General features: G+C 52.6%; 2 protein-coding genes and 3 long non-coding RNA genes across 16 annotated transcripts; 1 reads left to right on the forward strand and 4 right to left on the reverse strand.

The window, feature by feature from the left end:
- Positions 1-5865: 5865 nt before the first annotated feature.
- On the reverse strand, positions 5866-9883 carry LOC138848649 (uncharacterized). The gene is made up of 2 exons (XR_011386729.1): positions 9612-9883; positions 5866-6124 (listed from the first exon to the last, which is right to left on the reverse strand). It is a non-coding gene; the product is annotated as an uncharacterized LOC138848649 (long non-coding RNA).
- Positions 9884-16883: 7000 nt separating this feature from the next.
- LOC138848650 (uncharacterized) lies at positions 16884-18782 on the reverse strand. Its single transcript, XR_011386730.2, has 3 exons — positions 18766-18782; positions 17521-17674; positions 16884-17138 (listed from the first exon to the last, which is right to left on the reverse strand). It is a non-coding gene; the product is annotated as an uncharacterized LOC138848650 (long non-coding RNA).
- A 5286-nt stretch (positions 18783-24068) lies between these two features.
- LOC100358731 (phospholipase A and acyltransferase 3) lies at positions 24069-36472 on the forward strand. 3 transcript variants are annotated; one of them, XR_016229157.1, is made up of 6 exons: positions 24069-24098; positions 27611-27716; positions 28567-28835; positions 31679-31787; positions 34257-34506; positions 35969-36472. XR_016229157.1 is itself a non-coding variant. In XM_051833163.3 (6 exons), exons 1-6 carry the CDS (start codon positions 24090-24092, stop codon positions 36032-36034), a joined length of 834 nt encoding a protein of 277 aa, XP_051689123.3. In that variant the 5' UTR covers positions 24069-24089; the 3' UTR covers positions 36035-36472. The 3 variants fall into 3 exon arrangements, 2 of the variants coding, with proteins under 2 accessions (XP_051689123.3, XP_089182112.1); XM_051833163.3 differs by having other exon boundaries at positions 34232-34506; XM_089325986.1 differs by lacking the exon at positions 34257-34506.
- Positions 36473-40384: 3912 nt separating this feature from the next.
- On the reverse strand, positions 40385-42248 carry LOC138848651 (uncharacterized). The gene is made up of 2 exons (XR_011386733.2): positions 42114-42248; positions 40385-41364 (listed from the first exon to the last, which is right to left on the reverse strand). It is a non-coding gene; the product is annotated as an uncharacterized LOC138848651 (long non-coding RNA).
- A 4958-nt stretch (positions 42249-47206) lies between these two features.
- On the reverse strand, positions 47207-54175 carry LGALS12 (galectin 12). 10 transcript variants are annotated; one of them, XR_016229153.1, is made up of 10 exons: positions 53864-54175; positions 53722-53752; positions 52346-52434; positions 52046-52259; positions 51334-51453; positions 50804-50930; positions 50251-50475; positions 49679-49767; positions 47844-47994; positions 47207-47461 (listed from the first exon to the last, which is right to left on the reverse strand). XR_016229153.1 is itself a non-coding variant. In XM_089325941.1 (10 exons), the coding sequence occupies exons 3-10, from the start codon at positions 52384-52386 to the stop codon at positions 47315-47317; spliced, it is 828 nt and encodes a 275-aa protein (XP_089182067.1). In that variant the 5' UTR covers positions 52387-52434; positions 53722-53752; positions 53864-53985; the 3' UTR covers positions 47207-47314. The 10 variants fall into 10 exon arrangements, 5 of the variants coding, with proteins under 5 accessions (XP_089182067.1, XP_051689120.3, XP_089182071.1 ...); XM_089325941.1 differs by having other exon boundaries at positions 50251-50277; positions 50892-50930; positions 53864-53985; XR_016229149.1 differs by lacking the exon at positions 53722-53752 and having other exon boundaries at positions 50251-50277; positions 53920-54175.
- Between the last annotated feature and the right edge of the window lie 308 nt (positions 54176-54483).

Consider the following 54483-nt stretch of genomic DNA (forward strand, 5'->3'; position numbering starts at 1 on the left):
ACCTGTTCAAGTCCTGACTGCTCTGCTTTCGATCCAGCTCTCTGCTGTGGCCAGGGAGTGCAGTGGAGGATGGCCCAAGTCCTTGGGCCCCTGTACCCACCTGGGAGACCTGGAGGAAGCTCCTGGCTCCTGGCTTCCAATTGGCGCAGCAGCTCCAGCTGTTGCAACCATCTGGAAAGGGAACCAGTGGATGCAAGACCTCGCTAATTCTCTCTCCTTCTCCTTCTCTCTCTGTGTAACTCTGACTTTCAAATAAATAAATAAATCTAAAAAAAAAAAAAAGACTCTGGGGCTGGTGCCGTGGTGCACTAGGTTAATCCTCTGCCTGTGGCGCCGGCATCCCATATGGATGCCGGTTCTAGTCCTGGTTGCTCCTCTTCCAGTTCAGCTCTCGGCTGTGGCCAGGGAAGGCAGTGGAGGATGGCCTAAGTGCTTGGGCCCTGCACCTGCATGGGAGACCAGGAGGAAACGCCTGGCTCCTGGCTTCAGATAGGCGCAGCGCGCCGGCCACAATGCACCGGTCGTTGTGGCCATTTGGGGGGTGAACCAACAGAAGGAAGACCTTTCTCCCTGTCTCTCTCTTTCGCTGTCTAACTCTGCCTGTCCAAAAAAAAAAAAAAACAAAAACCTTAAAAAAAACTAAAAAGAAAAAGACTCTGCTAGAGCCACGGCTTTACTCAAAGGCCACCACAGCCTTTCACAGATACTTCTGTGACGATGTCTGCCCAACAACAGCTGTTTAACCTTGGACTGACCATCCTTGCAGCCAAAGACTGTTGTTTGAAAACAATTTATGTAGGGACCGACACTGTGGCGTAGCGGGTAAAGCTGCCACCTGCAGTGCCAGCATCCTGTATGAGCGCTGGTTCGATTCCCGGCTGCTCCACTTCCCATCCAGCTCTCTGCTGTGGCCCGGGAAGGCAGTGGAGGATGGCCCAAGTGCGTGGGCCCTGCACTGGTGTGGGAGACTGGGAGGAAGCTCCTGGCTCCTGGCTTCAGATTGGCCCAGCTCTGGGCTTTGTGGCCATTTGGGGAGTGAACCATTGGATAGAAGATCTCTCTCTCTCTCTCTTTGCCTCTGCCTCTCTGTAACTTTGCCTTCGAAATAAATGTATCTTAAAAATGTAAAAAAGTTTATGTAACTTCCTACTTTTTGCCTTTAAAAACTTCCCTTTGGTTCTTTCTCCTTAGATATGTATGTATTTACCATGTCACACGTGTTCCCAATGCAATGCGGCACCACAATAAGCTTTCCCCATTGTTATTTAGTCAAATATTTGTATAAGATAATGTCCACCGCATTCCACTGGTTAGAGTATCTCAGGTCAGCCTAGGTGCAAGGGTGGGCTATCTCTTGGTTGGGAATAGCAGGACAAGGAGTCTGAAAAGACTATTCTCAAGACTTAAGTTAATGTTATTAATTTTAAAGAAACATCCAAATTTTTATTTATTTATTTTAGGGGAGAGGGAGAAAGAGAGAATGCTTCCATTCACTGGCTTACTTCCCAAATGCCTACAATGGCCAGGGCTGGGCCAGAGCCAATGCTGGGAGCCAGGGACACAATCCAGATCTCCTCTGTGGGTGTCAGGAATCTGATTAACTGAGCCATCATTGCTGCCTCCAAAGGCCTGCATTGTCAGGAGCCAGAGCTGAGAATCAAACCAGGCACACTGATGTGGGACATGGGCGTCTTGACTGACAACCACTAGATTAATGCTAACCCCCAAATCAACATTATTAATGTTAACTATGGTTCTAGCTGCCTCCTGGTGGCTCTTCAAGGAGGCAGCCCTTATACCTGTGACTCAGGAGGCATGAATGGGGACTCTCTGCAGGGCTCCCAGCCTCGCTGCAGCCCTGCCAGGCTTCTTTGAGATTTGAGCACCTTGGAAAGCTAGGTAGAGGTAGCTGTGTCCCTGGAGCTTGTGTCCACTGTGTCTGGGAGGAGATGGCATTGGGAGGACACAATCTGGGTTTACTGCTGGTGCCCTCCAGATGGCTGGCTGCTGTGGCTCATACCACACCTGGGCCCGCTGGAGCCACACCTAGGGTGCAGAGTGCTGCTGTGGAATGCAGGGAGCACCAGCAGGGGGGTCCTTATTTTGGGCAATTTTGTCTCCTAGGACGTGGCACTCTGGGCCTGCAGTGGGAGTGGCAGCACCGGTGGTCTCTGCCTTCAGGGTCATTCTTCCATTGTTTTGGTGAATAGTCCTTGGCTACGAACTTCCTCATCAAACAGTCACTTGGCCACACTGCTGGTGTTTTCTCTTCCAAAATTATTTTTTATTATTTGAAATACAGGCAGGTTAGGTGCCAGTGCTGTGTTGTAGTGGGTAAAGCGGCCACCTGCAGTGCCAGCATTGCATATGGGCGCTGGTTTGAGTCCCGGCTACTCTGCTTCTGATCCAGCCCTCTGCTGTGGCCTGGGAATGCAGTAGAAGATGGCCCAAGTCCTCGGGCCCCTGCACCGGCGTGGGAGACCTAGAAGAAACTCCTGGCTCCTGGCTTTGGATTGATGCAGCTCTGGCCATTGTAGGCATCTGAGGAGTGAACCAGCGGATGGAAGACCCCCCTCCTCCCCGCCTCTCCTTCTTTCTCTGTGTAACTCTGACTTTCAAACAAATAAATAAATCTTTAAAAAAAAAAAGAAATAAGGGCAGGCTGAGAATTTTCCAAATCTTTTTCCTGCTTCCCTTTTGATTATAAGTTCTGTCCTTAAATCATTTCAGTGCGGCAGGAGAGATCCAAGATGGCTGAATAGTGAGAAGCCACACTGACCTCAGCTGCCGGAAAATACCAGAGGAACTAAGGAAGGACCACACCCCAGGGGACTGAGAGGAAATCCCAGGGGAGGAGTGACAGGCTAGAACAGAGACCCAGGGAGCAGAGAGCAGAGAGGACAGGCACCTGCTGCCCCTGGTTGCTGCCCGCCAGCCGTGCATCTCCAAGGTAGGAAGAAGTTGCTGTGGTCTACTGCTTTACCCTCTACACCACAGAGCTGACCCCCCCCCCCCCAACAGCTTTGTTTATTTATTTGAGAGGTAGAGTTACAGACAGTGAGAGGGAGAGACAGAGAGAAAGGTCTTCCATCTACTGGTTCACTCCCCAAATGGCCACAACAGCCGGAGCTGTGCCAATCCAAAGCCAGGAGCCGGGAGTTTCTTCTGGGTCTCCCATGCAGGTACAGGGGTCCAAGGACTTGGGCCATCTTCTACTGTTTTCCCAGGACATAGCAGAGAGCCGGATGGGAAGAGGAGCAGCCGGGACTAGAACCGGCGCCCACATGGGATGCTGGTGCCGCAGTCGGAGGATTAACCCACTGCGCCACAGCTCCGGCCCTTAGCAGCAGCTTTAACTGAGGGAGAATTCTACAGTCCCCCAGTGACTTCAGCTCCAGCCTGGGGAGCTGACTGGAGGCTGAGAGACTACTTTGCTCTGAACAGGAGAGCCACATTGCCTCCCTCCCCTCTGCCACATTCCCAAAGCTCCAGACGCACTAGGGTGGTAGAGCTGCTGCTGAACACACTGCTACCAGAAGCAACCAGAGCAGGAGTCGGGGCAGTGACAGGGTGGAGAGCAGAGTCCTGCAGCCGTGGGCGTTCTGGGCATAAGCCCTGGAGCTGTGTCACTCACTCAGTGTGATCCCGGGGTACCTGGCACCAGCAGTATCCCGTAAGAAATCTGGATCTGACCTGAGGAAGTTCCCTTTGCACCTTCTAGCTCGTGGTGGCGAGAGCTATTGCGTGCCATTGAGACCTGCGGGCAGGTTTATCCATGCATTGTGGAACTGGGAGAGTTGATGTTGGTATTCGAATCTCTGGAGTCACTTGAACTCACTCATTCAGAAATAGGAAACTCAAAGGATCCTAAGCAGACTCAGCCGAAAAAGGATCTCCAAGACATAGTGTAGTCAAGTTGTCTAAAGTTAAGGGCAAGGAGAGAATACTAAAGACAGTAAAAGAAAAGCAACGAATTATGTGTTAATAAAAACCAATGAAGTGAACAGCAGATTTCTCAGAAGAAACCCTAAGGCCAGAAGAGAGTGGGATAATATATTCAAGGTATTAAAAACAAGAGCCCCTTTTTTTTTTTTTTTTTTTTTTGACAGGCAGAGTGGACAGTGAGAGAGAGAGACAGAGAGAAAGGTCTTCCTTTGCCGTTGGTTCACCCTCCAATGGCCGCCGCAGCCCGCGTGCTGCAGCCGGCATACTGCGCTGATCTGATGGCAGGAGCCAGGTGCTTCTCCTGGTCTCCCATGGGGTGCAGGGCCCAAGCACTTGGGCCATCCTCCACTGCCTTCCCGGGCCACAGCAGAGAGCTGGACTGGAAGAGGAGCAACCAGGACAGAATCCAGTGCCCCGACCGGGACTAGAACCTGGCGCCACAGGCGGAAGATTAGCCTAGTGAGCCGTGGTGCCGGCCCTGGAGGAGAATTTCTGTAAGACTGTGGCCCTGGAGAAGAATCCACCTGGTAGTTTGTTGTGGGGTTAAATGGGTGAGAAGGACTTCTGAAAGCTGGGAACTGTGCTCAAATCAGAGCCTCTGTTCCTGACAGTTGCGTCTCCTCCAATCCCAGTGGAGATGATCAGTGCCAGTATCTCTTATCTCCATTCTGCAGAAGAGGCTTAGAGCACAGAAACCTTTACTGTGGGGTGGACGGGTCCCACCCCCTCCTTCCTGCCCCCGATGTGCACTCAGAGACAGCAGCATCTCATCCAGCCCTGGTGCTCTCGCTGCCCGGGTCCCTCCCAGGTACTGAGCTGGCTGTGGTTCGAGAAGACCTGAACTTGAATCACGGATCAGTCTCTAGCCTCTGAGTGTCAGGCAGGGTGCTCCCCGACTCTGGGCCCTTTTCCCTTGGGGGCAGGCTGAGGGGTTCAATAGGGAGCCTCTGAGGGTGTGGGGGTCCTGAGCATCTCTGAGTTGTCTGGACGGACCTCAGCTCAGCCAAGATTCCTTCTTCCCCAGGGGAGCTCCTGGGTCCTCTGCAGAGGGAGAAGTTCCTGGGGGCACAGGCAGTTCCTTCCTGGTGGCAGAGTTGCCGAGATGGACAGAAGAATGGATGTCTTTGTGTGGTTTGAGAGGGAGAGGACCAGTCATGTCTGCCCTTTGGTTCTGAGTGTGCCCTGTTCTACTTTGCAGAGTAACCAAGTTCTCAGGACTGGAGTTCTGGGTGTTCTGGGTGGACTGGCGGCCTCAATCATCTGAGTACACTTACCCAAAGCCACAGCTGCATGAAGAAGCAATGCAAATCCTGAAGTTAGAGGCTGCTGCACAGAATAGCACTTCCTCTGTGCACCTGCTTCTCTCTCACTGGCAATTGCAAGGACTGACTCTAACAAGACTGTGAGCTTCTTGAAGAATTGGGCGGCTGACCCCAGTGAGCCCTTCATGAAATATTCCTCCTGCTCAATTGTAGGCTCATGAATCATCGGAAAAGAGGCGAGTCCTCCCTGAGCACTTCCAACAGCACAACTTTCAAAAGATCCCTGAATCCAGGTTTCAGTTTCTTCATTTTTCATATGGGAGCAACAGTAATTTCTTCACCATGTATTGTTGAGGTTTAATGAAATGGCGTATACAAAATGTTTTCACACAATTTCCGGCTTGTAGCAGATGCTTAGTAAATTTGCTCACTGCATTTCACTGCTGTCTTGCTGAGTTTTATTCTTGGGGTGGGTGAGGGCCCACAGTTCCTGACTAATCCCCAGATCTTCCCACGAGTGCACATTCACGACAGAAGAGCGTTACCCACCATCCCTCAGTGCTCCTTTTGGGTCAGCCTTCTTTGTTGTAATAAATGTTTGTCTCTGACAGAGTTTGGGTGTTAAATACCTGTGACTTTTGAGTGAAGTCACAGCTACTTTTTTTTTTTATAAAGATTTATTTATTTGAAAGAGTTACACAGAGAGAAGGAGAGGCAGAGAGAGAGAGAGAGAGAAAGGTCTTCTATTCGCTGGTTCATTGCGCAGATGGCCGCAATGGCCAGAATTGTGCTGATCTGAAGCCAGGAGCCAGGAACCAGGAGCCAGGAGCTGGGAGCCTCCTTCCGGTCTCCACACTGGTGCAGGGGCCCAAGGCCTTGCGCTATCTTCTACTGTTTTTCCAGGCCATAGCAGAGAGCTGGATCGGAAATGGAACAGCTGGGTTTTAAACTGGTGCCCATCTGGGATGCTGGCATTACAGGCAGTATCTTTACCCACTATGCCACAGTGCCGGCCCCCATCACAGCCACTTTTTATGCCCAAACTCTGTGGGGTCAGGCTTTGATTTCAGTGAGATATCCGTCATCACATGTCTCCTGGCTGTCTTCCTGCACGGATCAGGTGTTAGCACTCTATGCTCCTCTTCCTTGTAGCACTCACCACATTTGCAGCTTGATTTTTACGGTGTGTGCTTGTGTGATTCCTATCCACAGATTTTCGTACAATAATTGTCATTGTGCAACCAGGTACCGTGATGCCTTTCCTTCAGCACTGTCGGCCTGGAATTTCTCACAACGTCTTATATAGAAGATATTCCCATGAGAAAGGTCTAGAAAGGCTGAAGGTATGTGCAAATGCACTCAAAAGAAAGATCAGAGAAAAAAAGAGGGGAAACCCAAGTGCCAGGAATGAAAAAGAAAGTTAAAAGTTGAAGTGGTTGGGATGGAGGTGTATGGCTAATAGTTTAGATATTGACCCTAAGGATCTGGAACTAGGATTTCATTGCCCACATAGGGAAAGGCACACCAGATGTAGAGCAAGAGACATACGAGTGAGAACTGAGATCTCTGTGTGAAGCTGACTGTACGAGAAATAACCCTTAAGAGAAAGAGAAAGATGAAAAATTGTGCCTACCTATGTTTCTGGATAAAAAATTTTCAAAGTCTCTTACAGAAATAGCAAATGTAAGCCTTTTATATGCACAAACAGAAAGTCTGCATTTTCCCTACTCACTTGTAGAGTTGCCCTGTTAAACTGGTGAGGCCTCTCAGTCATCCTGTGGAGTGAGTGCCGGGCATACCAGACCCTGACAGAGAAATCATTACCCATGCATATTAACTCACATGGAGAAATTGCAAACCACATGGGCATGCAACTTGTCAGGAATGGCAGACAGTAGACACAATCAGTGGGACAAGATTCAGTTGGGATATACAGAGAAACCACAGGTGGGCTCCTAGGTGGATTAGTTAGTATAGATCCCACCAGGGATCTATGTGATATTCCATCCACTGATTCACCCCCAAATGCCTACGAAGGCCAGGGTGCAGCCAGGCTGAAGTCAGGAGCTAAGGACTCTCTCTGGATCTCCTCCATAGGTTTCAGGGACCCAGTTACTTGAGACATCACCTGCTGCCTCCCAGTGTGCACACCAGCAGGAAGCCTGATCAGAGTGGGGCCAGACCTGGCACCAGGTGCTGATATGGGATGTGGGCATCCCAAGAAGTGTCTTTAAAAAAAAAAAACCAACTTTATTGCCTGTTGTCTACTGTCCATTATCCCTTCCTTCCTCTCCCTGACACCTATGCACTTTTTAAAAAAAAAAAAATTTATTCATTCGCTTGAAAGTTAGAGTTACACAGAGTGAGGAGAGGTAGAGAAGAGAGAGGAGAGAGAGAGAGAGAGAGGTCTTCCATCCGATGGCCCGCCCCACAACTGGCCACAACAGCTGGAGCTGCACCAACCTGAAGCCAGGAGCCAGGAGCCTCCCCTGGGTCTCCCACGCGGGTGCAGGGGCCCAAGGACCTGGGTCATCCTCCACTGCCCTCTCAGACAACAGCAGAGAGCTGGATAGGAAGTGTAACAGCCGGGTCTCGAACCGGTGCCCACATGAGATGCTGGCGCTTCAGACCACCACGACAACTCACTGCGCCACAGCGCCAGCCCCTCAAGAAGTGTCTTAACCACTGTGCCAAACCTCTGCCCCGGATAGTTTTTTATTGGGTTGGGTATATCTTCCATTTTTCCATGAATATTTTTGATCTTTTGAGTCATGGAATTTGAAAGTCTTGGCTTGCTTACTCAAATATTCGGTTTGGTCTGAGTCTGCCCTGTGGATGGTTTTATTCTTGGATTATCAATCAGCCTTCCCTTCTTTGCTTATCCAGTGAATTTTTATTCTGTGGTAAAGACTGTGTGGTATACAGTAGGCTGTCTGGATTGAAGAAGAGTAAATTTGGGGGGCAGGTGTTGTGGTACAGTGGGATAAGCTAACCACTTATGTTCCCAGCATCCCATGTCCGAGTCCTGGTTTGAGTCTTGGCTGCTCTGACTCTAATCCAATTTCCTGATAATGTGCTTGGCAAGACAGTGGAAGATGGCCCAAGTTCCTGGCCCCTGCCACCCACATGGGAGACCTGGGTGGAGTTCCTGGCTCTTGACTTTGGCCTGGCCAGATCTGGCTGTTGTGGCCATTTGGGGAGAAAACCAGCAGACAGATCTTTGTCTCTCTGCCTTTCAAATACATTCATTCATACATACATATATTTTTAAACAGATTTACTTATTTGAAAGTCAGAGTTGGAGAGGGAGCTGGAGACACACAGAATCTTCTCTCTACTGGTTCACTCCCCCAGATGGCTGCAATGGCCAGTGCTGGGCCAGGCTGAAGTCAGGAGCCAGGAACTTCATCTGGGCCTTCCACATGGGTGGCAGGGGCCCAAAAACTTGATCCGTCTTCCACTGCTTTTCCCAGGCCTTGAGCAGGGATCTGGATCAGAAGTGGAGCATCCAAGACACAAGCCAGTGCTCACATGGGATTCTGGCATCACAGATGGTAGCTGTACCAGTTTTGTCACAACGCCAGCCTGCCATATGTACATCTTTGAAAATGTTAAATTACTGGTGGATCTTCTTGGCCCTATGGAAGCTTGATTGTAGGCTTTGGTTGGGCAGGAAAATCTCAGTTCTACTGTTGCTCCTTGAGCATAGCTTTTCCTTTCTTTTTTTTTTTTTTAAGATTTTATTTATTTACTTGAAAGAGTTACACAGAGAGAGAGAAGGAGAGAGAGAGAGAGAGAGAGAGAGAGAGGTCCTCCATCCGCTGGCTCACTCCCCAGAGCCTCCTCCGGGTCTCCCATGTGGGTGCAGGGACCCAAGGACCCAGACATCCTCCACCACTTTTCCAGGCCACAGCGGAGAGCTGGACTGGAAGTGGAGCAGCCGGGACCGGAACCTGCGCCCACATGGGATACCAGCACTGCAGGTGGCAGCCCACCCGCTACACCACAGTGTCGGCCCTGAGCCTTGCTTTTCTTACAGAGGGCAGAGTATGGGATTTCTAACTCCACATAATCACTTCAATCAATTTCTCATAATTTGTCTCCTTATCTCTCTATATAAACACAATATATACAATATATTGTCTACATAGGCTTGGTGTCAACACCTTCGGAGCACACACACAGTGCAACTGTCCATGCATAACGGCATCCTGCACGTGTGCACACAGCAACACTCACCCAGATTAACCTCCTCTCTCCCATCCCATAGCTTGTATCAAAAGCTTGGTCCCTGTCTCCAGCACCAAATCAAAATAATGAGAACAAAGTTTGAGGGTAAAGAAAAGAAAAAGTTTAATCTGTCAACAGATGAGGGAGGTAGCACACATGAGTCTCAAGGCTTACCTCCCCAGCTGCGATGTGGGGCTCCATGGGATGCGCAGCCATGGAGCCCCCACGTCAAGGTCGGTCTGATAGCTGTTGCTGTGTCTTTATCACAAGGCGGATGTTGCTAGTTTCGGTTAGGGCAATGCTTTCCCACGGTCGGGACTTTGCAGAGGAGTTGAGAATGTTGTCAACAACAAGATGGCGCCGAGGACCGCGCGGTGAGCCGGCCTGCTGTGTGACACCTCATCTGATTGGCCTGAGGACGCGTGCACACTGCGTCAACAGACAGCGGATTGGAGTGTTCCGTGCATGGACTTGAGCCCGCTTGCAATTGGCCGGATTTTGTATATAAGCTATGTGCTGAGGAAGGAAGGGGCTTTCCTGTCCACTCTCCTCCCTTCATTCTTTCTCTGTCCCTGTTATTTTCCCATTAAAAGTCTGCTGAAGACCGATAAGCTGTGAACAGTGTCGTTCCTTTGCGGGCAAGGGAGCGGCACTGCATGAGGAGGCTTTGCGGTTTTTAAAGAGGCTATGAGAAGGGGGAGGTCAGGAGGAACAGAAGACAGGGGCAGCTGTGTGTTGGCCTCTGTCCAGGTGATGAGGGCTGCTTGGAGTCAGAGTGGTTATCTGGTTTGCTTACATGTTCAGCTCATGTCCACGTTCCAGGTTGGTCAGCAACACCACCTTTTCAGGGAACGTTTCAGATGGGGCTTTTCAGTGGGCTTCAGTGCTTTTTGCCCTGTCCAGACCTGGATTTCCCTTAAATGAAACCCCTTGAGACAATAGCAGCCATCCAGGTGTCATCAGGTTATGACCTTGTAAAGCCAGAGGCACCACTCCCTTAATTCAATGAGTTCATCTAAGGGAGGGAGGTTCCGAGACTGGGGCCTGATGGTATCCACATTAAATGTTTAGAGGCTCAGTTTCAAAGTCCTAAACAGGCTTCCATGTATGCCGGGGGTGGGGAAAAACTGGAACCAGGGCTAAGAGGGGACCCCAAAAGTCCTTCAAGGTCCTCATCATGAGCAGAGACGCCATCAGTCACCCTGTGAGCCTTCTTCTCATTTCTGTCTCTGGAGCTCTCCCTCCTCTTACTCTTCCCAGCTCAGGGCCTCTGGGGTGGGGCTGGCTGTTCCCACAAGGGTGGCTTCTCTTGGCTGCTCTGTCTGAGCACTGCAGAGAAGGCTCTGCGCAAAGGTGACCATGTGACAGCTGAAGTTCCACCCGGGGCTAATCGCCAAGCTGTGTGCCTGACATGGATCCACACAGGAGGCCAGAGTGGCTGGAGCACAGGGACGAGTGTGGGAGGGAGCCAGGGACATGACGAGGACTCTGTGTTCCGGAAGCAGACAGGAAGCGGGATGGTTCTAAGAATGCATTTCCAAGTTTCTATGCCCCTGAATGAGATGAGAACTCAAAGTACAGGCGTAAGTCAGGTGCATAAATGAGAGTAGGATTTATTTAAAGTGAGGACAGGAGTACACATTCAGACGTGAGCGTGGGCAGCCCCACAGGGAGAGATATTTGCCATGAGAGAGCTGGAAACCTGTGCAAGAGGAGGGAGTGCATGAGAAGCAAGAGAGGGAAGCCAAAAGGGCCACCCCCATGTCAACAGTGGTGACTTAATTGAAAATACAAATGGGGAGTTAGTTGGGTGGGGCTTAGTGTACATGAAGTTTTTGGGGAGCATCATGGATTTTCCACATGGAATTTAGCTTCCATGTGTTCATAATGGCATCTCCTCTATCCCATTTCAGGATGAGAGACAGGTGCACCATGGGAAAGTGGGCATACTGGATTGGCATGTTGGGAGGTGGAGCTCAAGTGCAGGGCAGTGAGACAGAAATTATGGGAAAATCTTCCAGCTCATTCCCGCCCCCCCAACCCCTGCCTATGCTGGGCCCTATGTCAGGATATCAGGCATGACTAGGGATTGCATGCAGGGAGCTGTAGAAAGAGAGTCCAGTGGACTCTAGGTCTTTGCCTGAGCAATCGATGGAAGGCAGCCCTAGGGAAGTCTGGATGAGGATCAGGGCTTCTTGGGTGGGGAGGGGTCAAGTTGCTTTTTTTCCCCAAAGATTTATTTATTTAATCGAAGGATGGAGTTACAGAGAGAGGGAGAGACACAGAGAGGGAGATCTTCTATCTGCTGGTTCATTTCCCAATGGCAGCAATGGCCGAGGTTGGGCCAGGCTGAAGCCAACAGTCTGGAACTCCATCTGTGTCTCTCACGTCGGTGGGAGTTATCTGTATCAGGTTAGACCCTGATAACAAATCCATTTCTTTGCTGGGTCACCCCATCATGAGGCATCCAAGTCAAGCAGCCCAACCTATGAACACAAGCTTGTGATTTGTATGTATGTTTGTGTCTTATTCTTGAATGAAAACAAACTAAAAATTGCCAGACAAGTGAGGAAATACTCTAAATTTTTGAAAAGATTTATTTTATTTATTTGAAAGACAGAATTACAGAGAGAGGTAGAGAGAGAGAGAGAGAGAGGAGAGAGAGGTCTTCCATCCGGTGGTTCACTCCCCAAATGCCAGCAACGGCTGGAGCTGTGCCGATCCGAAGCCAGGAGCCAAGAGCTTCTTCCAGGTCTCCCACGTGGGTGCAGGGACCCAAGCCCTTGGGCCATCCTTTACTGCTATCCCAGGCCATAGCAGAGAGCTGGATTGGAAGAGGAGTAGCTGGGACTAAAACCGGTGCCATATATGATGCTGGCGCTTCAGGCCAGGGCTTTAACCCACTGCGCCACAGCGCCAGCCCCAAATCTTCTAATTTGAAATGCAGACAACAAAACAGATGACTAACAAACTTCACGAAAACAAAGTGAATATGGTAAGCAGAAGAAACACAAATGTCATTGAAAAGATAAGAGGAAATGCATTCATGAAACAAGAATAGGAGGCTAGGGGCCAGTGCTGTGGCATAGTGGGTAAAGCTGCTGCCTGCAGTGCCAACATTCCATATGGGCACTGGTTTGAGTCCCGGCAGCTCCACTTCAGGTCCAGCTCTCTGCTATGGCCTGGGAAAGCAGTAGAAGATGGCCCAAATCCTTGGGCCCCTGCACCCGCGTGGGAGACCCGGAAGAAGCCCCTGGCTCCTGGCTTTGGATCGGCGCAGCCCCTGCCATTGCGGCCAACTGGGGAGTGAACCAGCAGATGGAAGACCTCTCTCTCTCTGCCTCTCCTTCTCTCTCTGTGCAATTCTGACTTTTAAATAAATAAATAAATAAATAAATCCTTAAAAAAAACAGGAGGGCTATAAAAAGGGAGCATTCAGAGAAAAAGATAAAAATTTTTGTATTCTTGCTAGAAAATTGAAACAAATCTGATCAAATCTCTACACTTAAGGAAATTCAGGAGATGGAGGAATGGTTGACAGTTCCCCGGGGACTAGTCAACACGACTCAGGCTCTCCAGGGACTAGTCAACACGACTCAGGCTCTCCAGGGACTAGTCAACACGACTCAGGCTCTCCAGGGACTAGTCAACACGACTCAGGCTCTCAGGAGATGGAGGAATGGTTGACAGTTCCCCAGGGATTCGTCAACACGACTCAGGCTCTCAGAAGCTCTATGAGAATAAAGACATCCACCCCTCAGCAGCCTCGCAACAAATAAACTACAAGAATACAAGAGAGGGAGGGCAGAACTTGCAGATTTAGCAAAGGCACACACACACACACACACACACATATATCTATGAATTGGTGACCTTGAGTAGAAGGAGACAATACAGAATTTCAGGCTAATGTAGAATGGGTATAGGCATGAGAAAAATTAGAAGCCAGCTTAATTTATGACCACAGTACAAAAATAGTAATATCAGACAATGAAATGTACAATATTTTCATTAAAAATTCATCAGTGTGAAGTAACTTTTATCCCAGGAAATTTTAAGAATGCAAAATGTTAGAAAGCCTATTATTTATCTCATTTAGAAATTAAAGAAGAAAAAAACAAATACAATGGTATCAATAAATGATGAAGACACTGAAAAACTTGACATTCCTTATTAAAAAAAAAAAGAAAAAAATCTCTTGGCAAACTAATAGAAAGTAAAAATTTCCTTACCTAGAAATGGTGTCTATCTTCAACCTGCCGCTTTCATCATCTTTGAAGATGAATACGTGGTAGCATTTCCGCAGTGGCAAGAAACAGCCAAGGATGCCTGTTAACAGCTTTGGTACAACAGGAACTCCTGGCCAATGAACACATTGGAGAGAGGAAGAGGAGAGAGAGTGACTGGAAAGGAAGAAACCAGAAGTCAGATTATCATTTGTATGTGTTCTGATTGCTTATTTGAACAAATAAAATAATTCAGCAACTTTGCTGGAAAGAAGACCAATAGGTGTACATCCTACCACTGTCAACCAGCTGTCCTTTCTAAAACGACTGCAATGACAACCAGCATAGAAAGCTATAAGGTGCCTGTCACCACCTGGATAATTGTTCAGGTGCATTCTAAAGCACATGTGCTGAAAGCTTGGCCCCCACAGTCTTATGTCAATGGTTGACAGTTACTGCGAACCATAAATGGCTTAAGGCTGGAGACTTGATCCAATCATGGTGTCTAGTAGGTGGACACAGTGAGGTCTTTAGGACATTGAGAATGTGTGCTCGGGAGGCAGTCCTTACTACAGGGTTGGTCTCATAAGGCTGAAATAAGCGCTCTCTCTGACTCCTGGCTTGCTGTGGCCCACCGCCCACGACCCCGATCCGATGCTGGGTCCATGTGGCTGCCTCATTTGGACTGTGCACCTCTACAGCTGTGCGGGAAACGAAACCTTTGCCTTTGCGAGTTAGCTGCTCCCAGGTGTTTCACAGTGGTGGAGGGACCTAGTGTACAGCGCACAGACACCGAGCGAGAGAACAACTGAGTAAACACCCCGCCCAGGCAGCCGAGTGCCCAAGAGAACAGCCTCCCCAGTCACTGCGCTCCTGTGTGTGGCCCACAGGCAGATTCCAATTCTTAGCGAGACAGGACTCAATTTCCTCTACTGGGAGGAGCCAGATATATTTTTTTAAGTAATTTTTTTTGACAGGCAGAGTGGACAGTGAGAGAGAGAGACAGAGAGAAAGGTCTTCCTTTGCCGTTGGTTCACCTTCCAATGGCCGCCGCGGCCGGCGCACCGCGCTGATCCAATGGCAGGAGCTAGGTGCTTCTCCTGGTCTCCCATGGGGTGCAGGGCCCAAGCACTTGGGCCATCCTCCACTGCACTCCTGGGCCACAGCAGAGAGCTGGACAGGAAGAGGGGCAACCGGGACTGAATTCGGCGCCCCGACCGGGACTAGAACCTGGTGTGCCGGCGCCACTAGGCGGAGGATTAGCCTAGTGAGCCGCGGCGCCGGCCAGATATTTGGTTTTAATCTTCTGTTTATCAATTTTTGTGAATCTAAATATAATATATAGATATAAAACATACAGGTATGGTATATACTATTATATGGTAATGATATAATATGCTGCTGGGTATTGCAGTCCCCTGTCTCAGTCCACTCAGGCTGCTAGGATGACATTCCTTAGCCTGCGTAATGTAGAAGCAACAGAAATTTCTCTCTCACAGTCCTGGGGGCTGGGGCCTCCCGGCTCAAGGCGCTGGCACCTTCCGAGTTTGCCGAGGGTCCTCTTCTTGCTGCATCCGGCCGTGGCGGGAGAGCTCCTTAGGCGTTAGGATCTGAATATACGAATTCGGAGGGTGGAGGACACAAAATTTCATTCTGGAGCATGTATTACTGTATCATGCATGCTGTGTAGCACATGCATGTCATAGTGTTCCATATCGTATTATTTTCTTATGTAACCTTTCCGTTTCCTCCATGGTGTCCCCTTCTTGTCCATGTCTGTACTTCTCAATCTGTGAGTTGTTGTTCCGAAGCCTGCAGCTCCCAGAATCACCTTTATCGGAGAGTTCTTGTGTGTGTGTGTGTGTGTGTGTGTGTACACAACAGTGCGATGGTTACAGGCCACACACTCTGCAGGTAGAATCCCTGGGTTCTAATCCTGGCACCCCCACTTTTTTTTTGACAGGTGGAGTTAGATTGTGAGAGGGAGAGACAGAGAGAAAGGTCTTCCTTCTGTTGGTCCACCCCCAAAATGGCCCGCTATGGCCGGTGTGCTGTGCCGATCCGAAGTCAGGAGCCAGGTGCTTTCTCCTGGTCTCCCATGCGGGTACAGGGCCCAAGCACTTGGGCCATCCTCCACTGCACTCCCGGGCCACAGCAGAGAGCTGGACTAGAAGAGGAGCAACCAGGACAGAATCTGGTGCCCTGACCGGGACTAGAACCCGGGGAACCGGGGCCGGAGGAGGATTAACCTAGTGAGCCGCGGCGCCGGCCCACCCCCACTTTCTAACTGGGTGAATTTGGGAAATTATTTAGCCTTTCTGGGCCTCAGCGTCCTACTTTACAAAACGAGGCTGTTAGGGACCGGTGCTGTGGCATAGTAGGCTAAGCCTCCACCCTCGGCACCAGCATCCCATGTGGGTGCCGGTTCAAGCCCTGGCTGCTGCACTTCTGATCCAGCTCCCTGCTATTGTGCCTGGGAAAGCAAAGGAAGGTGACATAATTTCTTGGGCCCCTGAACCCATGAAGGAGACCCAGAAGAAGCTCCTGGCTTCAGACCAGACCAGCTCCAGCCATTGTGGCCATTAGGGGAGTGAACCGTGGATGAAGACATCTTTGTCTCTTCCTCTCTCTCTCTTTCTCTCTAATTCTGACTTTCAAATAAATAAATAAATCTGTTTTTTTTAAAGTTGCTGACCTTAACATTAAAAAATATTTAAAATGAGGCTGTTAACAGCATCTATTTGTCTCAGAGCCTGGCTATCCACCAGAATCACTCTCCGTCTTTCACAGAGACAGCACTGTGGCCAGGCACGTGGCTTTCCCGCTGGAGAACATTGCCAGCCTCCCTTGTGGATGGTGTGGCCCTCTGAGCAGGACTCAGAGGGCCAGTGTACGTGGTGTGTGTTGATCCTGGGCCTGGGGCTTATGGAACCAGGGGTGTCTCATCCATATTCGCCAATGCAGACAGTGGCAGTGCCCTGGGACAGGGGCCTCCGGGTCTAGGATATGCCCTGAATGTGCACAGGGCACAGAGCTGCCCCACCGGCCTGGGCCATTTTCTCAGAATTGCTGAGTGCGAGACTAAATGTCTGCATTCTCTAAGCCACCGTGTTCTTGGCATCCTAGGCTACAGACCTGCCTCCATGAACGTCTGCCCAGGGTCCCGACGTCCTGCAGACCCAGGCCCGTGAAGCCGGATGAAGCAGGCCTGACAGAACGGTGACAGGTGCAGAGTTTAATGAAGGGAGCAGGTGGGGCACACTGGGTGGGGGGCCCTGGGCGAGTGCTGGCCCCCAGTCTCCTCTGCCTGGGGTCTCCCTGGTCCTCTTCAGTAATGGACACAGTAGAGCTGGACGCTGCCGCTGATCCGGAGCTCCCGCAGCTGCTCCAGGGTCTGCTGGCCCAGGCTGGTGGCCCCCAGCCCCTGCCCATTGAGGGCCAGCTTCAGCCCTCCCTCCTGGCACAGGAGCAGCACCTGCAAGACGGGGGCGTGAGTGGCCGGTGGGCTTCCAGTCCTCCTTCTCCACCTGGCACTCTTCCTGGAAGACCCTCCTCCCCGCAGTGGACACAAGGGCGGGACTCAGAGGGGTCCAGCTCACAGCCAGCCCTTGGTGGACTTTGATCAGCCCTGGGGCTCAGCTTCCAGGATTCCTGGGGAGCCACTGAACAGAGCTGATGCTGGGGTCTCTGTATTCACTGCTTCTGAGTTCTTGGGTGCGGAACCCCTGGCGCCAGCATAGTGTTGAGGGCTGCCCTGTGGGTGTCTCTGGCTTCCCAGCCCCGTGGTGTTGGCCCTGCCCACCTCCCCCAGGCATGCCCCACCCCCAGGCTCTGCACCCATCCTGGCTCTGACCCACCTCGAAGAACCGCTGGGGGTAAAAGAGGAAGGGGGCTGAGATGGGCGTCTTCCGTCCCCAAGGGGAGATCCAGGCCAGGCTTCTGTCTGCAAAGGACGCCCTAAGCGTCACAGGCACGCGGGCAGCCTCGTCCCTCAGGCTTAGAGTGAAGCTGCTGGGGGCGGGCGGGAAAAGGGGGTCAGCTTCCAAGGCCCTCAGGGAGGTGGAGAGCAGCTGGAACACTGGGTAGGATCCTCCTCCAGAAAGCAGGGCTCAGGGCTGGACGCCCGGGTACGTGACAGCCCAGAGGGTGGGGAGACCTGAGTCTGCAGCTACCCACTAGAGGACCACAGGGGCGGGGCGGGGCGCCCACCTGGTCGTGAGGGCTCCTGGCTCATGCATCCAGCTCTGGGGCCTCTGGCTGCGATGCATGAGCCAGGAGTTGTGATTCAGATTTGCAGGGTAGGGAGGAGCGGCCTCTGCGGATTTATTTTCTCTGAATGCATTCCTTCTGGTTGCGAGTTTGTATTCTGTCTTCTCTCTGTTCTGCACCTCTTCTCCTAACATTTTGGTGACCCACGTGAGGTGGCACCAATCCGCACTCTTTTCCCAACACAGGCTGTTCTCGTCACGTGTGTCCTGTGAGCACAGTGTGGCCCCACACAGCACACTGTGGACACAGCGTCCGCAAGCAGCTCATCTCACCCAGCAAGGGCCAAAATGAGGAGCGGCAGGTGCTTCCTGTCATTTGTCTCTTTTCTCGGGGAGTAGAGCTTCTCCCAGACTCCCCTGGCTGACTCGCTCCCACCCTGCACTGGCCAGAACCAGGGACATTTCTACCCCAAACCAATCATGGGCAAGGGGAAGGGGCTACCCTGAGAGGCTCAAACCTCCCACAGGGCATCACCTGGATCTGTGAAAGAGGCTCCTACTGCCCATGGACCCCAGGGCTCTGTGGGCTCAGAAGGAGGTGACAGTGGGGTGTGTGTGTGTGTGTGTGTGTGTGTACGTGTAGGTAGCTATTGGTCAAGCAACCAAAACATAAGATACACACCTACTCCCCCCCCCCCCCCCAACAGGTTCATTATAAGGCTACAAAGAGAGTACAGCTGGCTCTCGATCACACTGCTCCTCTACAGGATGCAGAGGAACAAGTGGAGTCAGGCGTCTCATGGGGGTGTTGGATGGGGGCGGGGGGCAGTGTACTGGAAGAGACATCAGCAGGCCCATGCGTCTGGCCACTTCCCCAGCAGAAGGAGCCCACACCTGAGACTCCAGAAGGGCTCAGCTCCTCCACACCTCTGTCGCTCTCCAGGCCCTGGACAAGCGTGCTAACGCCCATTGGCCTTCATTCTCAGACCCGCTGTGAGACGAGACGCCCTGGCCCAAGTTGTGTTGTTCTTGAGGTTTCTGGCAAAGGTTTTCGGGCCGGCAGCTGCAGATGGAGATCTTCTGAAGCCTCTCCCTGAGTGTGCAGCCGGGATGAAGACCTCTGCTTCAGGCCCTGAGGATTCTGGGGTGTGCCCAGGCCCCTTCCCAGGAGCGACTGTCCCTCAGCTGTGCCTCATGCCACAGCCAGTTCAGCTCCTGGCGGGGGGTAGTAACCACCTGCTGAGCGCTGGGCACTGAAGGATGGGACGATTGTAAAAGAGGAGAGCACATGAGCATGTGGGGAGGACTCACATGAGGGAGCAAGACCCTGGTGCATACCGAGGGCAGGCGGGACAGTGCAGAGTGCGCAGGTGCACAGTGATGGGAGCCACGCTGGTGAACCTTAGGTGAATCACGTGCCCTCTCTGAGCCTCTGCAGCATGGGGGCACAAAGTGCTTGCTTTGGCCACCCTCAGAATTAAGAGAGGAACAAATGTTTACAAACAGCAGCTCACCTTTGAACAGAGATTCCCGGCTTTACACATTTTCCCTCCCATTTAATTTTCAAAAGAACCCTGTGATTTGGAGCAGACTGGGGTCACCCGCCCCTTATTTCTGCATGAGAAAACTGACTCTCAAATGGGTCAGGTGGCTTGAAGAAGGTGTCCCCACTGGTGGGCGGCAGTGTGAGAGCCACAACGGGCTGTGCAGACGTGGAGGGCGCCAGCACCGGGCTCCCCAGCCACTCCCATGCGGATGACTCTCTGGGATACTTCTCCAAACTGCAAGGTGCTCTCTGTGGGTGTGCTACCCCTGCTTTCCTCCTCATCTAATGTTGACAAACTGGACAAGCGACCTAAAACTCTGTGAGCCCAGATCTCCATGAGCAGCCGAAGGGAATGTCAAGTTCATTGTCAGGACTTAAGGAGCAACGAGCTTTTAAATGCCTGCTACTGCAGCATCAGGGTGCAAAATCACAATGATGTCTCCACGTTGTGGCTTCTCAGAACTCTGCAACAGAAAAACCTAGACAGGATAGAAGGGGCCACAGCCCAGGCCCTGGCTGGGAGCCCCTGTCAGTGTCCATTATCCGGTGAGAACCAGGGAGGATGGAGCTTATGTCCACCTTGAAATCCCCTGCCCTGCGGTCACTTTGTGAGGCTCCCATAGAGGGGACTGGAGCCTGGAGAAAAAGACCTTGTGGGGTGGACAGGAGGAGGCTGGTCTGGGCGACCGTGTGTTCTGTGCACACGTGGAGGATGCAGGTGTGCATGGACAGATGCACCGTGTACGTGTTCCTGAGGGTGGGGACACCAAGGCTGTGTGCATAAGCAGCTTGGCTGAGGTTGGCAGCTATACTGGGTGGGGGAGGGGGAGTCTTGACCCCTCTCCCCTTCCCATACCCCTGGGCTCCTTGTCACCCTCCTGCCCCGTGCCTGTCCATGGCCTCGCCGGGCACCTCCTCCTTGACCCTGCACCCACCCGGTATCTGGACAGCCATCCCTTGGAGAGGACGGGCTGGGAGACAGGAGCTGGCAGCATCCTGCTGGGACCTGAACTTGCAGTGGGTCTTGAGGAGCCAGCTGGCCCCCAGCACGGAGTGGGGCTGCTCCATCACAGAGCAGGGCTCTGCCGGGCACTTGTCCCAGGATAACCACAACCCTCCCAACAGCCCAGGGGAAGGCGCAATGGTCCCATTGCACAGGTGGGGAAATGGAGGATCTGAGAGGCAGAGGGACCGGCCTAGCATCGCTCAGCTGGGAAGACGCAGCTGGACTCCCTGGGGCTCTTTTGTGAAGAAACTAATTCCGCTGATGAAGGTGCAGCCAGTCACCCTCAGGCGCTGTCTCTGTAACACCATTGCATTGGGATCAGTTTGCAGCCAGTTTGAGGCTGCTGCAGACTTCTGGGGGCATGCAAACATGTATCCCACAGCTTGCTCCAAAGCATACTTGGGACAGATGTACCTGATGTTAGTAAAATGGTACCATCTTCCTAAGAAGCCCAGCCTGGCTTACTGGAAGTCAGGTGACCAGATGGCCCAATCACAAGTGTCAGCTCCACCCCACCCTCACAGGATCTCCCACATCCTCATCTCTGCTGGGCTGTAGAAGAGCTGCTCTCCCGCAGGCTGCTGCTCTCTGTGCACGGGGAGTTGGCCTGTTGGGTTTCCCCCACCCGACAACAAACCTCCCTTACTCCGGTGTTTGGTGTGTTTTGTGGTGGCCTTTCAAATGACACTTAGCAGAATCTCTGTATTTATTATCTTTTTTGTTAAATTAAGATTTATTTATTTGAGAGTTACACAGAGAGAGGAGAGGCACAGAGAGAGAGAGAGAGAGAGAGAGAGAGAGAGAGGGAGAGAGGTCTTCCATCCACTGGTTCACTCCCCAGTTGGCTGCAACAGCCATAGCTGCATGGATCCGAAGCCAGGAACCTAGTCCGGGTCTCCCACATGGGTGCAGGGACCCAAGGACTTGGGCATCTTCCACTGCTTTCCCAGGCCCTAGCAGAGAGCTGGAGTGGAAGTGGAGCTGCCGGGTCTCAAACCAGTGCCCATATGGGATGCCGGCACTGCAGATGGCGGCTTTACCTGCTATGCCACAGCACTGGCCCCGTATTATCTTTGAAACTTTTTTTTTTTGCTTTTATGCAGAAAAGTCAATTGAAAGGAATTGGAATTTCCCGGCATGATAAAGGAAGCCACAAAACAATGCTGCACAGCCAGCCTGTTTCCTCTGTGACTCACAACCCAGCAGGGCTTCCTGAGGGCCAAACAGGGTCAGGACCCAAGTCACTGGGCACATAGTTGTGACCCTTCATGGGGAGGCAGGATTTGTGGGAACTGTCCAAATGTGAAAGGAATGACAGCAGAATGTGGACGGGGGGAGCACCTGGTACAAATAGTCCCTTTGCTAGAAATAAGCATGAAAAAAATACATGAAATAACCATTCTGAGATGTTGGACAACAGTCAGCACGGGAGCTGAAAACCTGAGGAACAAGTGGCATAAGCTCCAGGAGGAGCCTGTGGCACTTTCCGGACCGTGGTTTGGGGAAGGAGGACTAACGCGGGCCGAGGCACCCCGGATATTTTGGACAGGACAAAGAATGAAACCAGAGGGAAGTTTTTGGAGTTGATTTCTTCTGAGAGGATTCGTTCTGAGAGGGGGAGCGTGGTAGGGGGAAGAGCCCGGAGTCACCACACAGCCCTGGGTGTCGGGTGAAAGCAGGCCAGAGGTGAGCAGCCCCCAGACTTGCTTATTTCAGTTGCTACAGCTGCTTATATAGCCAAGGCAGTCAATCCGGTCAAGGGGCGGTCTATGCCACAACCAATCACAGCCTGTTGCCAGGCAGGCTCTGTTGTCATGTGGTTTCCGAAGCCATCCAATCACGGCCTGTTGTCAGTGGCCTTCTTGGCATGACCTTCTCACCCCACCACATTGAACTTCTCACCCTGTTACCAGACAAATTGGAGGGCTCTTGTCTTCGCACAGGAAAGAATTCAGGCGTGAGACAGAGAGTGGAAAGTAAAAGTAGCAAAGTTTATTAAGGAAGGGACATCCGCAAGAATGGATGGGCACCTCTCCAGACAGGACCTGAGAGAGAGTGCAGTCGCTGGGACTGGGGGGAGGGAGGGAGGGAGCGAAGTTACATGCTTGAGTGGAGAGAGTACACCTGGCCAGACCAGGCCGGCGGCTTAGCAGAGAGGCAGAGGGCTGAGCCTGCAGTCCCGCAGTCCCCTTGAGGCCAGGGGTTTTTAAGGAGGTGGGTCTTGCTTCCCCACCTCTGCTCCTCTTTGAACAAAGGGCTATTTGGTATGCAACAAAGGACTTTATGGATGCAAATGTTATCAGGCAGGAGGAAGGGAGCAGGGTGTTTGAGATGCAGATACTGGCTGCACCTGGGAGATTGTGGAAGACTGTCAGGCAGAAGGGGTGGGGACCTCCACCTGGCAGGTTTCAGGTAGAAGGGGGCAGGGCAGGGCAGGATGTGAATACCGGGCTGCCCCTGAAACACCATCAGGATGACTTTGAGATGCAGCATATGCTGGACATAGATGTCTTCCCTTTAGGCCTTCTGTTGCACACACATAAGCTCATAACTGACTTTCCTACCTAACAACCCCACCACATTGATGTTCTCACCCCACCACATTGACCTTCTCACCCTACCACAGAAAGTGAGTAGCCCTCCACGGACCCACCCGTCCCTGCCTCTAAATGTCTCATCTTCTTGGAACAAAAGTGGTTGCCTAGGGTTCTTTTAGAGGAGACTTTTGATGCTTTTTTTTTTTTTTAAAGGTGGATTTATTTATTGGAAAGTCAGAGTGACAGAGAATGGGAGAGACAGTGATCTTCCATCTATTGGTTCACTTCCCATATGATTGTCACGGCTAGGGATGGGCTGGGGAAGCCAGGAGGCAGGAACTCGATCCAGGACCCATGTGGGTGCAGGGGCCCAAGGACTTGGGCCATCTCTGCAGCTTTCCCAGTCCATAGGAGAGAGCTGGATCAGAAGTGGAGCAGGCGGGACGTGAATGGGCGCCCACATGGGATGCTGGTGTTGCAGGTGAAGGGTTAACCTGTTATGCCACAAGGTCAACCCGAGACCCTTGATTTCTTTAAGCTTGGAGAGAAACTCAGGAAGTGGCCCTCCTCTGGGTGTTTCTGGGAGGTCTTCAAGCCTCAGTGCTTCCCGGCTTTGAGGCAGGGAAATCACGATGTCACCATTGCACAACCAACATTATCCTTGCCGAGCAGAGCGATTTGTAAGAGATTTGTATTGATTTATTTCAGAGGTAGAGTTAGTTACAGACAGAGAGGGGGAGAGACAGAAGGTTCCCCCAGCTGCTGGTTTCACTCCCCAAATGGCCACGGCGGCTGGAGCTGGGCCGATCTGAAGCCTGGAGTAAGAGCTCCTTCTGGGTCTCCCACGCGGTTGTGGGGTCCAAGGACTAAGCCACTGCTGCACAGTGTCCTCACTGGCAGACGGCTGTGGTCAGTAGCGGAGCTGGCACTCAGATCTTAGCACTGGGATACGGGATATGTGTGTCCCGAGAAACATGTTTACTGCTGAGCCAGATGCTTATCCTGATGTTTTATTTTTAAATGGTTGGCTACACGGGATGTAAGAAAGAAACTGAAAGTGGAATTTCAGACCCGTGTATAAGAGCTACCACTGGAGCAGTTGAACTACAGATGCTGCCTTGCCTTCACGATGAATCAGGTAAGTCCCCCAGGATTTTCCAGAACTGACTCTGTAGTGGGGGTGTGCAGACTCCTCCCAGCCTTGGGGACACTTTGCTCTGGACCTTATTTTTATTTTTTTAAAAATGATTATTTTTAAGAAATGTCTATATTTATTTGAAAGCAGAGTTACACACAGAGAGAAGGGGAGAGACAGAGAGAGAAAGGTCTTCCATCCTCGGGTTCACTCCCCAAACTGTGTAATGGCCAGAGCTGGAGAAGACCAAGCCGGACTCTCACCATGATCCGAGGTCAAGTGCTGTGGGAAAAGGGCTCTCGCAGCCTGTGGAAGGGCAGGTGTCAGCCCAGAGCAGCGGGACGCTGTCCATCCCAGGGCCGGCATCTTGCCGCTTCTCCCAGACAGACCCCAGCTGTTACTTTGGCTTCCCGACTGTGGTCTCAGACATTTCAGGACAAAACGGATTCCCCCTTCTGTACTTCAGGGGGAAGCCACAGCTGCTGCCAACAGGGCCTCTGCCATGGTTGTAGACACTGTGTTTTAGATCACCCATTTTAGTCTCCACAGGAAATAACCATTGTGTTTTGAGCTCAGAATGTTTTATGGGTAATATCTCTAAACTAGTTCTATTATATGAAACTTGTTCACTTTTTTTTTGTGCACTAAGATTGTATGATTGGCTGATGTTTTAAAGTAATTATTTTTGAGAGAGAGAGAGAGAGAGAGAGAGAGAGAGAGCAAGCGCACTCCCATCTTTCCATTTGTTGGGTCATTTCCTGAATGGCCAGGAATGGGCAGGCTGAAGCCAAGGGCCAGGAACTTGAGCCAAGCACCCCATCTGGGTGGCAGGGACCTTATGACTTCAGCCATCACTCTGCCGTCCAGGGTCTGCATTAGCAGGAAGCTGGAGTTAGTAGCCAGAGTCAGGCATTGAACCCAAGTGCTCAGATATGGGATGCAGTCATTCTAACTGGCACCTGAGCTGCTAGGCTGAACTCCATTCCAGCAAATCAATTTTTTTGTGTGTGGAAAAATCTTAGTGATTGAATTCAAAAATCAGAAATTCTTCTGGCTCCTCTTAGCCCCATGCTTGCTTCGGACAGTTACAGGACCACGTCCTGGGGGCACTGGCCTCTCCCTGCCTCTGAGTCCTGCCCTTCCCGGGGTGGGAACAGCTGCCCAGGGGGCCGGTTAGGAGAGACATTCGGCTCCTCAAGCGGGGACAGGAAGGCAGGGCTCCTCCGGCTGTTCCTATGGTGGCTTCAACCACCAGTGAGGCAGTGGTGCAGGCCGGCGGCCATCTTCCCATTTCCGGGAAACACCCAGTTGATAAGGGCTGGCTTCCCTTTAGAAATGATTCCCATTTAAGTTTCTATGAATAGGATCGAAAGGAAACCAAAAGTGAAATTCCTGTCCTTGGAATAGAAGCTGCCCTGTGAGCCGTGGGGTCCCAGGCGCCGCCTTGGCCCGGGAGGTGTCCGGGAGTCTCCCACTGCTGCTTGGCCGACGGTGCCATTCGAAAGCCTGGTTGTTTTTCATCTTGCTGGACTCTGAGGTCTGCAGGGCAGAGCGGGCCTCCTCTCTGAGGGTGGCACAGCGGGGTCCACAGCCCTGCACGTGGGAGGGAGCTGGGGAGGGGTCTCCAGGAGCTGCACCTGCTGGAGCCAGGGGCCCTGCTCTCCAGACGCAGCTGGGGAGGGAGCCCCGGGTCTCTGGAAAGTGAGGGGTCCCCCACATTGTCTGCCTCTGCTGCTGACTGGGGTTCTGTCTCAACCCCAAACAGGCCGTTCTCCCTCCTCCTTCTCCATGGCATTTGTCCTAACTTAAGAAATGCCATGGGGGCCAGGGTCAGGGCATGGAGGGTGGGGCTGCCGCCTGGGAGGCCAGCATCCCATATGGGTGCTGGTTCAGGTCCCGGCTGCTCCACTTCCCATCCAGCTCCCTGATAACAGCCTGGGAACGGCAGTGAATATGGCCAAGTGCTTAGGCCCCTGCACCCGTGTGGGAGACAAGGACGAAACTCCTGGCTCCATCCTAGTGCAGCCCTGGTCTTCTGGGGAATGAGACAGTAGACAGAAGTTTCTCTCTCTCTCTCTCTCTCTAACTGCCTTTCAAATAAATTTTTTTTAAAGATTTATAATATTTATTTGAAAGACAGAGATACAGAGAGAAATAGAGACAGAGAGAGATCTTCCAACCACTGGTTAACTCCCCAGATGGCCGCAACGGCCAGAGCTGTGCTGATCCGAAGCCAGGAGCCAGGAGCTTCTTCTGGGTCTCCCACGTGGGTGCAGGGGCCCAAGGACTTGGGCCATCTTCTACTGCTTTCCCAGGCCATAGCAGAGAGCTGGATCGGAAGAGGAGCAGCCAGACTCGAATCGGTGCCCATATGGGATGCTGGTGCTTCAGGCCAGGGCATTAACCCCCTGTGCCACAGTGCCGACCCCTCAAATAAAATGTTTAGAGAAATGACATGTGTGCGCCTCCCCTGCCATCAGCCACGTGTGCAGATCTGCAGAAGCTCCGGGCAGTGCAGCAGCTGAAAGGGAAGAGCTGGGCTCAGGCGTGGCCTGGAAAAGAGCTGATCCTGGGAGGGCAGCCGCAGGTTCCTGGGGAGCGGCCCCGTGGGCGTCCGTCGCCTGGTTCAGGGAGGAGACGTATTGCTGCCCAAGCAAACCAGGGCTCTGCTAACCAGAGACGTTTCCTTACCCTCGTGGTTCTGAGCTCATATTTTGTGGGCCACTGGCTGCGGTGACAGTGTCCTGACCCTGCTTCACAATGCCCTCCTGGTCCCCTAATAAAGCCCCCTCCCCACCTGGTGTAGCTCCCAACCTCAGCCAAGCTGCTGGTGCACACAGCCTTGGTGTCCCCGCCCTCAGTAACACATGCACAGTGCATCTGTCCACACACACCTGCATCCTCCATGTGTACACAGAACACTCACATACTCCCAGACCAGCCTCCTCCTGTCCACCCTACAAGGTCTTTTTCTCCAGGCTCCAGTCCCCTCTATGGGAGCCTCACAAAGTGACTGCAGGGCAGGGGATTTCAAGGTGGACATATGGGCCGGCGCCGCGGCTCACTAGGCTAATCCTCCGCCTAGCGGCGCCGGCACACCGGGTTCTAGTCCCGGTCGGGGCACCGGATTCTGTCCCGGTTGCCCCTCTTCCAAGCCAGCCCTCTGCTGTGGCCAGGGAGTGCAGTGGAGGATGGCCCAGGTGCTTGGGCCCTGCACCCCATGGGAGACCAGGAAAAGCACCTGGCTCCTGGCTCCTGCCATCGGATCAGCGCGGTGCGCCGGCCGCAGCGCGCCGGCCGCGGCGGCCATTGGAGGGTGAACCAACGGCAAAGGAAGACCTTTCTCTCTGTCTCTCTCTCTCACTGTCCACTCTGCCTGTCAAGAAAAAAAAAAAAAAAGGTGGACATAAGCTCCATCCTCCCTGGTTCTCACCGGGTAATGGACACTGACAGGGGCTCCCAGCCAGGGCCTGGGCTGTGGCCCCTTCTACCCTGTCTTGGTTTTTCTGTTGCAGAGTTCTGAGAAGCCACAACGTGGAGACATCATTGTGATTTTGCACCTTCGCTATATGGATTGGGCCGTCTATGTGGGAGGAGGTAATGTGGTCCATCTGACTTCAGGTAAGGACGGTGGAAAAAGTGATTTTCAAGATGTTTGTTAAGGCCGGCGCCGTGGCTCAACAGGCTAATCCACCACCTTGCGGCGCCGGCACACTGGGTTCTAGTCCCGGCCGGGGCGCCGGGTTCTGTCCCAGTTGCCCCTCTTCCAGGCCAGCTCTCTGCTGTGGCCCGGGAGTGCAGTGGAGGATGGCCCAAGTGCTTGGGCCCTGCACCCCATGGGAGACCTGGAGAAGCACCTGGCTCCTGGCTTCGGATCAGCGTGGTGTGCCGGCCCCAGTGGCCATTGGAGGGTGAACCAACAGCAAAAGAATGACCTTTCTCTCTGTCTCTCTCTCTCACTGTCCACTCTGCCTGTCAAAAAAAAAAAAAAAAAAAAAAAGATGTTTGTTAAAGGGCTGGTGTTGTAGCATCCAGGTAAAACTGCCGTCTGCAACGCCAGTATCCCGTAGGGAAGTGGAGTAGCTGGGTCCTGAACTGGTGATCCAATATGGGTTGCCAGTATCACAAGCAGTGTCTTAACCCTTTATACTGCAATGCCAGCCTCATTACGTATAATGGATACAAGTTTTGAACCATGGAAATGTCCCAATAGTAGGGGATCAATGGGGTAAATTAACTACACACTTATAATGCAATGTGATGACATTGTCATCCGATGCAGCCATTGCAAACAGCATTTATGACATGTAAAATACATCTTGGTAAGCAAGGAGAGCAAAATCTGTGAGTCCCTCACTCTCGTGTGAAAGTTCACATCGAGTCTCAGTGATCGGTGACTGTCATCTTTGTTTTTCCCTCCTGCCTCTGCCTCCCTTCCTCCCTGCCCTCGCTTCCTCTCTGGGACTCCCAGGTAAGAGTTCCACTATAGGGCTCTCTAACTTCTTCACGTATCTGTGGGGTGATACCGAGGCCACCAAGGAGCCCTTAAAGGATGCGGCGTTGGGGAGAGTCCGCTGGGTCTGCAACCACCTGGACCACAAGTACAGACCTCGGCCTGTGGATGAGATCATCGCGGCTGCAGAGAAGATGGCTTGCAACAGGAAGAAGTATGGAGCCCCCATTCAGAACTCTGAGAGATTTGTCAATGCGCTGAGATACGGCCAGATCCCCCGCAAGTGGGTAAGGTCCCCTTTGGGGTGTCCTCTCTCTTTTGGGGTTTTCCTCGGCTGGGACTACAGGCGGGAGAAGCTGCTGCCGTACTTTCATAGCATTTCTCATGTTGGTACTACACACTAATAACGCGATATTTATAGCACTGAGAGTATTTGCATGGTGATGCTGCAGTAGCAGGCATTTAAAAGCTCGTTGCTCCTTAAGTCCTGACAATGAACTTGACATTCCCTTTGGCTGCTCGTGGAGATCTGGGCTCACAGAGTTTTAGGTCGCTTGTCCAGTTTGTCAACATAAGATGAGGAGGAAAGCAGGGGTAGCACACCCACAGAGAGCACCTTGCAGTTTGGAGAAGTATCCCAGAGAGTCATCCGCATGGGAGTGGCTGGGGAGCCCAGTGCTGGCGCCCTCCACGTCTGCACAGCCTGTTATGGCTCTCACACTGCCGCCCACCAGTGGGGACACCTTCTTCAAGTCACCTGACCCATTTGAGAGTCAGTTTTCTCATGCAGAAATAAGGGGACACCTGCTTGCTCTATTTTGTTGCAAATGACTGGATTTCAACATTTTTTAATGCTGTGTAGTATTTCATAGTATGCATCTCTCACAATTTCTTTATGCAGTCTTCAGCTGATGGGCATTTAGGTGGATTCCATGTCTTAGCTATTGTGAATTGAGCTTCAATAAACATGGAGGTGCAGACAGCTCTTTTGTTTACTGATTTCACATCTCTTGGGTAAATTCCCAGGAGTGGGATGGCTGGGTCATATGGTAGGTCTGTACTCAGATTTTTGAGGTATTTCCTTACTGACTTCCATAGTGGCTTTACCAGTTTGCATTCCCACCAACAGTGGGTTAGGGTACCCTTTCCCCCACATCCTCTCCAGCATTTGTTGTTGGTAGATTTCTGTATGTGAGTCTCTCTAACTGGGGTGAGGTGAAATCTCATTGTGGTTTTAACTTGCATTTCCCCGACAGCTAGAGATCCTGAACATTTTTTCATGTGTCTCTTGGCCATTTGGATGTCCTCTTTTGAAAAATGTCTGCTTAAGTCCTTGGCCCATCTCTTAACTGGGTTGTTTGTTTTGTTGTTGTGGAGTTTCTTGATCTCTTTGTAGATTCTGGTTCTTAATCCTTTATCAGTTGCGTGGTTTGCAAATAATGACTTCCATTCTGTCAGTTGAGGCTGGGCCCTTTTATAACTTCGGTGGGCTGGGGGTGGGGGCAGCAGGTGGCGATGAGCTAGGTTCTCCATACTGGTTCTTGAACTTTACCACTGGCTTCCAAACCTGGGGAAGAATGCAAGGGGTGGGAACAATACAGGGTATGAGATGGAACTGATCTCCTGAAAGAAGGAGCAGTAACAACCTAGAGTGGATGACGCTTATGTCCTTGTTCCATCAGTCTGTGTCGCTGGCGGCTTTGGCAAGCTGTTGAATGGAATCCGAGTCCTCCTGCTGAGGAGACAGTGAATTTCTGGGTTGTTGACACTGTTCTTGGTGGTTGGATGGGGAGCAAAGGACGTCCCCCCACTCCCCAGGCATCCAAGTGAGCCAGCAGAGCTGAGTGCTGGGTTGGCAGGTGCCAGGCATGCAGGACAGGACTCCAGAAACAGGGGAAACAGAGAGGGCAGAGCAGGCAGGCTCCGTTGCAGGGGCACTGGCTGCAGTCTGGGACGTGGCACTCCCAGTCCTGGGAAGGGAGGGAAATGTGGAGAAAGCAATGGCTGTGGAGGGAGCAGTGTGTGGAGCCGGCAGAGAGAACTGCTTTGTGGCTGAGGGCTTTGGCATGAGTCCTCTAACCTGGCAAGGTGCGATAGCAGCACCAGTGAGTGGGACATCCCCTCAGCCTTGCGGGACCGATGAACGACTGCACACAGGGAGGGAGTCTCTGCCACTGCCCAGTGCTGTCGCCCTTGGTGGTGGCTGAGTGTTTGCCACACCATTTTCATTGGTCCCGCTGTGAGGAGTCACATGGGTTAACAGGCGGTCAGGGTGGTGAAACACTGGAGTTAAAGAAGTTTATTGTCGGGTGGGGGAAACCCAACAGGCTCCCTCCCCGTGAACAGAGAACAGCAGCCTCATGGGGCAGGTCGGGGAGGGGCAGTGGCCCAAGGCCTTCATTGAGCCTCAGAGATGAACAAGTGGGGCAGGGTAAGCACATTTGGGATTAGCTTGCTGAAGTAATTTCTAGGCTATAGAGGACTCATCCCTAGTTGGCTGGTTCTGACCCTGGAGTGATCAGTGGTGGTGGACACGGAGGGTGGTCTGGAATGTGAGAATCCAGGAAAGCAAGTGTTGCCTATGAATTGGTTCCTTTGCTTTAGAAAAGTGTGCTTGTGGGAGAGTGGTTTGTCCTCTCTGGGAGGTTGGTAGCTCTGGGAGGAGTAGTCTGTGCAGGGTCGAAACCTGGGAGTAGCAATACACCATTGCCAGGGCCTGACTCCCAGTCTCAGCAGAGAGTTCAGTAGGCAGTATTCACATTTTGCCCTGGCTGGGCCTGCTTATCTACCATGGAGGATCCCACTCGTGCAGCTGGGCGTGTGGATGAAGCCTGTGGGGCACTTGTGCCTCACGTACGTGTGCACAATGCGATCAGATGCACACATACACACACCAGTGCATACCAGGAGCAAACCCTGTCCCAGTGCCCCTCCTAGGGGATCCTCTGAGAGGGACGGGTGTGGGTGTGTGTGTGTGTGTGTGTCTCCTGCCTGGGTTATAAGTGGGTGTTACAGGGCAGTGAGCACTTGTGTAGCTGAGCTGCAGCCCCCTCCCTCCCCTCCCCCCCATGCCAGGTGCCTGGTGTTTCCTGGAAGCCTGGCTACACTCGCTCTGCTTTTTGTGTTGCAGTCAAATGAAGACCCACAACCTGGAGACCTGATTGAGATTTCTCGCAGTGTCTTTGCGCACTGGGCTGTCTATGTAGGAGATGGTTACGTGGTCCATCTGCTTGGTTCAGGTAAAAACGAATTGTGAAAGCAGCAGTTTTGAGTTGAGAACTAGGAACAAAAGCACCATTCATTATGGACTTCCTGGCTTCTGTTCTTGTCTGTATTACAATACCCCAGTTTTTATTCACTAACGAATGGCATGTGGACCCCACCTGTTGACAATTCTGTGTGTCCATCTTGTAAGAGTCCAGAACCATGCCAGGTGACAGGAAGTAGGAAAATGACAAGGGGCCAGCGCTGTGGCACAGCGGGTTAAAGCCCAGCCTATAGTGCCAGCATCCCATTTGGGCACCTGTTGAAGTCCTGGCTGCTCCACTTCTGATCCAGCTCTCTGCTATGGCCTGGGAAAGCAGCGGAAAATGGCCCAAGTCCTTTGGCCCCTGCACCCATGTGGGAGACCCAGGTGAAGCTCCTGGCTCCTTGCTTTGGATCAGCTCAGCTCTGGCTGTGGTCATTTGGGGAGTGAACCAGCAGATGAAAGACCTCTCTCTCTCTCTGTCTCTGTTTTTCTTTCAAATAAAAAAATGACAACAATATTTTTTTTACCATTGAGTTACAAAGTTTCCACATGACAGTGCACAAATTGCCAGGCTTTTGGAGCTGATTCAGAACTTTGTGCCACGACTTTCAGACCATGAGTAAGCTAAGCAAAAGCTTAGCTTTTCTGACTGAAATTGAAACCATTTTGCTTATCAATATTTCCCAAAATTAATGAGCTATGTGGGCTCTTACCATGTATTCAGAGAAGGATTCTGAATACTGGCTCAAATAGACCAGGCAACATGGTAAGTGTTTTTTTTTTTTTTTTTTTTTTTTTTTTTTTTTTTTTGGACAGGTAGAGTTATAGACAGTGAGAGAGACAGAGAGAAAGGTCTTCCTTCCATTGGTTCACTCCCCAAATGGTCGCCACGGCCAGCGCTGTGCTGATCCGAAGCCCGGAGCCAGGTGCTTCCTCCTGGTCTCCCATGCATGCGGGTGCAGGGCCCAAGCACCTGGGCCATCCTCCACTGCACTCCTGGGCCACAGCAGAGAGCTGGACTGGAATAGGGGCAACTGGGACAGAATCTGGCACCCCAACCGGGACTAGAACCTGGGGTGCTGGCGCCACAGGCAGAGGATTAACCAAGTGAGCCACGGTGCCAGCTCCCAACATGGTAAGTTTTTAAGCTTTTGGTTTAGTGAGATATATGCATAGGACATTGAGGGCTCTATCTAAGGGAGAGAGAAAAATCTAGAAAGCTGGGTCCGTACCAAGTTGAGAGCAGACCAGGAGCCACGTGCAGCAAGTGTTTGGTTATGAGCAGCCACAAGAAGCTTATCACGGGTGGTTAAGCAGAGACAGAGAGAGCGGACGAAGGGTAATAAGGGCGGAAAAGGGAAGAAGGGCTGGGCCCACTGGGTTCCAGGCCTTTTATCCACTTCCAAGGTGGAGTGGCTATGCAGCCTTATTGGCAGGTGGGCGTACAGGTGAGGTCAGGTATGGGCATGGGATCACTGAGGGGGTGTGGTGGGGGCATGGTCTTCCAGCTCACAAATCCAATCAATTTGTCCTATCTGCCTGCCTACATCAAAATGAGTTTTGTAAATTGGAGAGACTTTCTTTGTCACCGGGAAGGGATTATACAAAGACAGAGTGAGACTTCTTCCTAGGAGATATTTAAAAAAGTCAAAAATTTATTTAGTCACATGTGCTCAAAGACATATAAGAGGTAAGTATGTCTCTAATATCATTGCCTAGTGGCACGGAATAAGCTTCAACTACATAGATGCGTAACAACAGGAGATTTGTCAAATTAAGGTGTGTGCATGAGGTGGAATACCATGGGAACCATTCATCCTTATAAAATATGCTACATTTGTTGCTATGGGAACATATCGACACACCGTTAAACATTTAGTTCATAAAAGTGTTGTGTACTGGGCCGGCGCCGTGGCTCAATAGGCTAATCCTCCACCTTGCGGCGCCGGCACACCGGGTTCTAGTCCCGGTCGGGGCGCCGGATTCTGTCCCGGTTGCCCCTCTTCCAGGCCAGCTCTCTGCTATGGCCAGGGAGTGCAGTGGAGGATGGCCCAGGTGCTTGGGCCCTGCACCCCATGGGAGACCAGGAAAAGCACCTGGATCCTGGCTCCTGCCATCGGATCAGCGCGGTGCGCCGGCTGCAGCGGCGGACATTGGAGGGTGAACCAACGGCAAAGGAAGACCTTTCTCTCTCTGTCTCTCTCTCACACTGTCCACTCTGCCTATCAAAAATTAAAAAAAAAAAAGTGTTGTGTACCAAATCATTGCACCCGTGTTAAATTTCACATGTAAAAAGAGCAAACGAGAAGAGAAGGAGGGAAAGTCAGACTCAGAGGTCAAGAGAAGAGTTGTGGCTCCTCCTCCTTTCCTTCCTTCCCACCCTTGTACCTCCGGCTCTGCAGCAGCTGAACGTGTGTCTGTCTGTGACCCCAGATCTGCCCTTGCTTGGCTCCTGCAGCAGCAGCCCATGTAGCAGCCCATGTGAAGACAGGAATGGCGAAGTGAAACGTGAGCGCCTGAGGGATGTGGTGGGAGGAGACACGTACCGCGTCAACAATTATCTGGACTACAAGTTCCCTCCACGGCCTGTCCAAGCGATCATTCAGCTGGCAGAGGAGAGAGTAGGACCTTGCTATTACAATGTTCTGTGGGCAAACTGCGAGCACTTTGCCACTGACCTGAGATACGGCAAGCGCTATAGCAAGCAGGTCAGACCCCAGGGTGGGGAGCATCTGGGAGTGTGTTTTCAGAAGGGAGGGGCAACTGTGGGCAAATACGAAGGGGATCGACGCTGAGAGCTTGCTTCAGACTTTGAACACACTTGCTTTGACTCCACAATCAGTGCTGTGTCTGCTGGATCCCACTTTAAAAATTTTCTTAAAAAAAATTTGTTTTATTTGTTTGAAAGGTAGATCTACAGAGAAAGGGAGGGAGGGAGAGATAGAGATAGAGATAGAGACAGACACAGAGATAGAGATGAGAGATCGAGAGAGCAAGAGCGAGAAAGAGAGAGAGAGAGAGAGAGAGCGTGCTTCCATCCATTGGCCCATCCCTAAATGGCTGCAATGGCCAGGGCTGGCCCAGACTGAAGCCAGGAGCCAGGGGCTCCATTCAGGTCTCCCACGTGGGTGCAGGGACTCAAGCACTCAGGCCATCCTCCACCGCTTTCCCAAGCACATGAGCAGGGAGCTGGAGGAGTGAGGAGTCTAAGCGGCACTCTGATACGGGATGCTGGCATTGTAGGTGGCAGCTAACTTGCTGCACCCCAATATTGCCTCCTATTCTCCCCTTTGATGAGCACTTTCTAATGGGGAAACCCTTCCCAAGGCTCCTCATCACGGTTGGGGGTGGGCTTGCTGTCTGGCCCTTCAGGAGTAACTGGCTCAGATTCTGCGAGCAACGCTGACCAGGCTGGGGACCGTTTACAAAACCACTGTTCTGACTTGAGATGTGGTTTTCCCACGCGGAGCTGCTGTGAGTGCCTTTATCCCATCCACCTGGTAGTTTGTTGTGGGGTTAAATGGGTGAGAAGGACTTCTGAAAGCTGGGAACTGTGCTCAAATCAGAGCCTCTGTTCCTGACAGTTGCGTCTTCTCCAATCCCAGTGGAGATGATCAGTGCCAGTATCTCTTATCTCCATTCTGCAGAAGAGGCTTAGAGCACAGAAACCTTTACTGTGGGGTGGACGGGTCCCACCCCCTCCTTCCTGCCCCGATGTGCACTCAGAGACAGCAGCATCTCATCCAGCCCTGGTGCTCTCGCTGCCCGGGTCCCTCCCAGGTACTGAGCTGGCTGTGGTTCGAGAAGACCTGAACTTGAATCACGGATCAGTCTCTAGCCTCTGAGTGTCAGGCAGGGTGCTCCCCGACTCTGGGCCCTTTTCCCTTGGGTGCAGGCTGAGGGGTTCAATAGGGAGCCTCTGAGGGTGTGGGGGTCCTGAGCATCTCTGAGTTGTCTGGACGGACCTCAGCTCAGCCAAGATTCCTTCTTCCCCAGGGGAGCTCCTGGGTCCTCTGCAGAGGGAGAAGTTCCTGGGGGCACAGGCAGTTCCTTCCTGGTGGCAGAGTTGCCGAGATGGACAGAAGAATGGATGTCTTTGTGTGGTTTGAGAGGGAGAGGACCAGTCATGTCTGCCCTTTGGTTCTGAGTGTGCCCTGTTCTACTTTGCAGAGTAACCAAGTTCTCAGGACTGGAGTTCTGGGTGTTCTGGGTGGACTGGCGTCCTCAATCATCTGAGTACACTTACCCAAAGCCACAGCTGCATGAAGAAGCAATGCAAATCCTGAAGTTAGAGGCTGCTGCACAGAATAGCACTTCCTCTGTGCACCTGCTTCTCTCTCACTGGCAATTGCAAGGACTGACTCTAACAAGACTGTGAGCTTCTTGAAGAATTGGGCGGCTGACCCCAGTGAGCCCTTCATGAAATATTCCTCCTGCTCAATTGTAGGCTCATGAATCATCGGAAAAGAGGCGAGTCCTCCCTGAGCACTTCCAACAGCACAACTTTCAAAATATCCCCGAATCCAGGTTTCAGTTTCTTCATTTCTCATACGGGAGCAACAGTAATTTCTTCACCATGTATTGTTGAGGTTTAATGAAATGGCGTATACAAAATGTTTTCACACAACTTCCGGCTTGTAGCAGATGCTTAGTAAATTTGCTCACTGCATTTCACTGCTGTCTTGCTGAGTTTTATTCTTGGGGTGGGTGAGGGCCCACAGTTCCTGACTAATCCCCAGATCTTCCCACGAGTGCACATTCACGACAGAAGAGCGTCATCCACCATCCCTCAGTGCTCCTTTTGGGTCAGCCTTCTTTGTTGTAATAAATGTTTGTCTCTGACAGAGTTTGGGTGTTAAATACCTGTGACTTTTGAGTGAAGTCACAGCTACTTTTTTTTTTTTATAAAGATTTATTTATTTGAAAGAGTTACACAGAAAGAATGAGAGGCAGAGAGAGAGAGAGAGAGAAGAGAGAGAGAAGAGAGAGAGAAGAGAGAGAGAGAAAGGTCTTCTATTTGCTGGTTCATTGTGCAGATGGCCGCAATGGCCAGAATTGTGCTGATCTGAAGCCAGGAGCCAGGAGCCAGGAGCTGGGAGCCTCCTTCCGGTCTCCACACTGGTGCAGGGGCCCAAGGCCTTGCGCTATCTTCTACTGTTTTTCCAGGCCATAGCAGAGAGCTGGATCGGAAATGGAACAGCTGGGTTTTAAACTGGTGCCCATCTGGGATGCTGGCATTACAGGCAGTATCTTTACCCACTATGCCACAGTGCCGGCCCCCATCACAGCCACTTTTTATGCCCAAACTCTGTGGGGTCAGGCTTTGATTTCAGTGAGGTATCCGTCATCACATGTCTCCTGGCTGTCTTCCTGAACGGATCAGGTGTTAGCACTCTATGCTCCTCTTCCTTGTAGCACTCACCACATTTGCAGCTTGATTTTTACGGTGTGTGCTTGTGTGATTCCTATCCACAGATTTTCGTACAATAATTGTCATTGTGCAACCAGGTACCGTGATGCCTTTCCTTCAGCATTGTCGGCCTGGAATTTCTCACAACGTCTTATATAGAAGATATTCCCATGAGAAAGGTCTAGAAAGGCTGAAGGTATGTGCAAATGCACTCAAAAGAAAGATCAGAGAAAAAAAGAGGGGAAACCCAAGTGCCAGGAATGAAAAAGAAAGTTAAAAGTTGAAGTGGTTGGGATGGAGGTGTATGGCTAATAGTTTAGATATTGACCCTAAGGATCTGGAACTAGGATTTCATTGCCCACATAGGGACAGGCACACCAGATGTAGAGCAAGAGACATACGAGTGAGAACTGAGATCTCTGTGTGAAGCTGACTGTACAAGAAATAACCCTTAAGACAAAGAGAAAGATGAAAAATTATGCCTACCTATGTTTCTGGATAAAAAATTTTCAAAGTCTCTTACAGAAATAGCAAATGTAAGCCTTTTATATGCACAAACAGAAAGTCTGCATTTTCCCTACTCACTTGTAGAGTTGCCCTGTTAAACTGGTGAGGCCTCTCAGTCATCCTGTGGAGTGAGTGCCGGGCATACCAGACCCTGACAGAGAAATCATTACCCATGCATATTAACTCACATGGAGAAATTGCAAACCACATGGGCATGCAACTTGTCAGGAATGGCAGACAGTAGACACAATCAGTGGGACAAGATTCAGTTGGGATATACAGAGAAACCACAGGTGGGCTCCTAGGTGGATTAGTTAGTATAGATCCCACCAGGGATCTATGTGATATTCCATCTACTGATTCACCCCCAAATGCCTACGAAGGCCAGGGTGCGGCCAGGCTGAAGTCAGGAGCTAAGCACTCTCTCTGGATCTCCTCCACAGGTTTCAGGGACCCAGGTACTTGAGACATCACCTGCTGCCTCCCAGTGTGCACACCAGGAGAAAGCCTGATCGGAGTGGGGCCAGACCTGGCACCAGGTGCTGATATGGGATGTGGGCATCCCAAGAAGTGTCTTTAAAAAAAAAAAAACCAACTTTATTGCCTGTTGTCTACTGTCCATTATCCCTTCCTTCCTCTCCCTGACACCTATGCATTTTTTTTTAAAAAAAAAGATTTATTCATTCGCTTGAAAGTTAGAGTTACACAGAGTGAGGAGAGGTAGAGAGGAGAGAGAGAGAGAGGTCTTCCATTCGATGGCCCGCCCCACAACTGGCCACAATAGCTAGAACTGCATCGACCTGAAGCCAGGAGCCAGGAGCCTCCCCTGGGTCTCCCACGCGGGTGCAGGGGCCCAAGGACCTGGGCCATCCTCCACTGCCCTCTCAGACAACAACAGAGAGCTGGATAGGAAGTGTAACAGCCGGGTCTCGAACCGGTGCCCACATGAGATGCTGGCGCTTCAGGCCACCGCGACAACTCACTGCGCCACAGCGCCAGCCCCTCAAGAAGTGTCTTAACCACTGTGCCAAACCTCTGCCCCGGATAGTTTTTTATTGGGTTGGGTATATCTTCCATTTTTCCATGAATATTTTTGATCTTTTGAGTCATGGAATTTGCAAGTCTTGGCTTGCTTACTCAAATATTCGGTTTGGTCTGAGTCTGCCCTGTGGATGGTTTTATTCTTGGATTATCAATCAGCCTTCCCTTCTTTGCTTATCCAGTGAATTTTTATTCTGTGGTAAAGACTGTGTGGTATACAGTAGGCTGTCTGGATTGAAGAAGAGTAAATTTGGGGGGCAGGTGTTGTGGTACAGTGGGATAAGCTAACCACTTATGTTCCCAGCATCCCATGTCCGAGTCCTGGTTTGAGTCTTGGCTGCTCTGACTCTAATCCAATTTCCTGATAATGTGCTTGGCAAGACAGTGGAAGATGCCCAAGTTCCTGGCCCCTGCCACCCACATGGGAGACCTGGGTGGAGTTCCTGGCTCTTGACTTTGGCCTGGCCAGATCTGGCTGTTGTGGCCATTTGGGGAGAAAACCAGCAGACAGATCTTTGTCTCTCTGCCTTTCAAATACATTCATTCATACATACATATATTTTTAAACAGATTTACTTATTTGAAAGTCAGAGTTGGAGAGGGAGCTGGAGACACACAGAATCTTCTCTCTACTGGTTCACTCCCCCAGATGGCTGCAATGGCCAGTGCTGGGCCAGGCTGAAGTCGGGAGCCAGGAACTTTATCTGGGCCTTCCACATGGGTGTCAGGGGCCCAAAAACTTGATCCGTCTTCCACTGCTTTTCCCAGGCCTTGAGCAGGGATCTGGATCAGAAGTGGAGCATCCAAGACACAAGCCAGTGCTCACGTGGGATTCTGGCATCACAGATGGTAGCTGTACCAGTTTTGTCACAACGCCAGCCTGCCATATGTACATCTTTGAAAATGTTAAATTACTGGTGGATCTTCTTGGCCCTATGGAAGCTTGATTGTAGGCTTTGGTTGGGCAGGAATATCTCAGTTCTACTGTTGCTCCTTGAGCATAGCTTTTCCTTTCTTTCTTTTTTTTTTTTTTTTTTTAAGATTTTATTTATTTACTTGAAAGAGTTACACAGAGAGAGAGAAGGAGAGAGAGAGAGGGAGAGAGAGAGGTCCTCCATCCGCTGGCTCACTCCCCAGAGCCTCCTCCGGGTCTCCCATGTGGGTGCAGGGACCCAAGGACCCAGACATCCTCCACCGCTTTTCCAGGCCACAGCGGAGAGCTGGACTGGAAGTGGAGCAGCCGGGACCGGAACCTGCGCCCACATGGGATACCAGCACTGCAGGTGGCAGCCCACCCGCTACACCACAGTGTCGGCCCTGAGCCTTGCTTTTCTTACAGAGGGCAGAGTATGGGATTTCTAACTCCACATAATCACTTCAATCAATTTCTCATAATTTGTCTCCATATCTCTCTATATAAACACAATATATACAATGTATTGTCAACATAGGCTTGGTGTCAACACCTTCGGGGCACACACACAGTGCACCTGTCCATGCATAACGGCATCCTGCACGTGTGCACACAGCAACACTCACCCAGATTAACTTCCTCTCTCCCATCCCATAGCTTGTATCAAAAGCTTGGTCCCTGTCTCCAGCACCAAATCAAAATAATGAGAACAAAGTTTGAGGGTAAAGAAAAGAAAAAGTTTAATCTGTCAACAGATATGGGAGGTAGCACACATGAGTCTCAAGGCTTACCTCCCCAGCTGCATGAGGAGGCTTTGCAGTTTTTAAAGAGGCTATGAGAAGGGGGAGGTCAGGATGAACAGAAGACAAGGGCAGCTGTGTGTTGGCCTCTGTCCAGGTGATGAGGGCTGCTTGGAGTCAGAGTGGTTATCTGGTTTGTGTTCAGCTCATGTCCACATTCCAGGTTGGTCAGCAATACCACCTTTTCAGGGAACGTTTCAGATGGGGCTTTTCAGTGGGGCTTCAGTGCTTTTTGCCCTGTCCAGACCTGGATTTCCCTTAAATGAAACCCCTTGAGACAATAGCAGCCATCCAGGTGTCATCAGGTTATGACCTTGTAAAGCCAGAGGCACCACTCCCTTAATTCAATGAGTTCATGTAAGGGAGGGAGGTTCCGAGACTGGGGCCTGATGGTATCCACATTAAATGTTTAGAGGCTCAGTTTCAAAGTCCTAAACAGGCTTCCATGTATGCCTGGAGGGGGGGGCAACTGGAACCAGGGCTAAGAGGGGACCCCAAAAGTCCTTCAAGGTCCTCATCATGAGCAGAGACCCCATCAGTCACCCCGTGAGCCTTCTTCTCATTTCTGTCTCTGGAGCTCTCCCTCCTCTTACTCTTCCCAGCTCAGGGCCTCTGGGGTGGGGCTGGCTGTTCCCACAAGGGTGGCTTCTCTTGGCTGCTCTGTCTGAGCACTGCAGAGAAGGCTCTGCGCAAAGGTGACCATGTGACAGCTGAAGTTCCACCCGGGGCTAATCGCCAAGCTGTGTGCCTGACATGGATCCACACAGGAGGCCAGAGTGGCTGGAGCACAGGGACGAGTGTGGGAGGGAGCCAGGGACATGACGAGGACTCTGTGTTCCGGAAGCAGACAGGAAGCGGGATGGTTCTAAGAATGCGTTTCCAAGTTTCTATGCCCCTGAATGAGATGAGAACTCAAAGTACAGGCGTAAGTCAGGTGCATAAATGAGAGTAGGATTTATTTAAAGTGAGGACAGGAGTACACATTCAGACGTGAGCGTGGGCAGCCCCACAGGAAGAGATATTTGCCATGAGAGAGCTGGAAACCTGTACAAGAGGAGGGAGTGCATGAGAAGCAAGAGAGGGAAGCCAAAAGGGCCACCCCCATGTCAACAGTGGTGACTTAATTGAAAATACAAATGGGGAGTTAGTTGGGTGGGGCTTAGTGTACATGAAGTTTTTGGGGAGCATCATGGATTTTCCACATGGAATTTAGCTTCCATGTGTCCATAATGGCATCTCCTCTATCCCATTTCAGGATGAGAGACAGGTGCACCATGGGAAAGTGGGCATACTGGATTGGCATGTTGGGAGGTGGAGCTCAAGTGCAGGGCAGTGAGACAGAAATTATGGGAAAATCTTCCAGCTCATTCCCGCCCCCCCAACCCCTGCCTATGCTGGGCCCTATGTCAGGATATCAGGCATGACTAGGGATTGCATGCAGGGAGCTGTAGAAAGAGAGTCCAGTGGACTCTAGGTCTTTGCCTGAGCAATCGATGGAAGGCAGCCCTAGGGAAGTCTGGATGAGGATCAGGGCTTCTTGGGTGGGGAGGGGTCAAGTTGCTTTTTTTCCCCAAAGATTTATTTATTTAATCGAAGGATGGAGTTACAGAGAGAGGGAGAGACACAGAGAGGGAGATCTTCTACCTGCTGGTTCATTTCCCAATGGCAGCAATGGCCGAGGTTGGGCCAGGCTGAAGCCGGCAGTCTGGAACTCCATCTGTGTCTCTCACGTCGGTGGGAGTTATCTATATCAGGTTAGACTCTGATAACAAATCCATTTCTTTGCTGGGTCACCCCATCATGAGGCATCCAAGTCAAGCAGCCCAACCTATGAACACAAGCTTGTGATTTGTATGTATGTTTGTGTCTTATTCTTGAATGAAAACAAACTAAAAATTGCCAGACAAGTGAGGAAATATTCAAATTTTTGAAAAGATTTATTTTATTTATTTGAAAGACAGAATTACAGAGAGAGGTAGAGAGAGGTAGAGAGAGAGAGAGGAGAGAGAGGTCTTCCATCCGATGGTTCACTCCCCAAATGCCAGCAACGGCTGGAGCTGTGCCGATCCGAAGCCAGGAGCCAAGAGCTTCTTCCGGGTCTCCCACATGGGTGCAGGGACCCAAGCCCTTGGGCCATCCTTTACTGCTATCCCAGGCCATAGCAGAGAGCTGGATTGGAAGAGGAGTAGCTGGGACTAAAACGGTGCCATATATGATGCCGGCGCTTCAGGCCAGGGCTTTAACCCACTGCGCCACAGCGCCAGCCCCAAATCTTCTAATTTGAAATGCAGACAACAAAACAGATGACTAACAAACTTCACGAAAACAAAGTAAATATGGTAAGCAGAAGAAACACAAATGTCATTGAAAAGATAAGAGGAAATGCATTCATGAAACAAGAATAGGAGGCTAGGGGCCAGCGCTGTGGCATAGTGGGTAAAGCTGCTGCCTGCAGTGCCAACATTCCATATGGGCACTGGTTTGAGTCCCGGCAGCTCCACTTCAGGTCGAGCTCTCTGCTATGGCCTGGGAAAGCAGTAGAAGATGGCCCAAATCCTTGGGCCCCTGCACCCACATGGGAGACCCGGAAGAAGCCCCTAGCTCCTGGCTTTGGATCGGTGCAGCTCTGGCCATTGCGGCCAACTGGGGAGTGAACCAGCAGATGGAAGACCTCTCTCTCTCTGCCTCTCCTTCTCTCTCTGTGCTATTCTGACTTTTAAATAAATAAATAAATCCTTAAAAAAAAACAGGAGGGCTATAAAAAGGGAGCATTCAGAGAAAAAGATAAAAATTTTTGTATTTTTGCTAGAAAAGTGAAACAAATCTGATCAAATCTCTACACTTAAGGAAATTCAGGAGATGGAGGAATGGTTGACAGTTCCCCAGGGACTAGTCAACACAACTCAGGCTCTCCAGGGACTAGTCAACACGACTCAGGCTCTCCAGGGACTAGTCAACACGACTCAGGCTCTCCAGGGATTCGTCAACACGACTCAGGCTCTCAGAAGCTCTATGAGAATAAAGACATCCACCCCTCAGCAGCCTTGCAACAAATAAACTACAAGAAAAAAGAGAGGGAGGACAGAACTTGCAGATTTAGCAAAGGCACACACACACACACACACACACACACATATATATCTATGAATTGGTGACCTTGAGTAGAAGGAGACAATCCAGAATTTCAGGCTAATGTAGAATGGGTATAGGCACGAGAAAAATTAGAAGCCAGCTTAATTTATGACCACAGTACAAAAATAGTAATATCAGACAATGAAATGTACAATATTTTCATTAAAAATTCATCACTGTGAAGTAACTTTTATCCCAGGAAATTTTAAGAATGCATAATGTTAGAAAGCCTATTATTTATCTCATTTAGAAATTAAAGATGAAAAAAACAAACATAATGGTATCAATAGATGATGAAGACACTGAAAAACTTGACATTCCTTATTAAAAAAAAAAAAGAAAAAAATCTCTTGGCAAACTAATAGAAAGTAAAAATTTCCTTACCTAGAAATGGTGTCTATCTTCAACCTGCCACTTTCATCATATTTGAAGATGAATACGTGGTAGCATTTCCGCAGTGTCAAGAAACAGCCAAGGATGCCTGTTAACAGCTTTGGTACAACAGGAACTCCTGGCCAATGAACACATTGGAGAGAGGAGGAGGAGAGAGTGACTGGAAAGGAAGAAACCAGAAGTCAGATTATCATTTGTATGTGTTCTGATTGCTTATTTGAACAAATAAAATAATTCAGCAACTTTGCTGGAAAGAAGACCAATAGGTGTACATCTGGCGCATTCTCCTACCACTGTCAACCAGCTGTCCTTTCTAAAACGACTGCAATGACAACCAGCATAGAAAGCTATAAGGTGCCTGTCACCACCTGGATAATTGTTCAGGTGCATTCTAAAGCACATGTGCTGAAAGCTTGGCCCCCACAGTCTTATGTCAATGGTTGACAGTTACTGCGAACCATAAATGGCTTAAGGCTGGAGACTTGATCCAATCAGGTGTCTAGTAGGTGGACACAGTGAGGTCTTTAGGACATTGAGAATGTGTGCTCGGGAGGCAGTCCTTACTACAGGGTTGGTCTCATAAGGCTGAAATAAGCGCTCTCTCTGACTCCTGGCTTGCTGTGGCCCACCGCCCACGACCCCGATCCGATGCCGGGTCCATGTGGCTGCCTCATTTGGACTGTGCACCTCTCCAGCTGTGCGGGAAACGAAACCTTTGCCTTTGCGAGTTAGCTGCTCCCAGGTGTTTCACAGTGGTGGAGGGACCTAGTGTGCAGCGCACAGACACCGAGCGAGAGAACGACTGAGTAAACACCCCACCCAAGAGACAGCCTTCCGAGTCACTGCGCTCCTGTGTGTGGCCCACAGGTAGATTCCGTTTCTTAGTGAGACAGGACTCAATTTCCTCTACTGGGAGGAGCCAGATATATTTTTTTAAGTAATTTTTTTTTGACAGGCAGAGTGGACAGTGAGAGAGAGAGACAGAGAGAAAGGTCTTCCTTTGCCGTTGGTTCACCTTCCAATGGCCGCCGCGGCCGGCGCGCTGCGACCGGCACACCGCACTGATCCGATGGCAGGAGCCAGGTGCTTCTCCTGGTCTCCCATGGGGTGCAGGGCCCAAGCACCTGGGCCATCCTCCACTGCACTCCCAGGCCACAGCAGAGGGCTGGCCTGGAAGAGGGGCAACCGGGACAGAATCTGGCGCCCCGACTGGGACTAGAACCCGGTGTGCCGGCGCCGCAAGGCGGAGGATTAGCCTAGTGAGCCACAGCGCCGGCCAGATGTTTGGTTTTAATCTTCTGTTTATCAATTCTTGTGAGTCTAAATATAATATATAGATATAAAACATACAGGTATGGTATATACTATTATATGGTAATGATATAATATGCTGCTGGGTATTGCAGTCCACTGTCTCAGTCCACTCAGGCTGCTAGGATGACATTCCTTAGCCTGCGTAATGTAGAAGCAACAGAAATTTCTCTCTCACAGTCCTGGGGGCTGGGGCCTCCCAGCTCAAGGCGCTGGCACCTTCCGAGTTTGCCGAGGGTCCTCTTCTTGCTGCATCCGGCCGTGGCGGGAGAGCTCCTTAGGCATTAGGATTTGAATATACGAATTCGGAGGGTGGAGGACACAAAATTTCATTCTGGAGCATGTATTACTGTATCATGCATGCTGTGTAGCACATGCATGTCATAGTGTTCCATATCGTATTATTTTCTTAATTAACCTTTCCGTTTCCTCCATGGTGTCCCCTTCTTGTCCATGTCTGTACTTCTCAATCTGTGAGTTGTTGTTCCGAAGCCTGCAGCTCCCAGAATCACCTTTATCGGGGAGTTCGTGTGTGTGTGTGTGTGTGTGTGTGTGTACACAACAGTGCAATGGTTACAGGCCGCACACTCTGCAGGTAGAATCCCTGGGTTCTAATCCTGGCACCCCCACTTTTTTTTTGACAGGTGGAGTTAGATAGTGAGAGGGAGAGACAGAGAGAAAGGTCTTCCTTCTGTTGGTCCACCCCCAAAATGGCCCGCTGTGGCTGGTGTGCTGCGCCGATCCGAAGCCAGGAGCCAGGTGCTTTCTCCTGGTCTCCCATGGGGTGCAGGGCCCAAGCACTTGGGCCATCCTCCACTGCACTCCTGGGCCACAGCAGAGAGCTGGACTAGAAGAGGAGCAACCAGGACAGAATCTGGTGCCCTGACCGGGACTAGAACCCGGGGTACTGGGGCCACAGGAGGAGGATTAACCTAGTGAGCTGCGGCGCCAGCCACCCCCACTTTCTAACTGGGTGATCTTGGGAAATTCTTTAGCCTTTCTGGGCCTCAGCATCCTACTTTACAAAACGAGGTTGTTAGGGACCGGTGCTGTGGCATAGTAGGCTAAGTCTCCACCCTCGGCACCAGCATCCCATGTGGGTGCCGGTTCAAGCCCTGGCTGCTGCACTTCTGATCCAGCTCCCTGCTATTGTGCCAGGGAAAGCAAAGGAAGGTGACATAATTTCTTGGGCCCCTGAACCCATAAAGGAGACCCAGAAGAAGCTCCTGGCTTCAGACCAGACCAGCTCCAGCCATTGTGGCCATTAGGGGAGTGAACCGTGGATGAAGACATCTTTGTCTCTCCCTCTCTCTCTCTTTCTCTCTAACTCTGACTTTCAAATAAATAAATAAATCTGTTTTTTTAAAGTTGCTGACCTTAACATTAAAAAATATTTAAAATGAGGCTGTTAACAGCATCTATTTGTCTCAGAGCCTGGCTATCCACCAGAATCACTCTCCGTCTTTCACAGAGACAGCACTGTGGCCAGGCACGTGGCTTTCCCGCTGGAGAACATTGCCAGCCTCCCTTGCGGATGGTGTGGCCCTCTGAGCAGGACTCAGAGTGCCAGTGTACGTGGTGTGTGTTGATCCTGGGCCTGGGGCTTATGGAACCAGGGGTGTCTCATCCATATTCGCCAATGCAGACAGTGGCAGTGCCCTGGGACAGGGGCCTCCGGGTCTAGGATATGCCCTGAATGTGCACAGGGCACAGAGCTGCCCCACCGGCCTGGGCCATTTTCTCAGAATTGCTGAGTGCGAGACTAAATGTCTGCATTCTCTAAGCCACCGTGTTCTTGGCATCCTAGGCTACAGACCTGCCTCCATGAACGTCTGCCCAGGGTCCCGACGTCCTGCAGACCCAGGCCCGTGAAGCCGGATGAAGCAGGCCTGACAGAACAGTGACAGGTGCAGAATTTAATGAAGGGAGCAGGTGGGGCACACTGGGTGGGGGGCCCTGGGCGAGTGCTGGCCCCCAGTCTCCTCTGCCTGGGGTCTCCCTGGTCCTCTTCAGTAATGGACACAGTAGAGCTGGACGCTGCCGCTGATCCGGAGCTCCCGCAGCTGCTCCAGGGTCTGCTGGCCCAGGCTGGTGGCCCCCAGCCCCTGCCCATTGAGGGCCAGCTTCAGCCCTCCCTCCTGGCACAGGAGCAGCACCTGCAAGACGGGGGCGTGAGTGGCCGGTGGGCTTCCAGTCCTCCTTCTCCACCTGGCACTCTTCCTGGAAGACCCTCCTCCCCGCAGTGGACACAAGGGCGGGACTCAGAGGGGTCCAGCTCACAGCCAGCCCTTGGTGGACTTTGATCAGCCCTGGGGCTCAGCTTCCAGGATTCCTGGGGAGCCACTGAACAGAGCTGATGCTGGGGTCTCTGTATTCACTGCTTCTGAGTTCTTGGGTGCGGAACCCCTGGCGCCAGCATAGTGTTGAGGGCTGCCATGTGGGTGTCTCTGGCTTCCCAGCCCCGTGGTGTTGGCCCTGCCCACCTCCCCCAGGCATGCCCCACCCCCAGGCTCTGCACCCATCCTGGCTCTGACCCACCTCGAAGAACCGCTGGGGGTAAAAGAGGAAGGGGGCTGAGATGGGCGTCTTCCGTCCCCAAGGGGAGATCCAGGCCAGGCTTCTGTCCGCAAAGGACGCCCTAAGCGTCACAGGCACGCGGGCAGCCTCGTCCCTCAGGCTCAGAGTGAAGCTGTGGCGGGTGGGTGGGAGAAGGGGGTCAGCTTCCACGGCCCTCAGGGAGGTGGAGAGCGGCTGGAACACTGGGCAGGATCCTCCTCCAGAAAGCAGGGCTCAGGGCTGGACGCCCGGGTACGTGACAGCCCAGAGGGTGGGGAGACCTGAGTCTGCAGCTACCCACTAGAGGACCACAGGGGCGGGGCGGGGCGCCCACCTGGTCATGAGGGCTCCTGGCTCATGCATCCAGCTCTGGGGCCTCCGGCTGCGATGCATGAGCCAGGAGTTGTGATTCAGATTTGCGGTGGTGGGGAGGAGCGCTTCTGTCACTGGGCACCTGCCTCTCAGAAGGGGCAGGCTGGTTCTGTTTCTTGTCTTCACCCCTGGGATAGCTCTGGCTGACTGGCCAGGGGAGGCAGCTGTGGGTAAGCAGGGACAGGATGCGGGCGGGACGGAGTCGGGGTCCTGGGAATTGCGGTGGATGTGGCTACACAAACTTCCCGCATTGGTAAGGACGTGGTGGGCTCCACTCTGGGAAAGGGATGAAGGCAGGGACCCTGGGGAGGGGACCATACAGCAGCCCCCAACCCCATTCCCTACCTCTAGAGAGGGCAGTTAAGTTGCCTGCCAGGTCACTAATGCCCTGGCAACTTTGGATTATAGCACACGAACCTGGACTCACGCCTCCAGATTTTGCGAGGCAGAAGTGCACTTTTTAAAAAATTATTATTTTTGACAGACAGAGTGGACAGTGAGAGAGAGAGAGAGAGAGAGAGAGACAGAGAGAAAGGTCTTCCTTTTCCATTGGTTCACCCCCCAATGGCTGCTGCGGCTGGCGCACTGCGCTGATCCGAAGCCAGGAGCCAGGTGCTTCCTCCTGGTCTCCCATGAGGTGCAGGGCCCAAGCACTTGGGCCATCCTCCACTGCCCTCCCAGGCCACAGCAGAGAGCTGGCCTGGAAGAGGAGCAACTGGGGCAGAACTGGCGCCCTAACCGGGACTAGAACCTGATGTGCCAGTGCCACAGGCGGAGGATTAGCCTAGTGAGCCGCAGTGCCAGCCGAGAAGTGCACTTCTGATCACAGAGCAACTTTCCGTTTTCTCTACCAGGTTGGGACACCCAGGCTCAGAGAGGTATAGTGAGTGACCCAAGACCACGCAGCTCATAAAAGACAACACCAGGAAGCCAATCCCGTCCTGCCTGGCCTTGGAGGCCCAATGCCAGCCATGCTGGGCTCCCACCTGTGCCTAGGATTCACAGGCCTGGCTAGGAGCTCGCTGGACAGGCTTTAGTCACAAACAGACACACAAACAGAGCAAGGAGAACAGAGCGTGGCTCGCTCCCTGCCTCTACTGAGGCCATTCTAACACCACCCACATCCGTGGGCGCTGCCCGTGGTGGCACAGAGAGGAAGAGTAACAGCCCTAAGCATGCACAGGTAGCAACCTGGCCTGGAAAAGTCATAAAACCCAATGCCTTTCCTCAAGGCAGGCAGCTGGGCAGGTCCACCCTGGCTAATGGATTTGCCCTGCAGATGTGTTTTGAGCGCCCCCTGTGGGATATGTTAAGGCACAGCATCCACTTGGTAATGGCGTCCCCTCTCTGGCGAAGTCCTCACTGGTACCTCGGGGATTGGATGCTGGTGCTGGGTGAGGACAAGAGGTGATGTTTACAAAGCTTGAGCAGGGCCGGGTACTCACTCCTTGGGCTCCTGCAGGACCAGCCCCCGCACTATGATGACCTGGCCAGGCCAGAGGCCCCGGGGAAGAGCACGCGAGCAGGGTACCTCCTGAAGGGACACAGGAAACAAAGGTGAGGCTGGAGAGTGCTCAGGGAGGGGCCGCACCCAGGAGCGGGCAGGCCCCTTTATGTCCCCGGACGCGAGGCCAGGAGTCTCATCTCCGCAGGCCTGGCCACCTGTGTGCCTCCCCTGTGTCCTTACCTCTCCCACACTGCCACTCCCTGGACCCTAGTGGCCCTTGGGAGGCCTGTACCCTCCCAGCAACTGGAGGACCGGCACCTCCTGCTACCCTGGCGCCTGGCACTGGGCCCGGCACAGAAGAGCATAAAATCACTTTTTGCAGAAGTGGCGAGAAGGCAGCGTGGAGCTGGGGATTCAGCCTGAAGCTGCCCGGCCCTCCCCCAGCCTGCAAGGAAGGGGAACCCTGAGATTGATGGAGTTTCCAGCCTCCCACCCAGCTGCCCCCCAGCCCCGAGGAGGCGGACCAGGCACCAGATCTCCTGGGAGACTGGAGGGGTGGGCTTCACTCACCAGCCTGCGGCTCGTCAGCAGGAAGGGCTGTCGGGAAAGAGGGGGCACGGGGAGGCCGTCGGTGTTTGCTCAGGGAAAGGGACCGCTCGCATGAGTCTTACAAAGTGGGTGTCCCCGGGTTTGTCTCTCATGGTGGCTTGGGAGTCGCAGGAGCCCCACTGGGGCAGACCTGGATGGTGGATGTACCGTCCACTCACTGTGCAGCCTGGGCCCAGGATGTAGGCCCTTCAACAAGTTCACAGGAAATGCAGGTTATGAAAAAAAAAGCATGGATTTCACATATTTCTGTACCAAAGTAAACTGAAGTTCCATTTGTCCGTGAACTTTCTGAAGCACCCTGGAACCCGGGCCCCATCTCCCCTGAGTCCCAGGAGGCCAGCCACCTGGCGCGGTTGCTCTGAGAATTGTCAGCAGAGCCAGAGTCCTCCCCCCAGCCCACCCCATCCATCTTCCCCAATGCAGGCTCTCCAGGGACTGATGGGAGCCCCTGTATCCATGGTGACCGCAGCAGAGAGGCGAGGGACAGCTGGGCCTTATGCAGTGGGCAGGTCACCTGGGGGAGGGGGGAAGCAGCTGGCTCCGCTGGTGGCCAGCTTGTCCCACCACAAGGTCCAGCCGTGCTCCCAACCCAAGAGACTCACGTGCCCAACGGGGTACTCTTGGCTGCCCTCCGCAAATGGCTGTTCAGGGGGAGAAAACAGAGCCAGCGGCACTCAGGACCATGCAAGCCCTGAGGCCGTGTCTTTGGCCCCCACCTCCCCTGCCGGGGCACGGCAGGTGGGCAGAGGCCGGGCTTTGGCCTTTGAGGCTCCCGCTGTGTCCCACGTGGCTTGGTTGTCCTTCAGCCGCAGCCAGCCACAGCTGTGCCCGAGGCACTGTGCCCAATTGGCTATTGCTTTTCAGTGTTAGCCAGTGTAACCACAGCCAGCACAGACTCCCGCCCACGGCTACCAGGCCCCTCTGTCATCACTTTCTCTTCCTCCCCCCACGGCTTCTACAAGGGGACAAGGGGCCTCCTCTGTCTGTTGGGCTGGGCTAGGGGCGAGGTCCCAGCCAGGGGAGGTCAGTCCCAGGAGCTCTTACGTTAACGTTCAGGAATCCAACGGCCTTCACCAAGATGTCACCGAATATGCCCAGCGTGTCCACGCGAGACAGCGGGAGCCGGTAGCGGTAGTGGAGGAAGTGCTGTCCGTTCACACTCACCTAGGGGCACAGGCAGAGGCTGAGGGTCCACTCTCGGGAAGCGCCGTCCTCACCTGACCGCTGGCCCAGCCCCTGAGCTACGGCATTTTCAAGAGGAGGAGGAGCTCCAGTCTGGGGAGCTTCAGGGACCTTGTCAAGGCTCCAGAGCTGGCCTGGGGCCCAAGGCCCCTTCCAAGGCCCCTTCTGCCCTGACAGAGCTCAGACCCGTGACATCATCATGAATCAAAGTGGAGGAAACTGGCTGAGGGCCCCCAAATCCCTCCCACCCTCCAGGGGGCGCTCAGCTGTGAGCCAGGGATAAGGAAAGTGTCCACCCATGGGGCTGTTGCGAGGATTCAATGAGCAGGTTATACGTCAAAGGCTAAGAGTCTGAGTATACAGCAAGGGCTCTTTAAGTGCTTGCTATGACAATAACAGTGGACCCTTCACTCTTGCCCCAGGATAGCCTGGAACTCCTTGGTTCTCTCTGTGCCTGACCCCCTCCCTCTCCTAACTAAATGCTGCTCAGCACCATGGCCTGGGGAACTGACTAGGGAAGGAAGGGTAGACGGACACAAACTCTAGGCCACCCACGGCCGTCCCTCATGCTCACCTTCACCTCCTCATTACCAAAGAGGAAGAGGAGGAGGAAGGCGGCTCCTCCCTGCAGGGCCAGGCGGGGCCACCGTGCCTCCACGCCCCAGCAGCCACCATGCAGGGTGTTGCAGATGACGTGGGGCCGCGTGGTGTGGAAGCGAGGGTTGAAGTGGATGGCGATGTCTGGCGGGGGGCACAGGCTGCAGCCACACTGGAAGTCCACCTGAAACCTGGCCGGAGGTGAGGCTCTCACGGTGCAGCCTGACACCCCTGGAGACCCCAGAGGCAGAGAGGCACCCACCAAGGGTGCCCTTACCTGCGAGCCTTTAGAGGGACCACGCCTTGCAGCATGACCATCTTGCCCGCGTGCAGACCACCAAAGATTGTCGTGACATACGGAACCACCTGAGCGAGGGGAGACACGGGGGAGGAACGGGCTGGGGGACCACCACGTCCAGGCGGTACAGAGAGCAGAACGAGGAAACGCAGCTTTCCCTCCTCACACAGGACACATCAGTCTGCTCTGGGAAGTGCTCTTCTGCTTCTCTGCCTTTCTGAGACTTTATACGTCAAGGCCAAGGCCACGTCACCCCTGGCGGGGGGGGGGGGAGCAGCACGTGCCCACGCAGACCAGCCAGCTAGCTGCCCCCAGCTCCTGGGGCACACAACGCACTGCTGTGTCCCCAGCGAGGTGAACCAGGGGGCAGGAGGAGTGACTCAGCTGGGAGCCTGGAGGTGACCCTGAGGGACATGCCCCGAGGGACAATATGGGTGGTCCAGCTCCAGCTCCCTTTGTGGGCTTGTCTAACACACTTTGCAGTTTTGCAGCTCCCAGCCATTTCTGGGGCATCGTCCGGGTGGGTGCCTCCCTTATTCCTCCCTCCCCTGGGACCCCAGAACGCTTTGTTCCTATGGCTGGTTTGGCCCCTGGTCCCTGGCTGCCGGGGGCTGGGGGGCTGGCTGTTTTCCCTGGGCTGTGCATGGATGTTTGTGGGATGGGCAGCAGGTATGCACAGGGTGGTACCATAGGCTGAGCCTTCTTCCTGTGTTGCCCTCCAGCTCCCAGCAGGCTTCGGCAGCCGGAAACACCCGAGAAAGAGCAGAGACCCCACCCACCAGGTGGCTCCGCCCTCTGGAAAGCCCACGGTAACCCGGGCAGCTGCCTCAAGCCTTCACTCAGGCACCTGGGTGCCTAGCCCCACCTGTCAGAGCCTGTGGGCAGCTCAGCCAGGCTCGGCGGGTCAGTCCCTTCCATTCCCCAGGCTCCTGCCTGTAATTACGTGAAACATTGCCTGGCACCAGGAACCCTCCCGGGACTGAGCAGGAAGAGGGAAAAAGGACCCCGTCCGCTCACCTGGCCTTCCTGGTAATCACTGTCCTCTTCAATGATCCAACCCACCCCCCCATCCTCCCTGCCACCCACCCCAGTGAGGGCACAGCACCGGCTCCAGGCTTCACCACTTTTACAATGCAAGGACCCTGGGAGTCCAGCAGTCACTCACACTCAAGTGAGAATTAGCTGACTGGTCACTTTGCTAAGCTCAGGAGGGCCTTGCCGAAGCCTGGGCAGGTCCCTGGGAAAGCAGGGTCCGAGGGTGAAGTCCTGTCCACCCCGGCCCTCGGGAGTCTGGGCCCAGCTCGGAGGGAGGAGCCCCGAGACCTACAAAGTTCTGGGCCAAAGCGCCTGCTCACCGGGTGGAAGACTGGTGGCTGCAGGATGAAGCTGTCGGGAATTGGGTCCAGTTTTTCTCCGGGTGACATAGTGGGTGTGGCAACTCAGAGCAGGGCTGCAGATCCTGGTTCCAGGAGCCCTGCCACCTCCACACAGACTCGCCTGCCCCAGCCAGGGTCCTCAGGGTCTGGGGAAGCTCCCCCAGCTGCCGGTCTCACCTGCACCCTGCAGGATCCTCACCCCTCCTGGGGCAGTCCAGGGAGGGCAGAGAGCCCCTCCCAGCCCCACACTGGCCACAGCTCCTGTGTTGCACAGCACAGCTGGTAGCTCTGGCTGGGCTGTGGCTGGCTGCCCAAACTGCGCCTGGGGGCGGGAAGCTCACGGTCACGGCAGAGGGAAGCCCCGGGCTGGCTCCTCTGGAAAGGAGAAGGCTTGTGGTTTCCGGCGTGACCTGAGCCCTCCCAGGGCTGGAGGAAGGGGTGGTGGTACACGTGTGCAGGTTCCCGGAGAAGCCCCGCCCCCAGTGTCTGGACAGCCCAAGCTGAGCTGAGCTGTCGGCCTCCCATTCGTTCCTCCCCTCATTTCCCTTCCCTCTTTCCCCACTTTTCTTCTTTGCCAAGTTTCACAGTCCCCTGAGGCTCCATTTCAGCACTGGCTGGGAACGCCTGGGCACAGCTGGGATCACAAGAAGGCAGAGAAGGCAGGGAGGGGGCAGATATAGGTGGGAGAGCCCAGCAGGGAGCCCACAGTGCAGGGGAAGGGGACCTGGTTTCTGCTCAGCC

This window comes from Oryctolagus cuniculus, chromosome 1 (genome assembly GCF_051225735.1).
Source record: "Oryctolagus cuniculus isolate XC-2025 breed Fujian yellow rabbit chromosome 1, ASM5122573v1, whole genome shotgun sequence".
In the NCBI taxonomy this organism is placed as follows: domain Eukaryota; kingdom Metazoa; phylum Chordata; class Mammalia; order Lagomorpha; family Leporidae; genus Oryctolagus; species Oryctolagus cuniculus.

Coding starts and splice junctions, on each gene's coding strand:
- LOC100358731 (XM_051833163.3), top strand. Junction 27,717..28,566: donor TGTGGTCCATCTGACTTCAG/GTAAGGACGGTG, acceptor TGGGACTCCCAG/GTAAGAGTTCCACTATAGGG. Junction 31,788..34,231: donor GGTCCATCTGCTTGGTTCAG/GTAAAAACGAAT, acceptor CTGTGACCCCAG/ATCTGCCCTTGCTTGGCTCC.
- LGALS12 (XM_008274339.5), bottom strand. CDS start 53,790: ATGTCACCCGGAGAAAAACTGGACCCAATTCCCGACAGCTTCATCCTG. Junction 50,931..51,333: donor TTGGATTCCTGAACGTTAAC/GTAAGAGCTCCT, acceptor CCCCCTGAACAG/CCATTTGCGGAGGGCAGCCA. Junction 50,278..50,891: donor AAGAGTACCCCGTTGGGCAC/GTGAGTCTCTTG, acceptor CTTTCCCGACAG/CCCTTCCTGCTGACGAGCCG.